General features: G+C 40.7%; 1 protein-coding gene across 1 annotated transcript; it reads right to left on the bottom strand.

Annotated features, from left to right (window-relative positions):
• Positions 1–26,335: 26,335 nt before the first annotated feature.
• Positions 26,336–32,212, bottom strand: LOC145390256 (caspase-2-like). The gene is made up of 4 exons (XM_080265242.1): positions 32,179–32,212; positions 29,846–30,952; positions 29,212–29,373; positions 26,336–26,544 (listed from the first exon to the last, which is right to left on the bottom strand). Exons 1-4 carry the CDS (start codon positions 32,210–32,212, stop codon positions 26,336–26,338), a joined length of 1,512 nt encoding a protein of 503 aa, XP_080121368.1.
• Positions 32,213–72,089: the final 39,877 nt, after the last annotated feature.

Raw genomic sequence — 72,089 nt, 5'->3', positions numbered from 1 at the left:
TAAATAACTCATTTCCACTGCTGTGTGTGTGTATATATATATATCTCATCTCTCTCATCTCAGCAGCTGCTTGAGTGTCCACTGCATGACCGGTCTTGCCCAACCGAAGTGGGGACGAAACAGCCGATGTATCTCTACCAAGTGACTTAGGCTGTCTGGTAGAGATTGTATGTAGGGTGAAAAGTGCTTGTAAGTGCAAATGTAGTGTTGGAGTGGCTTTGGATGTCTGTGTAGTCTGTGAACAAAGCCCGCGCAAGCCGACTGGGTGCAAGCATACTTTATAGTATGCGACACTGGTTCAATCACAGCACCCCTTGTGTCCGCCAATGCAGTACGTGGCCTGAAGAACGCTCCCGAAGTTTATTACCCTGACGGGGCGCGAACCCTCGTTCTTCAGTGTACGAAAACGACACATATTACCACTGTACCACAGAGGCTCCATATATATATATATATATATATATATATATAGATAGATAGATAGATAGATTTAACCCATTGGATCCCAGAGGTGCTGGGCGAGGCATTGCACTGGAAGGGCACTAAGCATACCGACCTCCACCTATCGGCTCATAGTCGCGACGCTCATAGGTCCCTACCCGAGGGTTCCCAACTTTATAAGGACTTGAAAAAACCCAGTTCTGTCCAATACTAGGGACGCTGGGCTCTAATGGGATATATACAGTATATATATATATATATATATATATTGTAGAGAGAGGGAGAGAGAGAGAGAGAGAGAGAGAGGGAGATGATGCAAGACTAGAAATGAGAAAGAAGGAAAAATCGAGCAAAATTAAAAGGTGTTGAGAAAGAACAACGAGAGGGATAAGAGGGAGTGCGAGACAAGGAGATCAGGGAGACCGGAAAAAAAGAACAGATTATATAAAGAAACTGGTAAGAGAGAGTATAAGAAAGAGCAATAAGAAGAAAGAGAGAGGAATGAAAGAATGTGAGGAATGATACAGTGGAATGAGATAAGAGAGAGGAACGTAAGGGAGACGAGAGGAAAGACAAACTCTGTTGGAGAAAAGAGAAAGACTAATATGTGAAAAATGCAACAGAGGGTTAGAAAGAGGACACGAAGGAAGAGAGAGGAAAGACAGTATTAAAAAACAAGAGTACAAGTAAGCGATAGGAAGGCTAGGCGAAATAGAAAAAGCACAGAATCTAAGCGAGAAAAAAGATGATACACGAAAAAGATAAACAAAGAAAGGCTGAGAATGACAAATAAACTTATGAGGTACTGTATAATTAAAGAGGCTTTACAAGACGCAAGCAATACTGGCCGCTTAGTAGAGAAAGGCAAACATAGGAAAAGGATATGACGTGTGCGTGTGTGTGTGTGTGTGTGTGTGTGTGTGTGTGTGTGTGTGTGTGTGTGTGTGTGTGTGTGTGTGTGTGTGTGTGTGTGTGTGTGTGTGTGTGTGTGAGAGAGAGAGAGAGAGAGAGAGAGAGATACGCCCTCTTATAATAGAAGAACGTTGCCAAACCTACCACAATAACCCTTGTATGTCTTCTCATGTTATCACCTTATCTTTATGTATGTGTAAGATAAGTACGTCTGGTGTTGACCTGGTGCTGAGGTGGGCAAGAAATAAGTGATTGGCCCGCTGAATTCGATGACTTGATTCTGTGCTGCAGTAAATAATAAATTCGTTCAATCCGATTATTTCTTTCTACCTACCTTAAGACAACTTTATTCGATCTGGAAGAGTTGTGGAACTGCTGGGGTTAAATATAGCTTTCAATAACTATTTCGCTTGTAGAGTTTTTCCTTAGCTTATTTAATATCGCCCGGCAGCAAGGGGAAAAAATACATTCTCTGACTGGAGGGGTTGCCATTAAAGACACTATTATGATGAAGTAAATAAGAGATTAATACATAAAATTCGCTACTAAAACAAATTAAGCACAAGGCAAGCATGTTCGTGGACTGCATGCCTGTGTCGATCGTATACCTTAGTGTCGTGTGTGCATAATAGCCAGGCAGCTTAACTGTCAGGTGGCATAATCGCCATAAGAACATTTGCAGAATTAGCCCATTATTTTTGGATGACATGATTAAAAAAAAAAAAAAATAGTCCAGTAATAAGTTGAGGCCCTTCACATCGATTCCAACCCAGCGGTGTCAGTTCCGGTCATGTACGCTCAGTAACTTCATGTACACCCAGACAACGTCATGTTCACTCAGGCAGCTTCATGTCCACTCATGCAGCTTCATGTGTACACTCAGGTAACTTCAGGTCCACTCATGTAAGTTCATTTAGGAAACCTTCATGCCGTTCAGATTCATTTAGGCCTTAGGATAGATAATTTCTCGCTTATTTTCAACTACTTTCAGACCCAGTCAGATTCGTTTAGGCCTGCTATAGTTAATGCATATCCTTTCAGGTCTTTTCAGATCATACCAAGTCCATCAGGTCTACTTAAATAGATTTATTAAGGTCACTCCTATGAAGGCCCGTATAAAAAAAAACTCTCGAAACAGGGATACGCCACTTTTTCTCGTAAATATCCTTCCAAGCTTCAGGGTGCATCAGATCTTTCAAATTTTGAGTGAATGATTCAGGTCTCAGTAATTTTTGAGGCACTCTACTTAATGTCTTCCAGGTCTGGGTGCTTTGGACAGAGAAAGCATGGGCTGGGATGTTGGTGGGCGGCAAGGCACAATAGGGGAAGTATTCATTATGAAGATGTAAAGTCGACCAGTTGCTGTAGCAAGCTTTTTTTTTTTTTTTTTATATATTCATCACACCACAGCAGAAATTAATGGAATGTTCAAAGAAGAGTGGGCAAGATGGGCTGGAATGGTTTTAGTTGGTGGGACCTGACAGGGGAAGTATACCATGTGAAGATGGGTGTTGTAGATCGGCCAGTAAGGTACAAGTAAAAGATCTTTAAAAAAAAAAAAAAATGGGCAGGAGGGAAGAGAATGGTGTTGGATGGTGGGGAAGGGAAGGAATAACCTTTTGGAGACGGATGCTGTACTGACAGTAGAATGACATTTGCCATATGAAGGATTAACTCACAGCTCCCCTCCCCCGCCTTCCTCCCCAGATATCCGATTTTAGGAGAGATGTAAAAAGAGTGGGGTGAGCAGGAGGATTGTACAAAATGGCCCAGAATGATGGCGAGTGATGGGACAGAACGGAGATGGTACACTTTGAAGATGGGCACAAACTTAGGAGCGTCTTATTTATGAAAAAAAGAATTCTTACCTTCGTGCGTAAGCACAACTGAAATGGTCTTATTTTCATTCTGGTAAAAGGTACAACGAAAAGGATGATATAATGTGCCACAGCAATGAGAGACTGTGAATCCAAACTGAGGAGACTGGAAAGCGAAAAACAAACACTGAAATTATTGTCTTTGGTTTCCATGGAAGAATAAATGGGGTAAAGTAAATGGAATAGAAAAGTACGTTAAGAGTACAAGTACAACATAGCAATGAAGCAGATGTGCTTATTTCCTGAGCTGGTCAGAAAAAAAACTGCATATCTAACACTGCGGAAATTTATTTATATGATAGCTTCAGCAGTAATCATCTACAGTACATGTAGATATACACTGGTGTAATATTTATACACATGATTTATCTATTATGCAGTCTTTTATTGCATTATCAGAATCGTAAGAGTCAGTGAATATGCTTCTTGGTCGAGACATTTAAGCGAAAATGACAAGGTGCATGTTCCTGAGTGGCATTTTGTGAAAAAAGTCCCATTACCCTCTCAGATGTTAACCCTTATGGGCCACAGCCGGTTGGAGCGCCTAAATCCATTAGACCACCATTCGTCCATTTCGTTATACAGTTACCATCCTTTATAGTAAGTGGTTTCATGGTCTACAAGACACCAACTGACTTGTCTCTCAGTGTAGAGTCACGTAAAAGTATCAAGTGAAAGGATAGTGGGCGTCCTTATCTGTCAAAGTAGATCGATACTTTATACGAATTTACTATTATAATTTTGGCACAGGCTCGCACAATGTGAAGGAGATTGTGAGAAAAAGTGAGTGAGTAAAATTAAGAGTGATGGAGAGCGAGAAGGTAAGTTGAGAGAAATAGAGGTAATGAGTAGGAGCACTGAGTGAGAATTAGAGACTGAGTGAGGGAATGTGAAAGCGGATGAATGCAAGAGCAAGAACAAATGAAAATAGGAGAACAAGCGTGAAAGTGTAAATTTAAATGATTCAGAGCGCATGCAGAGACTTATCATGAGACTAAGGGTGAGAAATAACTCTTCCCTAAGTCTTTTGGTACAACCCAACTGGCAATACTATACTGGGGCGAATATGCGTTTATAATATGTGCTGTGGAAGGGAAAACTGATCTCGGCCTTTCAGCCTGCGACGTCTCGGCTGCTCGACTGAAAGCTCAATTGTAGTATTGTACAACTCGAACATTCTTGACCATGAGCCTTAATCTCGTCTGGCAAGGAAGATCACCAGCACCTATTCCTTAACGATTTATTTTGTATATTACACTTTGTCATTCACTCGTACGTTGTCTATATTTTTTCTATTAGATACAGACTGCAGAAATAACCTACAAGAAAATATTAACGTATCAGATGCAAAAATAAACTGTTGAGGAAGAGGTTCAAGATAACCTCCGAGATTGACGAGAATACAGACCAATGTTCCCAGTGACAGTGGATACTGTGTGGCGTAATCCAGTCAACACACCGTACACCATTTCACCTGTTTGCTCTTTCTTGGAAGCGTCTGCAGTTCCGTCTCACATCGTACCTGAAATGTGTGGGACGTGTTTTAGGTGGCACAGGAGACTCAGTAGCACCTCTTCCTCAATTATTTATTTTACACATTACTCCTGAATATTCTCTTGTGTGCTATTTACGTTTTAATATCAGTAATTTGTATCGGTAACGTGCGAGATGATACTGAGGTATAACGTGTGTAACAAATCGCTGTGGAAGGGGTGTTACGTAATCTCCAAAGCCACTTAGAGTACAACTCTATATTCCTTCATACCTCTAAGAAGAAGAAGTAGAAGATTTGTGTTAACCGAGTCAAATGGCTGTGGCGTCCAGCTGATTCGAACATTTTAGGGCCGTGTTCTCGTAAGCTTAGGAGACTCTTTATATTCTTTTTACTTTAACTTGGCCTAAAATTGTCATTTCTCCATCTTTTATGCTGAGGTGTTACGATGGACTAACGCTAGAATACTATACTAGTCACGAATAAGTGCTCTGGAAATGATGTGGAGCCGAAGTGTTGTCATATCTGCCACTAAGCTGTGTGACACGAGCTGCAAAAAGACAAAATTCTGGGTAAAGTTACGGTGGAAGGAGTATAAAACGCCATCCTTACAAGACTACTTCTGCTAATTTTCTCGTCTGTGATATTATATTCTATTCGAATTCTGTAGCTATTAAAAATATGAGTTGCATACAAAAGAATATTAATGTAAAATATGCAGAATAAAATCTATGGAATAGGTATTAGAAACCCTCGTAAGCTTAAGGACCTTGGCGTACTTTTTTCTTTTTACAACACCATCAAATCGATTACATCTAATATTGTTTCCAGCAACAAATGCACACGAGTGTTGAGCAGTAATATCCTTAATGGCATGCGCATGATTTCTTATTCGGTGGGATTTACTTGGCTTGTTTGAATTCTTTGAAAATTATAACATGTAATAACTGGTTTAGATTGACTGGTTTATTAATTACCGTGGTAGATTCACTGAGGCTAGGGATAAGGAATAGGGATGTGAGCACTGAAGTAAAAAAAGTCGCTGCATGACAGCACTGTGATTCTCACGCAAAAGTGGAAAAGTATTGTACTTTGAAACCGGTCAGGTGGAGAGAATGGAAAATGGGAGACTGACTACAAGAGTGTATGTGAGTGAAGTGGAGGGGTTAGGGGAAATGGGAGACAGAGAATGAGACGGAGGGATGGGATGGAGAAGTATATGAGCTATGTGTGCGAGTTGGAGAGAGGACAGCACCTCTTGTGTTCGCCCCTTCAGGGGTTAGGGAGTTTGGCTACAAATAGTGCGTTAGTATAATTTATTTCTGCTTCAGTCATTCCATTATTTATTTAGCCTGCAATAATGTGGAATAAAGCTGTCTTGCTGGAACAGTGTGAACATAAAATGAAATAAAGTGGTGTCATGTAACGCAAGAGTAAAGCAGTTTCCAAACTCTAGGGTAGAGACACCTTTGAAAAAAAAAAAAAATCCTTAGGAACAGAAAATAATAAACAAATGGCAGGATATATCAGCCACGAACCATCAAAGCACACCGGCTCATATAGCCCTAACAAAATATGTCCGAACATGGAAGTTAATCGTATGATAAAGTTAATGGAACTGTGATATAACGACGACCTTTGACTGATAACACTCTACGCCAGAATGTACGATGGGCATCAGAAATCCTGTCTCCCCTCCTGCTTTTCTCACCATGGACTGAAAATTTAGACCACATACTAAGTAGCAGAGTAGACTATAACACCTCTTCCCCAGACCTTTTTATTCCCTTGTCTGTTACTGAAGCAAACTATGCCGATACTAGAAAAAGGTATGGATGCTGTTGCTGCTGCGCCTGCTGCTGCTGATGATGATGATGATGTTAATGATATAATGAAGTGACATATGCACAATAACTTGCTAAGGAAAGCATGCTACGAAGTCCCTCATGATATCTACAGTGCGGCCTTTAGTGTGGTGAATTCTAAAAGACACACATGACACTGAATATGCGTCAGATATAGTCATCAGTGTCGATTGCTGCGGGTTCATGAGGCTGATTGTCAGGAGCATGGGGAGGGGAGCAGAGGTGACAGGACTTTAGTTGCCGACTGTACACTACATGCTGGTTGCAATGCGTGCTTGTGTAAACGCAGGCTATGATTAGCTTCTACTCTCCAACGACTTTTTTTTTTTTTTTTTTTTTTTCTTGCTACCACCAGAGGATTATATTCTATTCAGGGGTAACTTTTAAAATTGGAGGGTTTTGATATGACATTCATTAACACTATCACTCTATGGCCTCCCTAAAGTTGCACAAAATTGTTTGGAAAGGGGAAGAATAAAGTGGAAAAATACATCAGTGGACTGAATGGGTTAACCATTGGGCATCTTGGCCACATAAACACTCTCAGGATCCTATGATTCACTGTCAGCTGAAGAAAGTTGTCTGCTGTTAGATGGAATATAGTTGTTCTGACAAGAAGAGGGGTAATGGTGGCCGTATTAATACTTAGGATCCTGTGACTCAATCTCAGCTGGGTAAAACTGGTGTTAGCTGAAGTCATGGCGAACGCGACCACGAGCGAGTTAAGGAGCTCTCACAAATATCAGACATCTGTAAGACTGAATGAATTATACACGAATAGATACAAGAATAGTCTGACTTGCAATGACTGAGCAGTTACCCTTCAGGACCCCCCAAAACACGGCTTGAGCGTGCATGTTGTGACTGCATGCCCGTCCATGTCAGGCTTGTGCAAACCGATCGTTAAAGTACATATGCACAAGATAAGTTAAAGTTAAAACTGTTGTAGTACCGCGTAAGGAGATTTGGAATCCCTTGTCCACTTCCCTCATGACCGCCTTTCTTATTCAGATACTTTAACTCTCTCAGTAGGATGACGTCTTTTTTATAGTTCAACCCTTTAAATCCGATCTCGTGTTTTGTGTTTAATCCTTGCTACCACCACACAATTTTATTCAACTTAGAATTTCTTGTATAGAGAGGGGTCAGATAGAGTTTGTATTTGCTTCTCCATTACTGTTTTGTTCTATTAACATAAATAAAGTCGTCTGGTGTCAGCATGATTAAACAAAAAAAAAATAAAAATAAAAAATCGTAGCGAAGGGGTTAATCTTGTTACTTCCAGACGATTTTACGCAGTTATGCAAAGAAAATTATTTAGTACTGAAGGAGTTAACGCAGGTTGCATCTAACACAGCGAGTCAGAAAAGTCTCTCCAAAGCTGAATATTAGCGTCTGAAAGTGGAAAGGATATAGTAAGAAAAGACGCCATCATTAACTCCCTCGCTATATATATATATATATATATATATATATATATATATATATATATATATATATATATATATATATATATATATATTTGAGGAAGATGGGGGGAAAGAAGAGAGCATCAGAGGGGAAGGAATAGTAAGAAAGAGGAAGGAAGGGGGAGTAGACAGCTGGTGGGCTAACCACCATGCTTCTGTTTTGTTTGATTGTGGTGTTATTTTGGCATATATATGTATACCTACGTATACATATATAAACCTATAGTTTTTATTTTTTATTTATTTTATATATATAGTTTTTATTTATTATTATTATTATTTATTATTATTATTTTTTGTATGAGAAACTAGCCAGCTAGTTGAGGGTTTGGTTGGGCTGTTCGGGTTTAGGTCGTTATTAGGTGGTTTATCGTCTTAGGAGATTGAGTAGTATGGGTAAAAATCGGTGAGTCACTTGTCAATTAGAGTTGAGGTTGGGTAGATAGGGGTATAGTTTGGGTATCTAGATTAGGGTGGTAGATTACTTAGTGATTTTAAATGTTAATATATGGGGAGAGGGTCTCTTGTTATTACAGATAGACTATTTTTAGTCTTAATATATGGGGTATGGGTCCTTTGTTATTACGGATGGACTGCTAGGGAACCATCTGCGAAAATTAAAGTTGTTTTCTTCGATGTTATTTCTCAACAAATTGTAAATATTACTGCTATAAGTTTCAATTTTTTCCCAGATTTTCTTAGTTTGTTTATGAAGTCTAATGTTTTGGGGTAAGGTTTTGGTAGTTTGATGTATTTGCTCGGTGTTGAGTGTATAGGGATAGTATTGGTTTGTGGCGAATCTAATGGCCTTGTTTTGGCCTACCTGTAACTGTTTTAGTTGGTTTTTGCTAAGTGTGTGTGTAGGTATGGGAGATATTCTGGTATTGGCAGTACTAATGCTTTCACGAGGTGTAGTTTAATTTTAGCTGGCATGTCTTTGAATCTATATAAGCGACTAAGGGCTCCTAATGGCTTTTGTTTTCTGTCCTTTATACTGGGAAGGTACCCTCTAGAGCTGAATTTGAAGCCTAACATTTTACCTTCTTCCTTAAATTTCCTTGATTTCTTCATTAATGGTGAGGGGTTCTTTTTTGGTATTTCCTAGTTGTATTACGGTGAATTTATTAATATTGGTCCGGATTTTCCATTAGGCTTCATGTGTACTGATTTTTTCCTGCCTCGTTCTTTGTTCTAATATTCATTATGTTTCTGGATGGGCCTGGGTAATGTGTGATTTGTGTGATATCATCGGCAAAGCTGATATTGATGCCGTGTGTTGATAGAGGGGTATCGTTTGTGTAAATAGTGAATAAGGTTGGGGATAATACACTTCCTTGAGGAACTCCACAGTTTAGATTGAAGGTGGGCCTAAATGGTTGTTTATTTTGATTTTTGCTTTCCTATTATCGAGGAAGTCGCAAAGTAGTTTTTCTGTGGTCGGTGGAAGATTGAGTCTAAGTATTTTATATTTTAGCCCAAGATGCCATACCTTATCAAAGGCTTTAGATATGTCCCTAAGGACTACATGGCATTGGCCTTTGTTTGCCTTATAGATAGATATGTGTTCGGTGGCGATGGCAATTGCATGAGTTGTACCTTTATTAAATCTAAACCATACTGATATTCATGGTAGAGTTTATGTATTCTAAGTGAGATCTAAGTCTTTTGTTAATAATATTCTCGATAATTTTACCGGGAACTTCTAACTGTGATACTGGTCTATAATTTATGACTTGATGGGGGTTATTGTTCTTCTTAGGTATAAGTTTCAGGGTGGCAGTTTTAAATTTATCGGGAAAACAGCCTGCAGAAATGGTGGCGTTGAAGATTTGGGCTAGTTTGATTTTAGCAATACTGGGTATATTAGTCAGAATTGTTTTATTAAAACCACTTTCTCCTGGGCATGTCTTTTTCATTTTACTAATGATTGCGGTAATTTCTGCTTCAGTAACTGGGGTGGTGAATAGAGTTTCTGAGTCTAGTCTGGAAGGGTCAGCAGTATGATAGGGTGATAGTCTGTCAAGATTAGTGTTGAGGAATTCTCTGATATTGAGGTCTTGTATGTTATCATCTTGGTCCTCGTTTTGCTCCTGGAATATCGATTCCCAGTGTTGTCTGTGTACAGCCTCTTTTCTGGGGGGGGGGGGATGTTGTCTGGAACCGATTGAGTCTAGAATATAGTGAGGGTCAGGATTATGGTTGCCAGAGAGAGCTTTGATTTTTCTCCAAAATGTAGAGGGATCTTTGTAAGTGTTGGCTGTATCGTTGATGACGTTGGCCCAGTGTGTATTTTGCTCTGTGATGAGAGCGGTATGGAGTAGTGTCTGGAGTGATTTGTATCGTCTGTAGTGTGCTAGTGTCCATCCGTGTGTTTGGGAGTGTGTTCTGAGGGCATTGAACTGGTTAATTAAGTTTTGTGTCTCCCTGCTGAGTCTGGGGTGAGTAGTTGGTCTATAATTGGTAGTGGGGATGTTATTATGTACGCCCGTGTGAATTTTTGAATACCAGTTGTCTGAAGCTAGGTCTATTTCTTCTAGTGTACCTTTATTTGCATCAGGGAAGTTTAAAAATGATGTATTTAATTCTTCTTTGAATCTCTTCCAATTTGCCAGGGCAAAGTAGGGTCTTAGCTGGGTAGGAACATGAAGGGGTGTAGTAGAGATGGTGGCTATTATTGGGATATGGTCACTAGTAGTGAGGGGGTCAGGTGTGAAGAGTATGTTATGGTATGTGTTATGATTACTTAGTGCTATGTCTGGGGTAGTGCTAGAGTTGTGGGAATGAAAAGTGGGAAAATGAGGGCCTAAGTGTTTCAATGTGGTGTCTGAAATGAGTCTAGCAAGTTGTGTACCTACGGTGTTTGTGTTTCTATTACCCAGGAGATGGTGTTTTGTATTTAGATCCTCTATTAAGTAGACAGGAATGTTTCTTTTAAAAAGATTAACGAAGTCTGGGGTAGGTAAATAGGGCCGGCTGGGAGGAAGATAAACAGTGGCTATTATAATTTTACCGGTGTGTGTTGGAATTTTTGCAGCAATCGTGTCTGAAATGAAATGGTCTAGTATTTTGTGAGTTATGTTGTTCTTTATAGCTATAGCTGAGCCATCCATTGGTGGCTTATATGAGTTTCATTTGTGGGTGGTGTATCCTGGGATTTTTAGTTTAGTGTGTGATGAAATTCCATGGGTGTTTATTAGTATTATGTCAGGATCAATGGTTTTGTAGGTGTTTATGAGGCCTAGGTTTCTACGTGACCAGTTTAATACACACACACGCACACACACACACACACACACACACACACACACACACACACACACACACACACACACACATATATATATATATATATATATATATATATATATATATACAACGATAAACAGCCTTAGTACCATGAACACACAAGCAAATGACTGGAGACAAGTAAACAATATACAGGCTGGTTCAGATACGAGCATAATGCAGCTCTCCACTCCACCCGGCGATTTCTTGTGTATTGCGGGTACGGCTCAGTCAGCATTATCAGTGTCCATCTAGCACCATTTATTCATTTTCTACTCCCACGGACAAATCCACGTCCACACCAGCAGACCCAGTCGTCCCTGCAACACACAAGACAGCTCCAGGTGAGTTTTTAGTAGATTGATATTTGCGAACTATCATATACTTACTGGAAATCGTTAATCGACGGTACCAGTGTTTTGATGAAGATCTGACGTTTGATGATTGGATGATTTGTTGGCGGGTTTCAGACACTGGGCCGCGTTTTTGTCGTCCAAGCTGAGGGATCGGATTCGAAGTCATTTTCAGTGAAACCAAGCTGCCCCGTTTTTGTCGACCAAAGTGATAAGAAGCCGGCCCAAGCGTTTGTCATCGAAACCAAGACCGTCTGCGTACCTCACCCAAGCGTGGTCGGGAGCAGTCTTGGTGTAGCTTGGGGAATGTGAGATTGGCCAGCAAGGACATGTAAATGATAAATATAATGAAATTAACATTATGTACATAAAATTAGGGTGCAGGTGGCTAATATTAACGACATATAGAGCCAGTTCAGCACAAATAACGGGGTATATATAAGTTGCATATTCGTCAAAAGATCTTCTTCGGCGAACCCCTCTGTTTTCTTGGCGATTGGCACGTAAGTTTTCGATTCTACATATCCTGGACTGTTTTTGCGGACAGAAATCAAGTGCCCCAAGACGTGCTTCGAATCCCAAGCTCCAGCTTGGACGACAAAAACACGCTCATGGTTTGTCTAGAGCGGGGGTTCTTAACCTGGGGTCCATGGACCCCCAAGGGGTCCATGGATGGGCTTCATGGGATCCGTGAAAGTCAGAACAATTTAGAACAATTTAGCGATATTGCGTGATGCCGTTTGGCAGCACTTACTTTCAACCACGTTAAAATATCTGTATGTGAACTACCGAAAAAGCGTCTGGTCAGGTGACAAAATCGTCATTGTCGTCAGGTTTTGACTCCTAGAATGGTTTCCCATTGAAAAGAATCAGAGCCAGGGCTTCGAATCATCGTGTTTTCAAGATTTTTTTTTTTTTTTTTTTTTCGAGAAATGGGAGCAGAATATGAAGTTCTTCTCTACCACACAGAAGTTCGTTGGCTTTTCAGGGGGGGGGGGGAGGGAAGAAAGCCCACTCTCAGAACAGTTTGACAGGGAGGAGTTAATTCATGACTTTGCGTACTTGGCGGATATTTTTGGCCATATGAGTGAGATGAATCTTTTGATTCGAGCCCTGCAGTCACCATTATGGATGCTGCTGAAAGACTGCCAGCTCTTCTGGCTAACTTGCTATTGTGGAAGAGGAGAATGGAGGCATACAGCTATGCAAACTCTCCAATGTTAGAGGAAGTGCTTTTGCAGGATGGAATCGAGGGTGACAAAGCCCTGTCAGTTTCTCTGCAGGCAGAAATCTGCAGACATCTGGATACACTGCAGAATTCTTTCAAAGGTTACTTCTGCTCAGGTGACCTTAAAGTTGAAATATGGATTCGTACCGTAATCCTTTCCTTGCCGACATAGACTGTATCAGTGATGAAGACCTTGCCAAAGATGACCTCACTGACCTGAAGACAAAAGAAATGATACGAAATGAATTCAACTCGAAGAGTCTTGACGAATTCTGGTGTTCGTTGACACAAGCCTACCCTCGTCTGGCAAAGCGAGATATGGGTGCGATTCCGTTTGCTACTACATACATTTGTGAGTCAGGGTTTTCAGGGCTGTTTCTATCAAAACGAAAACTCGGAATCGATTGGATGTCAAAGATGGCTTGCGTGTTCCCTTGTCAAAGACCACTTCACAATTTCATCATATTCAAGCCAAACAACAACTTTCTCATTGAAATAAACTTTTGAGCAGAATTAAAGTTTTGTTTTGTTTAATTTGCATAAGTTGGACGTATTTCATTTTTTCATCGAGTGGCCATTAATTTTTGCATGAAAAAGAGTGAGAAACATAAATATCTGTAATGACTGTTTTATACGTTGTATGTCATACACTGCTTGAAGTAGTTTTCAGTAAAATCGGGTATATTCATTGTATGCAAAATGTTGTGTTTATGTGCTTATGTGCATTTTTCTAAAGAAGGGGTCCATAGCATTCAACATATTCTCAAAGAGGTCCATGCCTCGAAAAACGTTAAGAACCACTGGTCTAGAGCATCTCCAACGCTCATAGGAACAGCTGCAAGGATCCCCAGCAGACATGAACTTAGTGACACGGGCTACTTTTCCTCGGATGTGTCTGATGGGTTTGACGCCACTACTTGTACAGGGAGGTAGCTACCTCCCTTTCCTTGGGGGAAGCAGCCTAGGTATATAGATAGATAGACTTGTACAGTGCATTAGTTCAGACAGAATGCAGTCACTGGGTGAGGTGGCAGCCGAGTATCACATGCTCATTTACATATTTGGCATTACTATTTTGCAGAAGTTCCCGATGCATGTCGGAATGACACACACACACACACACACACACACACACACACAGTATATATATATATATATATATATATATATATATATATATATATATATATATATATATATATATATATATATATATATGAAGGTAAACACCAAAACCGTACTATCCTATTGGGCAAATCCGTGATGTTTCATCCTTGACTGGGATCATCATCAGACCAGGTTCACAACTGCTACTGAGACAAAGCTCCATGGATACTGCGGTCATCAATGGCTAAATGAGGATGACATGCACATCTGTTGGTTTGCTATGCACTCACGAGTCCGCCACTTTGTTTTAGTGTGACGAAGGCAGCACTCTTTTTTTGTCATAACTGTTTACACTATCATCGTATAATTGTTTTGTCATCACTGTTTCAACGATTGTTGGTAACTTTCGAGTTTTAGCAAGTAAGTTAGCAATAAATTAATAATCCTCACATGGCAATTGATAATTATATGCGAAATGCCTGGAACTTTGTCACAGTTGTCGTGTCAGTGGGCACCTATGTCTGGTAGTGATCCAGCTGAGGGTTGAAATGTCATGCCAGTGAAAATGAGACGATATTCGTGCTGACTGACTGTATGACTGTATCATTGCTACCCGTGAGTGTATATATATATATATATATATATATATATATATATATATATATATATATATATATATATATATATATATATATATGTATATATATATATATATATATCCATCATCCAATCCTACATTGCCCCATGAGGAACGTAGGAGCCCGGGGCTAGGCGGTTGGTCCCGACATTTAAGATGAGAGTGACCAGCCTCACTCATCCCTGAATGGCATTACATGAGCAATCAACCCCAACCATCCCTTGGATATAAACTTTCACCGGCTCAATCCGATTGGAGCGCAATAATTACCCACTAGACCACCAGCCGCCAAAATTTTGTTATATGGTTACCACCCAGTGTAGTAAATGGTTTTCTGGTGCACAGGAAACCATTTGGCTTGTCACTCAGCGTAGAGTCACCCACAGGCTGAAGGAAGTGGAAAGAATGAAGAAAAGAAAGACAGAAGAGGAAGTGTAAAGTCACCCTAGGCAGAAGGACAAGGAAAGAATGAAGGAAAGAAAGACAGAAGAGAATGGAAGGAAAGAAGGATGGAGAGGAAAGGGCAAACACCCGAGAGCAGCACTACATCGAGTGAGTGGATGGTGATCGATATATATATATATATATATATATATATATATATATATATATATATATATATATATATATATATATATATATTTGGATGTACTAGGGAGGCTGCCAGTACATTTAATTTTACCTCAAACCTAAGACAGTGAGAATTACCTGAGTATCTTGTATGCCTTGACAGAGACTGGAATGTGTTTTGAATGCTATATCGCACTTTTCGGCGTGGTGTGCAAATAGTTTGACAGCAGACTAGCAGGGGTACCCGGCATCGCCCGGGCCAAAAAGGCAAACACTCTAATCCAATTTGTTCTAGTTCAGTCTTTCTGCACCAGAAAGACCATGTAACTCTTCTGCTTCTGAAGAGGGATTATAAGAGGTCCGGGAACTTTCTGCTTCAGCTTTCGCAGACTCATGCATATTACTATTACCGGTGACCTCAAATGACCTCGGAGGTCAACCTCACATAGCCTATGTCCAAACTGGAGGTCATGTAAGTCTCCATGCCAAAAAATGGGCTGCTGGGTCCAGTCGTTCGAGCGTATATTACCGGTGACCTCAAATATCCTCCGACCAGTGACCTCAAATGACTTCGGAGGTCAACCTCACATAGCCTGTGTCCAAACTGGAGGTCATGTGAGTCTCCATGCCAAAAAATAGGCGCGGGGGTACCCGGCGTTGCCCGGGCCAAAAAGGCGAACACTACTGGTGACCTCAAATGACCTAGATCTGAATTTTGACCCCCCTAAAACCATCCTCGGGTCACCCCATTTCAGAATAAATATGGGTCTGGGGGTCTCTGGCCCTTGATTTGGGTGTGATTGAAGGGTAAACAAACAACGTGGCTCTTTTATATATACAGATGCAAACCAGCCAAAAGAACAGTTAAGATATTCAAGTTGTTATTTAATAACAAACGAGATCCTTTGTGAACCAGAGGATCTCGTTTAGGCCTAAACATTATTCTTGCTATCCTCTGACGATTTTGTGTGTGTGTGTGTGTGTGTGTGTGTGTGTGTGTGTGTGTGTGTGTGTGTGTGTGTGTGTGTGTGTGTGTGTGTGTGTGTGTGTGTGTGTGTGTGTGTGTGTGTATTTATGTGTGTATGGGAAAGCAGCTGGGGTTGATGAGGTGTATGAAGAGATGATTAAGTGTAGTGGAGAGAGTGGAATGAAGTGCTTGTTGGAGATATGTAAGAAGGCATGGATGAGTGAAACTGTGCCAGCAGAGTGGAAAAAGGTTGTGATTGTACCCCTGTACATAAATTGAGGTGAGCGAAGTGAGTGTAAGAATTATCGTGGCATAAGTTTATTGAGTGTGGTAGGGAAGATATAAGGAGGAATTATTATAGAGAAAGTAAGACAGATATCGGAAGTCCTAGTGAGTGATGAACAGGGTGGCTTTATGAGTGGCTGAGGATGTGAGAATCAAATATTTGCAGTGAGACAACGGCGAAGGCTTGTGAAAAGGACCATAAGGTGTTTATGACATTCATGGATCTGGAAAAAGCATAAGACAAAGTGGAATGTGAAGGATTGTGGAAGGTTTTGCTCATGTACGGTGTAGATGGTAAGCTGTTAGGTGCTCTCAAGAGTTTTTATGATGGTAGTGACGCATGTGTAAGGGTTAATGGACATCTAAGTGAATGGTTCACGATCGGTGTGGGCGTGCGTCAAGGTTGTGTGGTGTCTTCATGGTTGTTCAATATATATATGGATTGGGTGATGAGAAGTAAAAACACGAGTAATGGAGAGAGGGATGGCGTTGGTAATGAATGGTGATGGATGGAATATCTCAAATTTGTTGTATGCTGATGATGCAGTACTACTTGCAAATACCGGACAAAAACTTGGTAGGGAAGTGCAGAGTTTTGCTGATGTCTGTGAGCGTCGTGCCTTGAGAATAAATGTAGAAAAGAGTAAAGTGATGGTTACTGAGAGAGAAGGTGACTCCCAGTGCGATGTTACAGTGAATGGAGAGAGACTGGAATTGGTGAGAGAGTTCAAATACCTGGTTACAGTGATAGAAAAGAGAGGAAATTGTGCAAAGGAAGTGGAAAGTAAAGTGACACAAGGAAGAAAAGTAGCCGGTGCAATGAAGGCCTTGATAAGAAACAGAGGCTTGAGTGTTGCAGCTGCACGAGGCTTACATTAAGGAGTGTTAGTGCCAACTTAACATATGGATGAGAGACTATGGTGTGGCACGAAAATGAAAATTCAAGACTAAGAGCAGTGGAGATGGGACTGCTGAGGAATGTATGTGGAGTACAGAGGGTGGATAGCATACGAAATAATGTGATTCGTGAAAGATGTGGAGTGAGGAAGTCTGCTGACACCAGAATCGACGAGTGTGTACTGAGATGGTATGGTCATGTGGAGAGAATGGATAACAATAGACTGGTGAAAAATGTATGTCTGAGAGAATTTGGAGGAGGGAGGAGACGAGTTAGGCCAAGGAGCAGGTGGAGAGATGGTGGATGAGTGTGTAAGGAAGAGAGGTTTGGAAGTCGGTGTGGCTAGGGAACTGAAAAGAGATCGGGCTGGCTGGATGAATGTTGTGAGGAGAAGTGCATGCTCAGGGATTTGGCACCCCTTTTTAACGTGGCAGCGTCCGGATTGACTCTATCGGATATGTTTATGTGAAGCTACAGAACATGGTGAATGTTTTAGGCGTATCCAGTATAGCCAGGATTCCGGGGGCTTGAATGATGAGTGACTGGAAGCGTGGCCCACTGGACTGGGCAAAGTTGGGCTGTCTGGACATTGCTACTCCTCACCCTGCCCTAGGGTGGGAAAGGAGGTCCGGACGATGATGATGATGATGTTTTTTTTTTTTTTAATTCAAGGGGGTTACTGACAGCCTTCATTTACCCTATCAATACGAGGAATTTCAAGTTGAATAGAATCGTCTGGAAACTTCATCGTAATGAAAGTAGCGGAAGGAACATCAAAATTAATAATTTTCTCTGCATGGCATTTGATTCTTGCAGTAGGTACTTTCTTTGACCACCTACCTGCGTTGTGTCGCTATGATCATCAGAAGAACGTTCGACTTGAGACGCTGTTGTCAATCGAGTGGCCATATGTGATTGACATGGAAAGCACTCAAGGATTCAAGGATTCCACCAGACTACAACACGACCTTTAACTCCCTCAGCCGGTTGACGTATTGTGCAGTTTGTTCTCGCCATTTCCTTGCGGCTTTATTCAGCTGAGACGAGACTTTTCAAGCTGGAGGGGTTAGAGATGGACTTTGTTAATCCCTTCATTGCCAAACATCATTCCAAAGGTAAATAAAATAATTTGGAGGCAGGAAAAATGAACTAAAATAATAGGTCATCGTAGTGGGAAGGTAACATCCTCCTGGCATAACCTTTCTAACTTATCAGGTACGTACATAACCCTTCCAGTCCAGTAACGACTTTAGTCACACTGCGAATCCTATCTATATATTGCCAGACGCCTTAATCCCGTAAGGGGAGGCCACAAACAAATCGCCTCCAGGTCGCCCTGTCCTCCGCCATTTCGCTGCCCTTCCCCCAGCTAACACCCCCCTCTCTCATATACCTCTCCACTTCATCCCTCCATCTCATCCTTGGCCTCCCCCTCCCTCTCCCCCTCTCCACCTCACTCACAACAATGTCCTCGTGAGTCTCTCGCTCTCCATCCTCTCCACATGGACAAACCACCTCACCCTAACGCTTTCTATCACGTCTACATCCACACCACAACGCTGCTTCACCTCCTCATTTGTCAGTCTGTCTCTCCATGTAACCCCACATGTTCCTCTCAAATAACTCATTTCCATTGCTCTCAGTCTTGACTTGTGTTCTTCCAACAAGGTCCAGGCTTCGCTTCCATACGTTTAAGTTGGTATCACAATACTATATTCAGCGACTTTTTGACTTCCATGCTCACTTCTATATTTCATGTCAATGCTTTCAAAGAACCAGCAACCTTTCTTCCCTGTTGTATCCTTTCAAGCCTTTCATCCTCCAAGCTTCCATCCTTACTCATCACACTATCCAAGTACTTAAATGCACTCACATTTTCCATTTCCTTATCATCCAACCTCACTGTTCATTCATTTACTTCATTTCTGTCGAAGAGCATATAACTTTACTCTTGTCTGCACTCATCTGTAGATTCCGTCTCTTACACACTCTTCCACACTCATTCACCAGGCCTTGCAGTTCCCCTTCGTCTTCACTTAACAATATAGTATCATCGGGTGCTATAAAATGTATGAATGTGAAGCATTAGACGAGTTAAAAGCATCACTATGACAGATCTCCTCAAAGCTAAATAAAATCAAGTAGGAGTGGCAAGATATAAAAAATACAGAATATCGCCATCCTAAAGAGATTATTAGCGACACTTACGGCGCACGAGAGGGACGCCTTCTTGTGGTGGCACTGATATACCTGGGGTGCGGAGTGGCCCGGTTATACAACGTTCTTCAACTTCCTCCCTTTCCCCTAAAAGAAGGATAGTGGACTGCAAAACAGCTTAAGCTTGCAGTCCACTATGTTCACGTCTCAGATGAATTGTGCTACAACTACTACTCCTACTACTATTAAGGCGTAAGTATTGTGACCGAGTTTATTCTATGTATGTATCTATGTGCAGTATCTATCTACTGTACAGTATGTTAACATAATATCTCACGAATGCCTGATCCGATATGGATAAAGTTGGCAATTAAATTTTGTGTGGACCTGGAAGCAAGTGAACTGATTTTGATACATATTGACCAAAAGCCAAGATCACAACTCGGTCAAGTTTGGGTATTGCTGTGTTCTCGTAACTTATGATTTAGTTGAAGTATTAATCCTTTAGCTGTGAGATGTCTTCCCTAAGGTGAAAAATGTCGACTAGCGATGGCAAGAATAAAATGAAATAGAAGAAATTAGCTTTACAGCCATCATAAGAGTATGAACCACCGCACCATGGTGTTTGTGAGGTGGACAAGGAAAGTGAGGACCTGAGAGTACAATCGTGGGTCACAGATACTGTTTCGTGCACTTAACATCATTAGGGGCCAGAAAAACTCAGTGGTAGTGCTCGTGCTTCCCGCCCATAGAGTTGATAGGGCCCGCACCAGGTCAGCGTATTTCTGGTGAGAGATGCAACAGTCTCTCAACGGATCTCTGCTTGCCTCGTATACGGTCCACTGGTCCTAGCTTGGGGGATTCACCATTTAGCATTCTCAGCATTAATTCCTATTGACTGCAAGAGGGCCATTAATGCGGAAAATAATCTTTTGCTAAGTCACAATGTTTCCTCGAAGTCCGACACGTAACTATCGAATTTACAGCCCAGGTTCCAGTGTCACTTCTTAGGTGGGGAAAAGAAGGCCTTACCCAAAGATTTTTGATCGGCTTGGGAACTGAATTCGGACCTCATGGTTGCGTGCCAGTTGTTTCCGATTGCATCGCAATGATGAGAGACTACTGGAGAGTGCACTAGGTACCAGCACACAGTAGGTTACAACAGACATCAAGAGAATATTTGTATCCTTGCTTTTGAACGTGGGTGTACATGATGCTTCGAGATTACAGGTGCTTTTGTATCGGCGTCACATTTAAGTTGGTTCAGTACCGGCCAGCGGGAAGTAGCTCTAGCCTCTACACCAGGCACCGTTGCAATAGCTGGCAGGCAGTGTTAACCCACTCACGACCCGGACGACTCTGATATTCTCCTCAACTTAACACCAGGCGATGTTATTCAACTAAGGATTAGTCACTGAAGTCTGTAAGAATTAAGTCTATAACCATTAGTCCACTCATGATCGGAACTACCTAGTTATTCTATTCCAATTGACAGTAGATAATTTTATTCAACTAAGACTGATCCATAGAGGCATAAGAAAGTTTAGGAACTTTGGTGTGATACTGCACTGCCGATACTTATTGCAAAAGACAACTAAAGGAAAATTATTTATTTTGTTCTTGATAACAGAGTATTTTTCATATCATAAATTATCCTGTACTTATTCAAATTTATTATATCACCTTATCGAAGCGACATGATAGAGAGAAATGATATAATACAATAAATACGTACATAGAGCTGGGCAGGTTTTACTGCTTCTTCAATGAAATCTAGCAGAGTACACAGTGTAGGCTGTGTGCATTATGAAGGGTGGTTGTCGACACTGTTTCTAAGGTTGAATACACAGACACCAACACTAATTTCAGTTGTATCCATTTAAATACAATGACCATGAACAGTACAGTTAACCAGTTATATTGTTCACTTCTTTGGCTAAAAGTGTACTTACAGCTTTGCAAAATGTGAAGCCATAACCCAGTGGTGCCCCAGCTCCTTTTAAAGCGACAGAACTGGGCATTTTCAGAATTTAATAAAGTAGAAACCCGAGTACGGACCTATGAGCTTCACCACTATGAACCGATAGGCGGAGAGCGGTAAGCCAAGTAAGCTACCCTTCCAGCAAAATCCCACAAATAGAAACCCTGGGCATTAATGGGTTACACATCTGGCAAGAACAGACTGCTTGTAGAGATAGCAAAAAATTGTGCTTACCAGGTACAGTCGTGAGTTTTAGTTTCTGCTCACCCTCGGCTCCTACCTGGCTGGAGGGAAGTCGTAGCCAGGGTTGCACATAAAGGGAAGGCATGTTGGCTAATGTTAATGTTAAGATGGTAGTTCGTTGCCACACTGCACAAGAAATTGTTTGCATTTACAGTTATTCGTGCGACCTGGAAAAGCTCGGAACTATCAACAGCAAGCCTTCGTTCGCCGTGAAACCCTGGTTAGACCTCTTTCAGCCAAGGAGAGGGGTAGAGGGTAAGAGAAACTATAGCTGCGATCGTACGTGTACTGTACAGTACAATGGCGTTGTGGACATATACCGAATTCGTGGCAGTATTCAGGATGACTTAGGAGATTTTTAACATCTTTTTCTCAGCTATTTACTCTGTATATTCTACCTTGATAAACGTCGTGTGTGTTACTGGTGAAAAACTATATACGTATATGAAAGACGTAATGACATACAAGAGAATATTAAGATGTAGTAAATAATACAGATTTCTACGGGAGAAGTACATTACTACGAAGTCCTCCATAGCAGCAACACGACACTAATGTAACGACGTGTATCAAACAATACGAACTACTCAGGTGATGATCTGAGATATTTAGAGATGATCATGACCAATTTTCAAGCTAAACAAGTTTCCGTAAAAGTTAACTATTACTGCATTATTAGAAAGAGTTTTGTTTTTCTTATTAGGTCACTTCGGCATTCACACTAATCCACTGTGAGGTGTTTGCTTGGTGTACGAGTGAAGACACTCATATCTTTAAACAAGCAGTCTTACGTACAACTTGAGCTTAGGATAGCTAATAAATATGGTCGCTGATCAGTGCTCTTGAGGTGACTACTAGGACCAGATTAATACCTTCATTCTGATGAAGTATTTTTATTTTTTATTGTTTACTATTTCTAACTAGATTTTTACTAAATTTAGACGCTTTTATTAAGTTTGGAAGAGCGCTCCTGTAGTGGAGAGATGAGGAATGCTACATCTAACTACTCCGGTTAGAAAAATTTGTCATGAACTTGAAACCCTCATTAAGTAGCAAGATTAAAATGAAAACACGTCATCAGAGTGAAGAGCTTAAGCTGTTGTGACTCGATCTGGGTTGTGAATTTTACCGTGGACCTCATGTTACAAAGTTCAAAGCTCAATTGCCTTGATTAAAACTGAGACACAGGACAGATCATGTACAGAAGACGGTTTTGAAGAGACAACAAAAATTTAGTCGCCTCAGAAAATGGCTTTCGAGCTATTCCTTTGGTATTTGAAGGAATATAATAGGAGATGGAATGTGTGTGTGTGTGTGTGTGTGTGTGTGTGTGTGTGTGTGTGTGTGTGTGTGTGTGTGTGTGTGTGTGTGTGTGTGTGTGTGTGTGTGTGATTGTTAATTTGTCTGTCTTTTAATGTCTTTTTAACCTTCACTCTGTCAGTGCATATCTGTAAGTGTGAACCGCTCTGTCGTTCCGTCTGCGTTACGTTTGTGACTGAGTTTGTCTGTCCTCTTTCTCTAAATGTATGTGTCTGTCTCATCTGTCCGTCTGTCTGTGTCACGCTGTCAGTCAGCCCATTAGTCTGTCTGCACCAAGAAGACTCCACACGACTATAGCTATATATTAAGAACTAAGTGATTACTAATAATATTCATAACAAGAAAGGAATGAATCAAGGTTTGGCCCGTAGCATCAGACTGATCGAGTACCACTTTTCATTGGTGACTAAGGGCCATTTCAACAGATCGGGCCATGATTTTAGTTCCAGAGAGTACAGTATTCCTGTACGCACCTCTCGTTACATTAAAGATGCGGTAACATAGGACGAAGTATTAATACATTTGAACCACTCTCTATTGATAAAGTACTCGTAAATAATACTTTGGTGATTTTTAAGCACAGTAGTCGGAATTACATACATCGGCATAATACAGGATGGTATTTAGCCTGAGGAACAGTACCAACGTAATACATCCATCAGAGTCTAGGGATTTTGCTCATTTTGATACCCATAGGATACAAGGGACGCGATGCTTTTTGTGCTGGGTGTACTGTATATGCTTGTTGGTGGCCCAGTCCTGACTTGAGGGTTAGACTCCCACGGTGACACAATCCCCCCCCCCCCCACACACACACATTGTTTTCTCATCATATGCTATCCTCGGTCAGGTTAACGTGAATAGCTTAGCCAATGTTAAGGCCATACTGGTCTATCAACCATTCACTTGGTTTAACATAATACTAAAGGAAAGAGTACTGTATCAAAGAAAGTAATAAGATATTTAGTGCTTTGGTCCAAATACCACAGACAGTACCATCCTATCCATAGGTGTACACCCGGATAACTTAATGCTAAAAGTTATAAATGCATCACCCTACTTTTGTTTATATATATAAATAAATAAACATTATATATATATATATATATATATATATATATATATATATATATATATATATATATATATATATATATATATATATATGTATCACACACACACACACACACACATATGATTTTAATGTCAGTCATATTCGGTGCACGTCATTATATAGTTTCCTGTTAATTTCTTGCCTTAATCTATATAGCCTTATTAGTACGTCAGTTAATATTTTAGTCTACTTGACATTGGCTGATCTCTTTTTGATGGAACAACACAAAATGTGCCTGCATTGCTTACGCGCTAGAACTCAAAAAAATTTCGATTTCAAGGAGTTTGTGAAAAGGATTGTCATTCTCCCTTGTAATTGAAATGGAGTTTACTGTACAGTGGTGTCCTTTCAGCTGAACGGTTAATAAAACGAAAATAATTGGCAGTTCACACTGACATAAACTGGAATTCTTTGCAGATGTTGATTTGTGGTTAGAGGACTTTAGTTTCACAATGGAGAAACTTGCTATATTTTTACATGTGATCTTCATTTTGGAATCAGTTTAGCTGTTCAAGGCAGGTCAAAAGACACATGTCAGATACAGATACTTGGGTCGAATGTGTTCTTCAAGCCAATACTACTAGCGAGACCAGGACAACAGAAGACCTGAGCATCAAGTGCAGTAAAGTAATTATTTAGCCTCATGTAAATGGACCGGAAGTGGGAACAGTGACGAAGGAAGCAGTGTATACTTTCCTTCGTTGTTCTTCATAGGAGGCAGAAAATGCAGGATGGTGGTGTAGCTGAGCACCAATGCCTGTAACCCTTTATTTCGATGACATATTTCTGGATTTTACTTAGCTTAGAGATTTATCGACTTGAAAGTGTTTATGAAGGCTATATCTAACCGCTCCAGTGCGAAAATTCTAATTTAAAGATGAATGCAATTATACAGAGATGGCATGAATAGAATAACAGAGTAAAAAGTATGTTGCCGGACAGAGGAGGTTACTGATACAGTATCTCGGCCTGTGGGTAGCCGCTACATGCAGAGGGCGGAGTTAGTTTTGGGTTCAGCCATGGAGTGAAAATATCCACAGCAGGCATCCTTTTGATAAACTGGGAAGTAGACTGGCAGGTCACCATCATACTAATCCGTTCAGTCCTATGACAATTTATTTTACTTTTGCTACTACTATATAGGCAATCTTAGCCAACTTAGGTGAGACCTCGAATAGTGGAAGGGATAATTAATGCTATATCTAACTCCTTCAGTTCTACGAGTCTTCCCAAAGCTGTTAAAAATAGTCTGGTGGTAGCAATAAAACTAAGTATGTCACTGAAGTGAAGTGGTTAAAATCCATTTGTCTGGAAGACCAGACAATGAATGTTACTATGCTGCCGTAAAAAAAAAAAAAAAAAATCTCATTCCTGCCCTGTTGATCCAATACTAAGTTATTCAGCTCTGTATGTAATAGACTTCCTGGTGCTTGGACTAAGTCAGTCAAGGAGGAGTGAGGATCAAGCTGAGGAGAGATACTCTTGTCACTCTCAGAAGAGGATTATAGACACGCAAACATGGTGATGATGTTTTTGGCAGCATATACAGTGGAGTTGTAGAAACATCAGATGAGCACTCAGTATCATATCTAGTTTAGTCCATTAGATACTTCGCCACAAGATCTGGCTGGAGTCATCTTACCCACAGGATAAAAAATACTTTGTTCCATAAAGTCTATTTATCTATCTATCTATCTATTGCCAGATTACTTAATCCCGTAAGGGATGACCACAAACAAATCGCCTCCAAGTTGCCCTGTCCCTCGCCATTTCACTGCTCAGCTCCCAGCTCACACCCCTCTCTCATATACCTCTCCACTCCATCCCTCCATCTCATCCTTGGCCTCCCCCTCCCCCTCTCTCCCCCCACCTCACTCACATACACTCTCCTCGTCAGTCTCTCACTCTCTATGTACTTTACTCCATAAAGTAAAAGTGTTATATATCTGCAGTAGACAGTTCAGTGATAATGCATACTAACATAAATAAGTAGTGACGGTGTCAGTCTGTTTTGCTATATTTGTGATTACGGCTGCCCAGTAGATGAACTATGATGAGCATTGAGGTAGACTGTATGATCAAGGCCGTCTCTATGATGCGTGGTTCAAGGAGAGACAGAGGAGGTTTCGGACTTCTACTGATCCTTCACATGAGCTGGGACGATAAAAGTTTTCTGGAAGGTGGTCTCATAATAGCACGCCTGTTTGGCCTCCCCCTCAAATTTCTCGCTGCAGGAGAAGAGAATCTGATGTATCTTGTTGCACACTCGCTCCAGCACCATCGTCAGGTTGTGTCCAGGGTGCTCTTCCAGGAGTCTGCATACCGTGTCCACATACACTGAACCTGAAAAGTATACTTTTGGTAAACCTTGTATAATTCATGAAGAAGAGGTTTGTGCCCTTGCCAAAATATACTGCATTAAAAAGTAACAAAGGAAACTGCTGTATTCTTCACACCTAGAGAACACTGGCTAATTAAGATCTGAACCAATAGTAATTTTCTTGTGTTAATATATACCGGTACCTAAAATAAATAAATAAAAATAGGTTACTCTGTGGAGAGATCACTGTCTTTCTTGTTACTGCCGTGCTACAGGTATACTAAAAATGTTAAGTTCAGAAGTCTGGTGGTTCTGATTTGCTAAAAATTGTGCCAAAATACTGATACAATTCATGTAAGTTTTTGCAACAATGCAACCAGTTTAGCTCAGGTATATAATTATTTTAATACTTTGGCATTATGTACAGTATGCCAGTTCATAAGTACCCGTGTTTACAGAAGCAGTAGTTATAACTAAGGCATGGACGTAGGCAAATCAACTAATAGCACTAAATAAGATTCTCGACAAAAGGAACAATTCCCTGATGTAGGAAATATTGCATTCACTGAGTCAGTGCATAGTAATCAGAACAATCCAGCTTAGGTGAGCATCCTTCGATTTACTGATCACAGTGTCACTAATGTGTGGATTTGCCAAATGTTATAGCCATGTACCCCTTGAAGGAAAGGATGTGACTAGCTAGCATACTAAAAATATAGGCTGTATTGAAGTTCAAGATAGGAGGCTCCAGCATTGCGTGTTACACAAAGTGTGTGTGTGTGTGTGTGTGTGTGTGTGTGTGTGTGTGTGTGTGTGTGTGTTGTGTTGTGTTGTGTTGTGTGTGTGTGTGTGTGTGTGTGTGTGTGTGTGTGTGTGTGTGTGTGTGTGTGTGTTGTGTTGTGTTGTGTTGTGTTGTGTTGTGTTGTGTGTGTGTGTGTGTGTGTGTGTGTGTGTGTGTGTGTGTGTGTGTGTGTTCTTACCTAATTGTTCTTACCTAATTGTATCTTTACAGGAATGAGTCAAGCTCGTACTGTCCCGTGTCTTAAACCATATTTATCGTACATATCCTTAAATTTGTGAATTGTTTTGGCACACACTATTTCATTCGGTAGTGCATTCCATTGATCAATTGCTCTGTTTGGGAAACTGAATTTCCTTACGTCTTTATCACCTCTCTTCTTATGCAGTTTTTTGCAGTGTCCTCTTGCTGATGCTTCTCCATATGTTAAGTAATCATTTATGTCTATTTTCTCCTTTCCTGATATGCATTTATATAGCATTATCATGTCACCTCTTTTCCTTCTCTCCTGTAGTGTTGGTAGATTCAGTTTATTTAGTCTTTCTTCGTAGCTTAGGTCCCTTAAGCTTGGTATCCATCTTGTAGCGGCCCTTTGAACTTTTTCAATCTTGTCTGTGTGCTTTTTGAGATGAGGACTCCAGACTACTGATGCATATTCCAGGGTTGGTCTAATGAATGATGTTATTATCCTTCTTAGCATGTCTTCATTTATGTATGTGAATGCTATTCTCATATTTGCAAGCAGTGTATACATGTTCCGTACCTTCTCGCTGATGTGGTCAGCCGGAGATAGTCTGTTATTGATAATCACACCTAGGTCTTTCTCTCTTTCTGATGTATATAGGGTTTTATTTCCTAACTTATAATCCCAATCAGGTCTTTTTCCACTTTTACCAAACTTGATTACATGACACTTGTCCACAATGAATTCCATTTGCCATGTACTACTCCATTCATGAAGTTTATTTAATTCTTCTTGTAGCTCTTTACAAGAGTCTGTGTTAGTAATTCTCCTTTGTATTTTTGCATCATCTGCAAACATATTCAGATAGCTCTCATTTCCAGTGTTACTGTTTATATCATTTATATACACTAAAAACATGATTGGTGCCAGCACTGAACCCTGTGGTACTCCACTAGTCACTTCTTTCCATGATGAGTAGTTTCCTCTTAGTACTGTCCTCATTTCTCTTTTATGAGAAAGTCTTGCATCCAACAAAACAGTTTGCCTCGAATTCCTCCTTGATGGTACAGTTTCCATAAAAGTCTTTGGTGTGGTACTGTGTCAAAAGCTTTCTTGAAATCTAAATAGATACTGTCCACCCATCCTTCCCTTTCCTGTATTGTGTTTGTTACTCTGTCATAGTAGCTTAACAGATCAGTAACACATGATTTTCCTTTTCTGAAACCAAACCGTCTTTCTGTTATCATACTGTGTTCTTCTAGATGATTTACCCAAGCTTTCCTTATAAGTTTTTCTAATACCTTGCTTACAACACTGGTCAGTGATACTGGTCGGTAGTTGAGTGGATTTTATCTATTTCCTTTCTTGAATAAGGGGACAATATTTGCTTTTTTCCAAATATCTGGTAGTTTACCTTGACTCAAGGATTTCTTGAAAATTAATAATAATGGTTTACATAACTCCTTTGCACATTCTCGTAATACCCAACATGAAATTTCATCAGGACCACTTGCTTTTCCTCTGTCTAATCTACGTAACTCCTCCTGTATTACTTTTTCTGCTATTTGTATATCTGGTGTGTGTGTGTGTGTGTGTGTGTGTGTGTGTGTGTGTGTGTGTGTGTGTGTGTGTGTGTGTGTGTGTGTGTGTGTGTAAAACGTTCCCATTTAGTATCCCAGTTTTCTCACACGGTGTGACAAAACCAACCTCCGTCCTTCAGCCTGAAAGCGTAGTGGTGTGGGAGAGTGGCGCTGGCAACGAGGCGGTCCATCTGATACGACACTGCGGTGATGTTGCGGCAACGCTCAGGCAGCACAGAAAACCCAGTAAAACCCTCAGATACACCGTCCACCGTCACTGGTATTCCTCCTGTAGTCACAGATACATGCTCTTCAGAACTACGAAAACAATTTGAGTCTAGTATTTAACCTCGATAAACTCTATAACTGTTTATTATAACCCAGTGTAACTCACACATCATCAGCATCTTAACCCTCTTATCTACTGTTACAAGGGTGGGAAAGATACAGGAATTGGAATAGGAAGGCACAAAAGCAGGAGAATTATCAGTACATTGCCAAATGATATGTGTCCTACATAAACATCCATTAATCTATCATTCAGACCTTCGAAATTCTAGGTTCTGCTGCACAGGGCAAGCACTTGATATAAAAATATGCTTCAGAATGCATGCAGAACTGATAACTTACCAGAGAAGGAAGATTAAGCCCTGAATTATGTATCTCCACTCAACCCTCTGTCACATCACCGGTACAACGCCACTCATTTACCATTTGCAATACGGGAGGTTACAGTATACTGACAACTATGTGTAACTTACTTTTATGTCTAATGGAGATGGTGTTGCGGCCTTGACACGAGGCCATGAAGAAGATTTTTGGCTTTTTCCTGAAGCTGTCAAGTCTAGAAAAGCTATCAATGATAACCCGTCTCTGGCACTGTGTTCCGTCTGCCAACTTTAGCGTGTCATGAGTACCGTGGGCCATGAACCATACCACCAGGCAGTCGTAGAACCGGTACTTTGGTCGCTGCAGTCTGTTCAAAGTATCCCACAGGGTGGCCTGGGTTGGATCCTCCTCTACAGTCAGAGTGTAACCTAGGCAATGTTCAAACACTCGCCGTACTTTGGCAATTTCGCCTTGTGAACCACTCCGTTCGGTCCTGACACAGAATACGACACAGTGACCAGCAGGTCGGCTTTCGGCTGGATACTGGCTGAGGGATACCGCCCAGTCTTTCATTCCGACTTTTTCCAGTAGCACCTCAAGCCGATCAGTGTAAATGCGATTTAGCTGATTACTGAGCTCCAGCTGTCTTATTAGATAAAAGAAGAGAACTTCCTTGAGCCCTTCCGTGGCAGTGAGGTTTTCAGGCTTGATATGCAGACCTGCCTCTGCTACCTTGCCAGCCTCCCTCACCATATGCAAAACTTGCAATGGCGTGAGGTCAACACACAGCCTGCTCAATCGCAAGTTCTCAGCATAGATGAAGAAGCTGCCGTCTACTTCTTGATTTGTCAGTCCTAGTTTTACCTGAACTTTGGCAGCCTTTTGACGTAGATCGTGGCAGTCCACTCCTAGGCTGCGGCAAGCTTGCACCATCGTTAGCAGGGCCTCATCCTCTTTCCTGACATCCATGTTTGCTGCTGTGGTACCTGGCTGCAGCCTAAAGAATGTGCAGTTCAGCAGGGTGGAGTGTCGACGCTGCAGCTCCTCCGCCACTGGGCGAAAACTGTGGCGGGGGTGACGTAATACAGCCTCCAGGGCATCCCTTGCTGCCGTAACTCCAGCGGTGTTTATATCCTGACATCGTTCTGTTCCGCCAGTTGTCTTGTCGCCATTGTCGAGCAGGAAGAGTAGTGTGGCCAGCTTCCCATGAGACACTCCTGACCACCGTCGTCCCACCCTCCCAGTGACATTTCCATCACCTGTCAAAGTAAAAGAATGTTTGTCTGTGTTTCCTTACTTGTCATTTGTTATAATCAAGTCCGGATTAGTTAACTATAGCAGCTTTTATAAGCTTATAATATTTTATTTAAAAATAATACTGTTTTTTCTGTCGAAATTGCTAGCTTTCGCAGAATAGATATTTGAGAAGATTCAGGCTATAAGTATAGGCTTATAACAAGTTACTCAAAAGTAATACTGGTCTTGGAAGGATTATCCCAGTATTGCTCATTGCAAAAATAACCCATATACTGAGGAGCGTTCCTTCCCAATAAACTGACGTAAAGAAAAGGGCGAAACATATGCATTTTTTTTTTTTTGACGGTCAGCATTAACAACAGAGATAATGAGAGGATGGACGAAAGCAAGTGAGGTTGATTCGGAAATACAGCAGTAACCACATCTTGCCTGGTGTTAGGACCTTGGATTTCTTAATCCCTTCAGCACGATGATGAAATTTTCATTTTATTCTTTCTATCCCCAGACGACTTTCTTCAGTGATTTCATGCAACCCAAATAGTGAACGTGTTGGCTAAGCCTATAATTTAATGCCTTCAGTTTAAACATTCTAAACAAGATGAATAATGTCGCTTGTAGATCTATGCATCTATCTATATACCTAGGCTGCTCCCCCTAATGAAAGGGAGGTAGCCGAGACAGGACGACACACTCCCAATTTACTCATCCACACAAGCACATTCATTAGCATCTTAGCCCCGCTTGTAGATACCAAGATTAAAAGTACGTCATTGGCTTGAAAGGTTAATGCTTTTGGTGTAGTGAGTTATTCTTGTTTCTCCCGGTCAGTTTTATTCATTTCGTGGAAGAGCATTTCTGAAAGGAATAGTAAATCCTATGTCTGACATCTTTACTTCGAAAATTTTCCCCTAAGCTAAATATAATCATCAGGAGGTAATAAGGAAAAAAAATCAGATTAAGGCGTTAATAATCGTTAGATATTAACGTGTAGCATTATTATTGAGGCAATGATAACAAGACAAAACGTGCCCAACACACCTGTGATCGTAATATCCTAACTCATATCAGGTGATAACTGGGTGTTGACTCAGTCCCCACGATTAATCAACCGTCTCTTATCAGTCGTATCAAATTACTGTAAAATCCTCCCAGCATGATTACAGTAATTAAACATAACTGGGTAACTGATATTTATAGGCAGCAGACTATAAAATTTTTAGTGAAACACCATGAGCATCAAATCTGGGTGGTATTAACGGCATGATTCAAAGTAAGGATGATTAAAAGACCAAGATGCTTTATGTATCTCATCACAGAAATTTGAATTGAATGTCGCCAGTTCATGTTGTGTCCGTCCCTCTTTTGCTGTTGTGTTATGTTGACTCTGGTTATTCCAGATGGTTCAAGGACTAATCACATGTATATAAATAATAATGTGGACCAATATTCTAGTAGCAATAGTAATAGCGGTGGTGGTAGTAGTAGTAGTAGTAGTAGTAGTAGTAGTAATAATAATAATAATAATAATAATAATAATAATAATAATAATAATGATAATAAAAATAACTGGAATTCTGAGATTGGTGAAGCAATATTCAAAGAGCTCTACATTCTAGATGAAAATACTTTTGTCATCATTGTAGACCCAATATTAAGGGACTGTTGGTATGACTCAAATTTTTTACTTATTTTGACCTGTGACCTTGAGATCATGGTCAAGGTCATTCATATTATGCAAATCATGTTCACACACGACCCACCACATTTCCACTGAGTTTGGTCAAAATCGGCCAAGTACTTTCTGATTTAGCACTTTCAGGAATGAGGCGACCATTTAGATTTTCCTCAATATCTTAGGGAGGTACTCATAGGAGATCGACTCAAGAAAAAGAGAACGAAGTGGTTCAGTGGGGCAAGAATGCTGATAGGCAACACCAAGATGACCACTTTCACCGACGAGCCACAATTCGAGACGGGCGACCTTCCTTCATGGGAGATCCCGTCCATAAAACTATCCCTGCCCAATCACTTTAGGATGTAAGAAGGACATGATTCACCGGGAACTCAGAGGCGACTTCTACAGACGACTCAACACCCAGGAGATCAAGGCCAGGCATCATTACTACACAGATGGATCACTCTAGGAGGATGGCACTGCAGGCTGTGGCGTTGTACACAATGTTGACAACACTGAGGTCAACAAATCCTCCCTCAGGTTATCGAATGACTACTCAACAACACAGGCGGAACTGCTGGGAATTGCAGCTGCCCTCACCCTTGCGAAGAAAGAAACAGGACCTGTGGTCATCATCCCAGATGGCCTCGGCGCACTACAATCGCTCACCTCCAAGAGACCTGAATGCATAAGACTCACCAAGAGGGCTAACGTTCTCATAAGAAGAATGGAGGAAAAGGGCAGGCATCTCCTCCTACCAAGGGCACCATCACACGCAGGCATCACGGAGAACGAGAGACCGGATCCAGTGGCGGACGAGGGCACCAAGAAAAGTGAGATAGATACAAGTTCCCAGTACCTCTCAATAACCTGAAGGAAGCAGCAGGGGCTCCAGTCCTCGACGAATCCAGGGCTTACCGCTCCTCGGTATCTAGGTACTATGATACGACAAAGAGTAAACCGCCTGAATACAAACAAAGTGGCCTCAAGACGAGACGACAACAAACAACCTTCAGCCGAATTAGACTACAGTACAGATAGTTCTGGGAAGTGACCCTGCAACTTCAGCAATTAGATACCAAGTGCAGACTATGTCGACAAGACAATGAACACACCCTTTCCCACTACCTACACAACTGTAGGGAGTTAACGAACTGCAGACCAAGATGGGCAGGAACAACAGACGCAGAAGCAGTACACCATTTCACCAATCCACAGAGGCTCAAGGCAGTACTCGACAAACATCCCAGATTCGCTAACTCCAGATGAGTGAACTATACTACAATACATGTAATGGCAAGATTGTAATTTTGTTTACCCTGTAGCTCCATAGGTGACCTAGTACCTTATCAATTGTGTACTCCCCCATATGGGTCAAGGAATCAGTGGAACGGTCACCACTGATATTTAGGCAACCCAGTACCTTTTTAGCTGTGGACTCCCCTTATGGGTTAGGAAAGCAGTGGAACGGCCTCCACTTTTAAATGTAACCAGTGTCAAATAACTATCTAGGAAACCACACATGTTCAGAGTTAGGAACGCAATAATATCAAGGAAACCCACTGAGGTAATATTCACCGGGTGGCGCGCCATTTGTGTACCCTGCTTACCTAGTGTATTAGCACTACACAGTGAAACCCTTAAACTGAACCTCAATATCTCAGAAAGTATTTTTGGATCTCAGTATTAATACCCAGGTGCATTAGTATATGCTGACGACTGCATACTGGAACGTTTGTAAAACATCAGTACAGTAGTTTTTACTGCGCAGGAGAGTAAAAATTGAAAAAATTAACATAGGGGAGGGTAGTGCGGAGCTAGTACAAGGGAAAAAATTTTTATGCCAAAAGAACCCTGCAACCAAGATACATCAATCCTGAAAATTTCAAGTCTATCTCGAAAGGCCTTGGAATGTCAGCCTTCTAGATCTGCCCCCCTCCCCCCCAAAAAAAAGTATGTATATAATATCCACAATATCAATAAGAACTCCACAGAATGTGGAGTTCTAAATAATACCAGCGATTATAATGAAAACATTAATGATAACAACAGCAACAACAACAACATCAATAACAAAATAACAAAAACAACCAAAACAATAACAGAAGCCTAATAATAATGATACTACTAGTAGTAGTAGTGGTAGTAGCAGTAGTAGCAGAAGTAGTGATGGTGGTGGTGATGGTGGTAATAATAATAATAATAATAATAATAATAATAATAATAATAATAATAATAATAAAAATATGTATAATAATAATAATAATAATAATAATAATTATAATTATAATAATTATAATAGTAATAAAAATAATAATAATAATAATAATAATAATAATAATTATAATAATAATAATAATAATCCATCCATCCATCATCCAATCCTGTCTCCCCACAGAGAAGCATAGGAACCCGGGGTTAGGGAAGTTGGTCCTGACATTTAAGATGAGAGTGACCAGCCTCACTCATCCCTGAGTGGCATTACGTGAGCAATAAACACCAACCACCCGTTGGATATAAACCTGCACCGGCTCAGTCCGACTGGAGCACCTTAATTACCCACCAAACAACCAGGCGCCAAAATTTGGTTATATGGTTACCACCCAGTGTAGTAAATGGTTTCCTAGTGTACACGAAACCATTTGGCTTGCCACTCAGTGTAAAGTCATCCGTAGGCAGAAGAAAGAGGAAAGAATGAAGGAAAGAATGAAGAGGAAGGATGGAAGACAGGAAAGGGCAGACACCCAAAGCAGCCCTACGTTGAGTGCATGGTGAGCGCCCCCACCTACATAAATAAATAATAATAATAATAATAATAATAATAATAATAATTCAGTATTATGGTGGTTTTGTCAAGATGAAGGAATTTTTTTTCTCCTCCCTCTCCCTCACTCCCTCTCTCTCTCTCTCTCTCTAGTCAACGTGGTCCGAGATGAAAAAAATAGATGTGGAATCGATTTTTCATTTTGTCATGAAGTTTATTTCTTAATTCTCTCATAGTTGGAGCAACTTTCGTACTCTGTTCCAGCTAACACTAAACAACTTTGTTCAGCTAAGAGTGAGTCTAGAATCTTGAGCGTTAATACTGTCACCTTTATCCCTCGAATAGTTGCGATAATTATTATTCTATATTAGACGATTTTATTTAGCTAAGAGTGCGTCATACTTGTATGAACCTGAATGCTAATACTTAATTGTTACGCCTATCTGTATGTTATTAAACATCATCACAGGATGAGGAACAAGCAAATTCCGTTTCTTGATTGAATAAATTGATACTTGGTTACTTTTTTGTATATCATGTGCCTACTTTAATCAGCGCACCTCTGAGGAGGCAATAACATCTTCCACAGCAACTGGAAGGAAAGTGAGTTCGATTTTCGGGCCGTTAGACTCGTGTGATATCCTTTGTCCTTGTCCATCCACAGGTAATATTGAGGACCTAACTGTAACGTCGACAATTGCGGGCCACATTGTAGGAGAAGACTGGGACTCAGCAAAAATTGACTGTGTAGTTGATAAGCATATTTTTTTTTTCTTACAAAACTATCTATAGCATACAGTGATTTACAGCGTGCTTTGTAGCTGTATGTATTATAGTATAAATTAACATAATTGGACATTATTATTTGAGCATATCTTATCTTACTGAGGCAATACGTTCAAACGGTTGTAGTGATGATTGGATATAGTTTTGAGTGCCATTTAGCTTCACCTTCAACATCCTAACCCCATTTCCGACATTACCATGAGGGAAGATTCAAAACACCGCCCAAAGATCTCACCGGGATATAAACTACAGGAGAAAGAAAGCGTCAGGACCAGTAAACTCTCACCCTTGTGTAAGTCATAGGAGGTATGAGGTTGCTTACAACACAAATGCTAGGTAGAGAAACCTCCACACCCCTACTCCAGTACAACGAGGAATGCCTTTAGTCTCTACTCCTTCCTGTTATAGCCATGTTTAATGATACACAGGGAATAAATGATTAGTAGTAATCTTCCTTCCCATTTCTCCAGGACCAAGGGTCGTCCTCAGAAACACACACACACACACACACACACACACACACACACACACACACATTTTGTGAATAAATAAATAAATAAACAATTGAATATATAAGTATATATACCATATATATATATAAATATATATATATATATATATATATATATATATATATATATATATATATATATATATATATATATATATATATAGATAGATAGATAGATAGATAGATATAGATATAGATAGATAGATAGTTAGATAGATAGATATAGATATAGTCAGATATATGTGTGTGTGTGTGTGTGTGTGTATAATGCACTCACTCTTAGTATATATGATAGGCTACATAGTCAAGATTGTAGGTCCCAAGGACCTAATGCCAGTGATAGTACCTATAATCATAAGCCATGTAAATATTGTTGCAGGTTCAAGAAGTGTTTAGTATATATCGCATGCTGATAATCGTTTCAACTGTAAAACCCAAAGAAATTCCTGTCCTGCTGGGTTGCGAGAATGAGGCTAATAAAGCACAGTAAATTATTAACTATAAAGAGAAGCTGTTTTTTAAAAATAGGCCTAAATCTGTAGTCAGAGCTGTTTTCCTAGGCCACCTTACTTAATTCAACAGGTATGGAGAGCACGGATATTGTGAGAGTAACCTGATGATAAGTACGAAGCTAAAGGATTTGTTTGAACAGTTGAGCATTGCCACCTTTCAGATCACTGCGAATAGGCCTATCAGGTGTTTAAGGTGGATTGGGCTGTACACAATCATATCAGGTCTTCCTTAACTTATAGATCATGAACTTACCCTCATCCGACTCCATCTGGGCCGCGGTGACTTATTGACGATGCTGATGATGATAACTTATTCGATCATGAGCTAACCTTGGCAGTGAGTAGACATAACATCACATCAGTTTAAGTTTTCGTTATAGTCGCCACCATCACAACCGCCACTGTCACTACCACCAACATATACGATCCACTGTAACCTCATGATGTGATATCTGGTGTACAGTTTGACGTGTGGCTGTTATCAGAACCATATCTAGTTTTCTCCTGTGTGTTATCGCGTGTGTCGTAAATCGTTTAATTGTAAGGACAAAGACAGAGATTATACTCTTTTCACCTTAACATGGCCCAAATTTTTATTCGTTTGCAGCTTCTTTCATTTAACTGAGTGGCAGAAAAAACAAAGCAACATTTCTACATTCTGTTAACAACACTACTTCGTGACTAGTTCCATATTTCGGTGTTACTATATTGTTACAATCCAGTATGCAAGATACACTGGCGGCAGTTTCAGTCCAAGTTAGAGTAAAAAAAAGTGTAGTAACGTTTATACACCCACAGATGGTATTAACACAGTGTCCCAGGGAAAGTGTACTAATTATCAGGATGGTTTTCTTGGGCTGCTTCTGAGTAATAAAGGCTGTCTCAAAAATGGTCCAATTTTTAATAGTTACGAAATTAGTTACTGCCGACGTTGTACAGACATTATTACATAGATATTAACAAAGAAAATAAAGCAATACGAATATCCTAAGTTTCTTCCACTTTCCACTGACGATATGAATACACGATGACGCTTAGAGTATTTATGCTTCTTTAATTCCTTGTGACGTCAGCATATTAATGGGTCACTTATTTCTAACTGATAAACAGATTAATTTTATTTATCTCTCTAGTTCTTTATCCACCTGTCTACCTGTCTATCTATCTATCCATCTGTCTATTTGTCCACTTACCTCTCTGTTTAGCTATCTGTCTGTCTGTCCATCTTTCTGTTTGTCTGGCTGCTTGTCTGTCTGTCTGTCTATTTGTCTGTCTGACTCTCTGAATATACGGCATAATGAAAATCTTTACATCACTCCGTAACACAGCAAGTCATATCTCTATCATTTGCGTCATCTTAACCTACCATCAGACGTCTACTTTAATGAGGGAATCTGGAGAGCGGTGATCTGATCTCATTAGGGACATGAATCAGGGGTAAAAAGTTCGCCTCAGGTACGGTCACTCTCCTTCTGTGCCATGGGAAGTGCTGGACTCCTTGCAACACAACTGCTGGGAGGTGGGGCGGTGATATCCCTATGGCCGGCACAAAGAAACACCCATCTCACCCCACTTAGTTGTGTTCTGTGGTAAGCAGGGGGTATTTTTATGTCACTTACCTTTCCAAATATATATATTACCTGTCTACCTATCTAGCTGTCAATCAATCAGTCTCTCAATCTCTGTCTGTCTGTCTATCTATCTATCTATCTATCTGTCTGTCTGTATGGCTGTGAAGGAGTATTATAGATCATTAGGTAGACATCAGTATTAATGAATGAAATGTGTGACTATAACAATATTAGCTGGTAATGACTTTCATTCTTTAATCATCTATCTATCTGCCTATCTGTCTACCTATCTATCTATGTAACTATCTGTCTGTCTGTCTATCTACCTGTGTATTGTGATTCCTGAGCTGACATTACTGTTTAGACTGCTTACACATTTCTTCATATAACAGCCTTAGTTCTGTGTACCGTTATATCAAAATATACTCATTTTAGCATGTACTCCTGGTAAACCCATCCTACTAATACCGTGCACGACCCAGCAGGGGACGGATACAAGCCGGTGTTACATCCCCTCCAGTGAGTTGCACATGACATTCACTCAACCAGCTTACCGGTCTAGGAAGTAAGGGAAGATCCGTGACCTCAGGTTTTGAGCGACTAATCCCGTTGAGGGTCAGTATTGAGGCTAATAAGCTATAAAACATGTAAATATTGCAGCGAAGGGACGTGGACGGGTGATACGCAGTTATTCGGTTCTTATTGGTGCGTGACTTGCTGATGCCACACAATTTCTTGGCGCCACAGATCTTATATTCTGGCGCCATAAACTTAGCACATTGGCGCCACGGAACTAACATATTGACGCTATAGATTTAATGTACTGGCGCCACAGATCTAGCATAAGGACGCCTTAGATTTAAAGTTGATAATGTTGTGGCGCAACAGATTGAACACTGGCGCCACATAACTAATATCTTGCCATCACAGACCTGATATATTGGCGCCAGAGGTCTAAAATATTGGCGCCACAGGTGTAATATGTTTGTGCTACAGGTCTAATATATTGGTGCCACAGCTCTAATATATTGGCGCCACAGATGTAGTATCTTGTCACCACATATCTATTATACTGGCACCACAGATCTAGTAAATTGGTACCACAATTATAAAATACTAGACCTGTCATTTTGGTGTCGCAGACCTACTGTATTGGTGTCTCAGACCTATCATACTGGTGACACAGACTTGATATATTGGTGACACAGACCTAACATACTGGTGACCCAGACCTAACATATTGGTGACACAGACCCAACGTATTGGTGACACAGACCTAACATATTGGTGACCCAGACCTAACATACTGGTGACACAGACCTAACATATTGGTGACCCAGACCTAACATATTGGTGACACAGACCTAAAGTAATGGTGACACAGACCTAACATATTGGTGACACAGACCGTACATATTGGTGACACAGTAGCCTACTAACATAGTGGTGACACAGACCTAACATACTGGTGACACAGACCTAACATATTGGTGACACAGACCGTACATATTGGTGACACAGTAGCCTACTAACATAGTGGTGACACAGACCTAACATACTGGTGACACAGACCTAACATATTGGTGACACAGACCGTACATATTGGTGACACAGTAGCCTACTAACATAGTGGTGACACAGACCTAAAATACTGGTGACACAGACCTAACATTCTGGTGACACAGACCTAACTTTTTGGTGACAGACTTAACATACTTGTGACACAGTACTAAGAGATTGGTAACACAACCCGAAAACAATGGTGACACAGACCTAACAAATTGGTGACATAGACCTATCATAACAACTGCACAGAATAAGGTAGGCAAGTTCTCTTCGACTTCCTTTCCACTAATTTGATGCAGTGCTACATTCAGGTGATTTTACTCTGATTGACAAACCAAATAATTTTATATTATCATGGAAACCATTTACTGCTCGTACCGTATGTTGGGTGGTAACCATATAGCCAAATGGACACCTAGTGGTGTAGTGGGTTTAGGCATTCAAACCGGATGTGGTCTGTAAGGATTAACATCTGAAGGTAACTGAGGTGTATTGGTTACATTATACCATTCAGGGAAAAGCGACTGGTCAGTCTCGCCTTAAATACAAGCCCCGGGAGAATTTGTACATGCACTGGAAGACGCCAGTTGTGTGAGAGTGGCTAGTTTGTTGTTGTTGCTGTGGTGGTGGTGGTGGTGAGAAAGAACGCCTTACCGGCTGACCTTCAGAGCCCACCTTCACAACGTATTCTTTCTCCATCATGTCCCACCACGCACCACCGTTCTACCTCATCCAGTCTACTTCTCTTTGCATACCCTACCCATTTAGATTTGTGTGTGTGTGTGTGTGTGTGTGTGTGTGTGTGTGTGTGTGTGTGTGTGTGTGTGTGTGTGTGTGTGTGTGTGTGTGTGTGTGTGTGTGTGTGTGTGTGTGTGTGTGTGTGTGTGTGTGTGTGTGTGTGTGTGTGTGTGTGTGTGTGTGTGTGTGTGTGTGTGTGTGTGTGTGTGTGTGTGTGTGTGTGTGTGTCCCACTCTGGGCAAAGACTTGATAGTCTGTTGCCTCAGGCCCATCATCTCTCCTACGTGCCAAATCCCTTTAAATGATATCAATTCGAAATGGAGTATTAGTACGAGTATTAGCTGGAGTGATTTTATGGAATGTCAGTGGGTCTTGTGCAAGATCAGTAATGTCTGTTTCAACGAAATCAAAGTAGTCCCTGTTTTAGTCTAGGATCTAATTCAGATCCTTTCGGATAACAGTCAACTCCACTATCACTCTACCACCACCTCCCCCAGTGTGGTTAATATGATAAATGTGATTCTTGCAGTTATCAGTCAACCTACCGTACAGCATATGATCTCACTATGTATTCTTTCCCATAGTACTCCCCTCACCGTATCTCCATCTACTACCTTCCCATTCCATTTTGCTCACGTCATTTAGCCCAACCAACCTAAACTTGAAGACCTTAATCAACATATTAAATAAAAAAGCTGTTGCATTAGGACTGAATTCTGTTAAACGACCTGAAGAGATAAGTATTGATGCGATTCGATATGATGGGCCTAAATAGAAATGAAAGGGCTTTAATTGACTGAAAATGGGCTTGAGGTGATGTACTTGAGTCTAATCATGGCTGAAATATACCAAAATGACAAAAAACTTCATCTCTGCTGACGAATAAATGTGAACGCATCAGCAGTTCCCCAAATGAATCTGAAGTTGTTGTTGTTGTTGTTGATTTTCTCCTCATTCGAGGAGACCGGGCCTTGCTGTAGCCCGGTTGGTGGTGGTTGTCTTGAATAAGGTAAGGGGGAAGACAGGGCCTGGGGAATGCCCAGCACACACGCCCTGTCTCCTGGCTGAGTTGCGGTGTGTGTGATCATCTGAAGTTGACTGATTGAACTTATATATGCCCGAATGGACCTAACCAATGCTGCGAACGCTACTAATAAAAAGTAGCGGCGTTCCCATTTCCGTTACTAGCTCGAAAAAGTAATGGCGTTACTGGTTTCGCTATTTGATACGAAATGTAGCGGCGCTCCCGCTCCAGCTACAAAGGATAAGAAAAAGGTAGACGAAGGAAAGATTAACAAAAATCTGTGATAATACACTACAGTATATACTGTTTTGATAATATTAGTCAGTCTGAGTGGTTATGATGCGTACCTGTAATGTCAGTATATACTTATACTGAAAATAAAATAAAAAAAAATTATATACATGTCGGAGTCGTTTTAATGAAGCTTAGAGCCTGAGGTACAGGAAAAATCTATTTACTGTATAATGTAACGAATGTTCTTTTACACTGTTACCTAGTATACCTACTGAAAGTAACGTACGTAAATAAAAGGCAAAAAAAATGTGACCTACCATTGATACATATTATATAGGTTTATTTTCAATTATACCAATTTAAGATATGTACGAAAACGAAAGTAAAAATGAACTGGTGCTTTCTTTTAAAGGCTAGTTATACAATAGCAATGTTTTTTCCATTACTTTAAACTGAAGGTAACATACCGTACTGTTACGAAATATTACGTAGTAAGAATTAGTCTGAAAGAGAGAGTGAGGGAGAAAGCCGGAGTTAGAGACGGGGATAGCCTAGTTAGAGGCGTGTGTGTGTGTTTGTGTGTGTGTGTGTGTGTTAGCACTGCCTACATCTAGCTGACATTCATGATATTGCTAATAAATAATAATTAATAAATTACTGATGTAATGGAGAACAAACATCATGAATTGACAGAATTGACGACAGTATTATTTTTCGTCATTAATAAATAAAACCAAACCGTCGTCATATCTGTATATACTCACCGACTCAGGACCAGAATTCGTCGGGTGAGTAGCGAGGAGCGCGGTAACGCGTGAGTACGGCCAAAATGTAGTGGCGCTCTCAGTTCCACTACTGGCTAAATAAAGTAATGGCGTTACAACCATAGCTATTAAAATAGTAGCGGCGCTATTCCCAGCTTTGGACCTAACTGATCCTTAAATTATTTAAAAGGACCTGAACTGACTTGAATTTAACATAGCAGATCCGAATGAGACCAAATGGATGTGGCGGCAGTGGTACTGAATGGGTCTAACCTGAACCGAACTAAGTGACCGCCGAGCGTAGATTGATCTGAAGGCGCTGGCTGGACAAAAACTACGTGAATTGACCTAAGTGGACCTGTCTGAACCTAAACGAACCTGAATGGTCTTAAGTGGACCTATCTGAAGCTAAATGAACCCGAATGGCAGTAAAGTGATGTGAAGTGACCTAACCGGGCTGTAATGAATGAAGAGCCAGACAGGACTTGAAGTGGCATTGGCGAACCTAACTGGACCTAGCTGGATCTGTATGGATTTAATTAACCCTGAACTTCCCTGAGTTGGCCTGAGTGGGTCAGAATTGATGTGAAGGGCAGGAATGGATCTAAAGTGGCCTAGATAGTCCTGAACTGTTGTTGTCTGTATATTTTCCCTTGTGTAAAATGAAAAATGACATATATACTCCATTTTTGTCATGTGGCAGGTGTACGGTTGTTGTCCTTATCCTTATTACCAGAACCTCTAAAAGAGGAGGAATACTACAGAGAGTACAGTCAAAAACCTACGGGCTATTATAAAAACGGTGCTCTTCCTCATCAACGTAAAGGTCCTCTTTGATGAAAGTCAGAATCCACATTCCAGGTTTTATAAAATATTTTAAGTTTGCTTGCACCTAAGTAACACATTATGCGTGATTGCCCTTGATTTTTTTTTTTTTTTTTTTAATGCACTGATACGGAACACGAGTACTCGTACATGTACCTGGGTAGAGGTAGGTGATCTTTGATTATAGTTACGTTCTCTACAGTCTCTCATAATAATATCGGTGCACACTTGGTGCGAAACATCTGACACTATGGACGGTGACTGGTGGAAAATGCTCATGTTGGTAAGCCTGCTAGTAAGGATATCATACATAGTTTTGCCTCTGACAAATTCTACTCGGCATTGTTATTACTGGATATGCATATTTAGGTGATAAAAGATTGTCTCTAGACTTCACATGCTATACTGATAAAATCATACATCATCATAACCCTGCTGCGCGATTCTTTTTGATCGACTGTACAGTACCTCGCTCTAAATTTTGCACTGCCAGTTTCCTAGACTTCATTAACCACAGAGTGGAAAAGCAGAAGCCCTCGTTGGCACCTTTTTGTGGACTTCATTAAATCTGTATGATAAAATCAGCCACAACATTATCATAAAGAAAGCCACCAGGCTGCAGCTGCAAGGGTGCCTGATTTCATGACTTCCTGACTGGACGGCACCATTGTATAGGGCACAGTCGTCAGCGATAATTACTGCTAACATTCTATCGCTACTCGTGGCTGAGAGGATGTAGTAGCTAAGGTTCCACGCCGAATAGAAACCTATTCTTGTTGGTAGTTCGAAGCTTTTCCAGACTGCGTAAATAACTGTCACTGCGAACTGTTTCCCGTAGTCTTGCAAATCTTCGAACTATTACTCTAACAAACATCGGATAACATGTATTCGTTCGGTGTGAAACCCTTGCTACGACCTTCCTCCAGCCAAAGGTACTGTAAAGTTAAATAGAAAACAGAAACTATGGCGTACGACTAATGCTTCCGCAAGCAACATCTGCATACAGTGGCGGCACTGTTAACAATATGTAGCGTCACACGACACGGGTAAATGTTACATGCACATTTGCAGCAAGACCCATTCTGTAGAGTTACCAGGGGCAAAGATGTCAGAGATCTAAATCGGAATTAGTTAACAGCTCAAACACCTAGGGATCAAGTCTGAGTCCACTAAACTTCCCGAAATAATTTCGTTGGTCTATGGGTACACTCTGCGGTTTAACATTTTTCGCAAACAGCCCAACTATAGCTTAGTTCATAATTCACACGAACTCATTTCCGTGGGGGAATGGACAATATTATCGGGGAAATGAATAAAGCTGATGTAGATACTACTGAGTTCAAGTAATTATCTTCAAATGAACCTTATGAAACTAGTGTCCAATTAGTTTACGTGCAACTCATATTGGAAGTAAGCCAATGAAAGGCTACATAAGACTTAAGATGGAGGAATGAGGAAGAGTCAGGAGCAGTACTCATGATTCATCAAGGCTTTACACATATGACCAAGGCGCATTTAATGTATAACGAAAAATTTCACTATGTTTTCCGGAACTGCTGCGGAAAGGCATGAGTAATTCACTCAGATCACGAATGATAACCAAGTGTTCACTGAGATCTTGTATTTTTTTCTTCTTAGCCTTGTGTACAGATTATGAGTTTATTGTATTGCGAACTTATTTCAAACTGGAAAGTCAGACTTCAAATTTCTTCTATATTTTAATAGTCATACATAAGAGGGGTAGTTTCAGTGACATATGCCTCCAGAAAGTAGTGAAAACAGATATGAGGTGAGATTCTCTAATATTTACTACCGCATCCCTGGCATAACTGTATTTTGCTTTCTACGAAAGACAAAGAAAGGAGAGAGCAGAGTCTTCCCATGTTTCTTATTCCTACAACAAAAACAAATTTTGGATACGAGAGGAAAATTATCGTAAAAATATATATGCTGTAGTATGAAGGACAAGGAAAGAAACGTGTAGTATTTTCTTTCTAATTCGTCTTGCAAAAAAACACCATCTCATGGTCCAATTGGCCTGTTACTCTACACATACGTCTCTGCCACAGGTCAGTTTACATTATTTGTTAACCTCGTGAATGCAGTGAAGTGAAGTATTGTATTGGTTTAAGCCTACTTCCTCCAAATGAATTTCTTCAATTTGAGGGAGGGGGGGGGTTCTTTTGCAATGAAGGGGGTAAATGAAGGCCATACCTAACCTATTAAGTTAGTCTTTTCCAAGCTTAGTAAAAATGACTGGTGGTATCAATAAGGTAATAAAGAAAGTTACCGGACTAAAGATGTTAAGAGGCTCTGATATACAGAACAGCTAATGGTGTGAACATGCTTGCTATGCATGGTCACCACACTGACTTGAAAAATGCACTGTACTGTACTTCCATTCGTAACAATCGAGGAGCACCGTGCCACCTCGAATATAAGTTCCCTCAATTGATGGAAGGCGGATGTATTCCTCTGGTTTAGCTGAGAACAATGGTGCTCAACTTTTCTCTGAAGTACTTAATATTCAGAAAAACTTGGTAGGCCGAAAGACAGTGTAAATGACGTAAGGTAGGCGTGACACCTTGAAAAAATACTGTACTAATTGATATATAAGTTTGTTCATTTTTAAAATATAGGTATGTTAGTGAGCAGGAAGCTTCACTCATGTCCAGGACCACTGAAACGCATTTGTGGATACACCAATAACTCACCCATGCATTCTTTTCCACCCTCATTGACTGTAACAACAGTGATGATGTGCTTGAAGACCACTGGATTGTCTGAGGTCATACACTCCCATCTCGGTCACTGGGATACCTCGTGTGATAAACTAGCTTTTATCGAATTCATTAGGTACCAAGTACTGTATATGAAAGTGGTACGTGATTACCGTCAATGTTTACCAGCCGCGATAGCGAAGCTGGTATTGTTTTCAGTTTGTTTGCCTGTCTGTGTCTGTTAGCACGATAACTTCGCAACCGCTCAAGATATCATAAAATTTTTTTTACAGGTGTGTAGTAGGGAAAAAATCGATAACGATTTCGAAATTGGTGAAAGATAGTCAAGGTTAGTGTGTCTGTTACCACGATAACTTTGCAACCGCTCAAGATATCATCACAAAATTTTACGAGTGTGTAGCAGGGACGAAAATCGAGTTCGAAATTAGTGAAAGTAGGTCAAGGGTCAAGGTCATATTCAGAGCCGCGCTAGAAATGCATCGGCTCGCGGCTGGTGTGATTTCACTCTTGGGAGAGCCTCTAGTATTCTTGTTTTTGTTGGAAAATTTTCATTTAAACCTTTTCCATTCCCTATCGTTCAACCTCACCCCCATTTTCACAACGTGCACCTTCGTCCTACCCCATCACCCACTATCATCACTAGCCCATCCTGCCTACTTCTTTTCATCAGTTCCATCCCTTTTCTGATCTCCATACTGATTTCTAAAATTACAATTATATTAAAAGTAAAAGGACTTAACATTCCTATCGCCAACATTGCCCGGCACACAGTGTCTATCTGTACACGGTGTACTACTCCCACTATGCCTGTTATGTACCCTAAACCCAGTTCATCCTACTCACTCATCGTCATTCATACCTCTCATTTTTGCAACCCCCTCGAGTTTCCTAGGGAAAACCTTTATAATGTTTCTGAATTTTGTGAATAGATGGGAATGTCTCGAATGGATTTCAGTGGATTCAATCACAATATACCTGGATGAACTTAAAGTGGCCTGTTCGTCCTGAAATGGCTTGAATGACCCTGATATGGTCTGCATGGACCTGAACTGATTAGTTTGATCTAAACTGACCTAACTGGATTGATGTGGCCGAGCGGGCTGGAGATCATATGAATAGCTTCAGTAGAGCTAAAGTGGAATGACTAAAGCTGATCGGGATATCCGTAATTTACCGTTTCAACCCAAGAACGTGATATATGCTATTGTTCTCATAACGCTTGACGATTTTATTCATCCCAAGAGAGATCCCTCGAGGTGAAAGGGTTTGCGACAATCTCTATTAACTTCTTCCGTTTGAGTACATACGTTGCATTTTATTCTGGCTAATGCTGGACTATTTTATTCAACTCAAGAGAGGTTGCTTATGGTCAAGAGGCTGAGATGGATGTGAAGGACCTAAACGGATCTGAAGTTACTTGAATGGATCCGAATTTGTCTGACTGGACCGGAGTTAATCTGACGACACGGATGCATGTGAATGAGTCTGCATGGGCTTGGACTGATCCAGATGGACCTTATCTGAACTATCTGACCTTGAAGTAGCCTGTAGGACCCCAGTGGACAAGAAGTAGCCTGAATGGACCTACTTTGTACTGGACTTGATTTAATCAAAGTTAATCAGAAGTAGCCTGGTTGGATCTAAACTGACTTACTTAGACGTAACTGGGTGTTAGAGAAAATGAAATGTATTATGCACCGAAAGTGCTATTTATAATGAGAGATTCTGAGTGCTAAAGAGTGAGAAATGTGAAAATAATGAAGGCTGAGGGAGCGGAAGAGTAAGCTACCTGATGTGAAAGTAAGTGAAAGTGTGAGTGAAAGTAAGGACCTGAAAGCGAGACGGTGAGGGAGAAAGTGCTCGCCAGAGAGCTTGGAAAAGGCTGAGAGAGAGAGAGAGAGAGAGAGAGAGAGAGAGAGAGAGAGAGAGAGAGAGAGAGAGAGAGAGAGAGAGTACTTGAATGAGAGGAATTACTGAGTGATTATTTGAGTGAGTGGGATTATGAGTGAGTAAATGAATGTGAGAGTAAGTGTGAAAGCGAGTGAGAGAGTGAGCAAGGGCAAGAATGAGTCAGTGATTATAAAAGTAAGAAACTGTGAGGGAGTGAGTGTATGGAAGAACGAGAACGCGGGTGAGTGAAAGATTGAGGAAGCATGGAGACGGGAATGTGAGACAGAATGAGTGAATGTGAAAAGAATGAGCGTGAGAGTGAGTTAAATAAGTAGGAATGAATGTGAGGGACTGAATGCGAGTGAAATTGAAAAGAATGAGTATTAGAGTCGGGGTGAATGTTAGTGTGAACGTGTTACACAGTGAGAGTCTGTGTAAGTGACAGAGAACGCGAGAGAAAAAGCGAATGTGAGAGTGTGTGACAGTGAGTGGGTAAATGAACGGGTGGGTAAATGTGATCCTGACGGAACAAGTGAGTAAGGGCATGAGAGACTGAATAAGTGAGCAGGAAAAAAGTAGGTGAGTGTATGTTAGTATGACTGTAATAAGATGAAAGTGTACGAGAGTGGAGTGAGAGTGTGAGAGGGTAAGCAACAAAGTGAGAGAGAATGAGCGAATGAATAAGAGACAATGAGAGTGAGCTAGTGTGAGAGTGCATGAGGGTAGAAGTGAGTGTGACGGGGTGATTGAGAAAGTGAGTGAATGAGTGCAACTGACAGAGTACGAATGAGAGTGAATGAGAGGAAGTAAGTGTGAGTGAAAGAGTAAACGAGTGTGTGCAAGGCTGTTAATAATGGATAGTGTGCGAAAGATTGTGCGAGTGTGAGGGAGTGAATGAACGAATGCATGGAAGAATGAAGTGTGAGAAAGCAGGATGGGAGCGTGAACGACAAAGTGGGAGAGAATGAGCGAGTGAAAATGAGTGAATGAGTGAACGACAGAGCGAGAATGAGCGAGTGAGTAAAACAATGAGAATGAATTAGTGTTTGAGAGAAGATAAGAGGGTAAAAAAAAAAATGTGAGAGAAAAAGTGAATTTAAGCTAGTGCGTGTAGAAGTGGCTGTAACTGTGTGTGTGTGTGTGTGTGTGTGTGTGTGTGTGTGTGAGAGAGAGAGAGAGAGAGAGAGAGAGAGAGAGAGAGAGAGAGAGAGAGAGAGAGAGAGAGAGGAAGGGATGGATGGATGGAGGTACGATAATCCCCAGAAAAGGGATACTACAAAAAGGTATGGGATAACAGCTACGGAGTGAGCGTGATTAATGCCGTTCCTTCTGCCTTAACCCCTTCACAAAGGCGACATCCCTGGAAGTTAATTTTTGTCACCGCCAGACGATTTTGCTCAGAATAAGGAAGCCTTTTCGAACTGCAAGAGTTAGATGTTGTTTTCACTTACCCCTGTTGTACAAAAGGTTTTGCTTAAACTGAATAAAGTTGTCTGAAGGCAGCAAGAATAAGTCAATACAATACTTAACGGAATTCAGGATGTTAAAATAAAAATACGGATCAGCAAAATTGGCATTTTTGCTCGCCCCTGATCTACGCAATATAGTACAGGTGAGAAACTAAAATATATAAACTACGCAATTTAAAAAAAAAGTAAAACGAATACGGGATAGTCAAAAAAAAAGAAAACAAAATCGTGGGTAGGCGGGGCAGCATCGTGAGGCTCGCTTCTAGGAACGCGTCGCGTAACTTGCTTATGTAACCCGTGACGTCATCAAGGACACGCCGTTTCTCCTGCGTACCAAGGACTGGATTCCCAAACTTCTGATCAACTCCCTCGCGTATCTCAGCTTTTCGTTTGCAGGAAGAACAAGGGAAATAGGAATTCATGTTCTCTCTTTTCATTGTCTTTCCTGCAAGACTATCTCATGAAAATTTTCGTCTTTTGACTGAGGTTTGTTTTTCCGGAGAGATCGAGATATATATGAAAAAGTTTGTATTCCTCTTTCCATATCGTTCCTGCTAAAATGTAAAACTACACATTGTAGTTTTCGTCTTGTGACTGTAATTTATTTTTGCAGTAAGAACAAGAGAGAGAGGAGGGTTCTACCCTCTCCTTGTCCTACAAAAAACATGAAGAGTTAGGCTAGAGAAGGGAGGATAAATCTCTGTCCATTTTTTCTGTCTGTTTTTTCGTGTATAACTTATTCTTTTGTATCTTTATTCATGTTTTTTGCCTTCAGTAAACTGTTGTGATGATGTTGCTGTGTGAGTGATTTAGGGATGGAAGGGCACAGACAAACGGAGAACTGTAATGCAGGAGAGCTTGTGAAAAAAGAAATAAATAAAACGGAACAGGGAACACGGAGAGATTTGTAAAAGAAGAGTTTATGAGAGAAAACTGGTGAAATGGAGAGAGAAAAAACGGAGTTGTACAGTACACGAGAGTTTGTGGGAGGGAAATGACAGAAAGGAGAGCTGAAAATGCAGATCGAGCTGCAATAAACGAGCTTGTACAAAAGAAATATTGAAGCAGGGAACAGAGAGAAGCGAAGAGTTTAAGAGAAAAAGCGTGCAAGGCTGACGGTAAGGGAAGAAAATCGGAAAGTCAAACAGAATGAGAATCTGCGAAGCGAGAAAGGGTGTGCAAGGAGAAACATGGACGAGGAAGAGAGGGACTTAGTCGAGGGCTGTGGGGAGACTGAGGTGGTTCGAATCCCTTTAGTACGATGACGCCTTAAAAAAAAAACTAATCTATTCTGGTTACCACCGAACGTTTTAATTTAGTTCTGGGAGGACAACTGCTTGGATAGGATGAAAAATGACCTGCATCAACTCCACCATGACGAAAATTATTTTGTATTCATTGGTAACAAATGATTTTAGTAAACTCAGAAAAGACTTCTTGTAGCGGAGGGAATGTAGGATCTGGATATGAAAACGTGCTTTCTAACACGTTTTAGCCATGCTGGCAAACGTCCATCAACACAGCGTTGTCATGATAAAAAAAAAAAAAAAAAAAAAAAAAACGGGAGGACGTGGGAAGCTATTAGGAAGGCAGTAACTAATCCAGTCGCAGAGTACGGTAGCAGCTATACAAGGAGCATGTGACAAATCGTATTATTATGGCAAATTTCGTTATAAGCTGGTTCTCTCTGTAGATGGTCGATAGCAGAATGACAAGACAGACGCACTGAATCACGGAAACGCTCTCCTGACTATAATAATATCGTCAATAGGTAGGAAGACTATACCAAGAACATCCTCGTTGTGAAGAGATTCTTTTGTGGTGAACTTTAAAAACAACTGATGTCACTTCCTTAACATTATTTATAAAGGAGGTTGACTTAAGACTGGGTGTTGCGTATAATTAAACTCTTGACCTTCAGTAGACACACTCATCCCAATCTTCCCTGCCACAGACCACACCCATATACCTAGACAACTACACTCACCCATATTCAACCACCGCCAACCACACTCACACCTAGCCACCGCCACCGTACCCACACCCAGTCACCAACAGCCACATCCACACTCAACCAACACAAACCATACCCACACCCACCACCACCAACCACACCCACGCCCAGCCAACACCAACCACACCCACACCCAGCCACCACCAACCACACCCACCCCATAACCAACCATAACCAAGCACAACCACACCCTGTCACCAATCACAGCTACACCTAGCTACACCTCCACCTGGCATATTCAGCTTGTCATCTCAGTACCGTAGAACAGTGATGATGAGAGCTATGCTTCGTAATGTTTTTACCAGATTCTGAATAATGAAAAAAATATATTTTATTTTAATAAAGTCTTATAACGAATTCATGTATTTTACAGAGGAGCGCACAAAAAATCACAACAGTAACAACAAAAACAACAGAATATGTCAGGTGCAGCCTTGAGTGTAGTACCACTTTTTATAAAAGTCCACACTCGTCTTCCGATCAGTCAGTCTTTTCAACTATACTTTTTACTCCATTAATAGTAAAAGGTAGCAGGTGGATGATTACTATCGATTTGGGAGGTATGATATGGGAGTGACGTGGGGTCAAAGCACGGTAGATGGCCTTCCACAATACTCCCAGGCTGGGAACTCAATCACATTTATCAAGTCAGCAAAGTCCGGACTGATAATTCTATTCATACATATCTTCTGTAGCCAACGTAGTTCATCTTATTGGGGTCTATGTCTCCTCCATTAACCCTTCATCTCGCCATGTGGAGGGACCCTTTCCGACCCTGGCGAGGTGTTGTTTGCTGTGGTCGATGGGTCTGCTAGGTCAGGCACCGAGGTAGTGCAACAACAACTTCATTCTTACAGCTCATCTCGCACATAATACATAACGGGTAAATATCTGGCGCTTAGGTGTAGCGAGGTAGGGGATGGGGAGGCCTTGGGATATTTGATGGGGAGGAAATGGGATTATGAGAAGGAGGCGTGTAGCTGAGACTGATGGTGCCAGGAACCGAGTGAGAACAGAGTAGAGGTGCTGGTGAGAAGGGACGGAAGGGTCAGGGAGAAGATGGAGACGGACAAGTGAACTACACAAGGAGATGGCCTTGGGGTGTAAGCAGGCATTTGCTAGCAGTGGGGCAGCCTCACTGAGCTCTATAATATGGAGAGGCCTTCTCATGGGTAGGACCACGTAGCCTAGTTTGTGTAACAGCTGCCAGGGGCCCAGGGCGCCGCTGATGTTATCTACACCACCGATTCCCACGTCTTTTGAAATCAGCCAATGAATTCAGAAAATGTAGTGCCACGGCCCACTTAGCTTTTGTAAGCAACAGCGAAACAGAAACAGCACTCTAAGAAATATGGTGGAGGCGACGAGTGGTGATGTTTCAATGTGGCGGCCAAAGCTACACGCTCGCTGCGGAGATAGCCACTGCATATTACAGAGCTTATAGTGGGCAGCCTACAGTAGGCGCAAGATACGCAGTTAACCTAGAACTGCAACGTGTCTGACAAGAAAGTACCTAAACATTACCCAAGATCTGGGATTCTCTTCTGGTCAGCGTTAATGAAATTTCAAGATACGTAATAATATCACATCGCCATCATAGTCATAAGTATATGATTCCATTCTCCACTCACCAGACAAATTTTTTCTCTTTTCACCTCCCTTTCCCCAGCACTCTGTCTCCCCTCCTCATACTTGCTGTGTGGGGAGACATTTGTCGGCCAATCAAGTCAACATTTCTGCCTGCTTCGATGACTGAACATCACATGATTCGGAGTCATATGTTGCATCATAAAGGAGAGGGCCTTTTGTGCCCGATGGTACATACTTCTTCAGCCAAGTCATCATCTCCATTAGTCGTATAAAAATTCAGTCTTTTTTTCTACTTTCATGTGTAGGATAATTTCCTGTCACGTAACATCTTCATTCTCCTCCAGTTTCCCCAGTGACCAAGCCAAATATTTAAGTTACCTGTACAGTCGATGGAGTTTTCTGTAGATGATGCAGAGAGGTGAAAATCAGTATTGGAGGGGGAACTGCTGTAGTTTGATAGTCCGTACTGAATGGTAAATAAAGAACCTAAAAATAAATAAATAAATAAAATAAAATAAAAACCGTCGTCACTTCAGCGAATGTTTTCTAAACTAGTTCGATTACGTCTTTTGGCATAACTCTTGCTACCATCAGATAATTTTATTTACCTAAAAAAAAAGGCTACTACTGTAGTTATAGTGAAGGGATAACCTTCACGATTTAGTTATGATATATATATATATATATATATATATATATATATATATATATATATATATATATATATATATATATATATATATATATATATATCAGCAACTGTAAATACGCTGAGGAACCGGATGAAGTATATTGTATAATAATAAAGACCATAAGGAGAAGAGTATGTTGCTATAATAATACCTCGTACCCTTCTGGATTTCAGTTACATACATACATACTGTACACACACACACTCACACACACACACACACACACACACATATATATATATATATATATATATATATATATATATATATATATATATATATATATATATATATATATATATATATATATACCTAGGCTGCTTCCCCCAAGGAAAGGGAGGTAGCCGAGACAGGACGACACACTCCCCATTTACTCATCCATTCAAACACATTCATTCGCATCTTAGCCCCAAGGGGAGAACGGACAGATCCTCACCGCACCACACCGCACAAGGGTCAACTGCACAATGCAATCAGTGACATCCGCAGCAGGGCCCGACAGCATTATATATATATATATATATATATATATATATATATATATATATATATATATATATATATATATATATATATATATATATGGATTTTTCAAGTCTTTATAAAGTAGGGAACCCCCGGATAGGGACCTATGAGCTTCGCGACTATGAGCCGATAGGCGGAGGGCGGTACGCTCAGTACCCACCAGGTGCCATGCCTCGCCCAGCACCCCTGGGATCCAATGGGATATATATATATATATATATATATATATATATATATATATATATATATATATATATATATATATACTGTATTTATATATATATATATATATATATATATATATATATATCTGTAGATATATATATATATATCTGTATATATATATATATATATATATATATATATATATATATATATATATCTGTATATATATATATATATATATATATATATATATATATATATATATATATATATATATATATATATATATATATATATATATATATATATATATATATATATATATATATATATATATATATATATATATGTGTGTGTGTGTGTGTGTGTGTGTGCTTGTGTGTGTGTGTATATATTACGCATGGGCCTGTGTGTGTGTGTGTGTGTGTGTGTGTGTGTGTGTGTGTGTGTGTGTGTGTGCATTTAGGCTATGTAAAGGTGGAACAAAAAAACTACAATTTTATCTACATTTCCTCCCTTCTATTCATAAATATCCTTTAGCTTAACTGTTTCAGCCCACATCAACCTGGAAAACCAGGAACTGCATGGGAATATCTGGAAACTATTTGTCCTCTGTCCATGGACCAGGTTTCATTATGAAAATGGATTGATGGGTGGTTAGCTCCTTGAGGTTGATGAAATTATTCTTGATATCATTGGAACCATTAGACGGTATCGGTAACGAAGGGTTAGTAAAGACAATATCTAACCCTCCAGTCAGAGATGTCTCTTCACAGTCGAATATAATCGTTTGAAGCTGATAAAAACAATATGGGTTTTGTTAACTTTTATTTGTTAAAATTACTTTAGATCACGGATAAGACTTGTCGTCTTAGGCCTTAATTCCCTCTTAAGCTCCCGTTTTCTTTTATCATTGGATGCAGTTGCCGGTTAAGCGTTAGGAGTAAAATATTGAAAAGTAAGGCCTCCGAGAAACCAGTCGAATTTTTGATGGCGTTGGCGTATTCAGTTTAACACAAGATGTCAAGAGAGAAAGGGCACGGAAACATTGTCTGCTGGCATATTCTTCGTTAAAGGTAAAATATTTGTTAAAAAAGTCATAGTATGGTAAATCAGAAGAGACGTGGAAGTAAAAGCGTTTTAATTAAGGAGGAGAGGTGAGGTGGCATAGCTTGTTTGCTGGAATTTTGAACAGTTTTATGGCCGTGCGGTCGTTTGGCAGAAGGGCCCAGTTTTAGTCATTTTGGAGATTTCGTAGTCTCATCTTTAGCAGTTTACTCAATAAATATCGTAGGACCTTTTCCTTACCTATTTTCTGCATATTTTACCTCGACTCCTTTTTGTTACTGATGCAAACTATATCGGTACTGGAACGATATAAATAATGCGAAATGTAATATTAAGTTGTAATATGCAAATAAATCACTAAGGAAGAGGTGCTACGAAGTCTTTGCGCGACCATTATGCCGAAAATAAAGACCATGGTGTTTTATTCCGGCCTACGACGAACGATTTAAATTAGTTTCTAGAAACTCATAGCCGTCAAGTTAATGAACGTAGGATGGTCATAGAGCCATCATTGCACTTGGCTAAGACTTACCATTTCGAAGATGCTTATAGACTCCTCCTCCTCCTCCGTCGTCGTCGTCGTCTTCCAATTCTCCGTCTTCTGTCCACCATTTCCGTCCTCCTCCTCCTAGCTGTGTAAACTAATGGATGCAGCTTCCCTGTAAGGAAGATTTGTCGACTGGTCTTCGTTCCTTTTCATTCCAGCTTTACATTTCTAGTGGTAAGACCTCTTCAGCTGTTAGTTATAATTGTTTTATTTCACTTATATACTTTATTGTTTTCAGGACATGAAGCTTGATTTGAGTACGATTTTATTCATAATAATAATTATGTTCAACCTAAGTTAAAGTGGGAAGGAATGTTTCAGTACCTAGAGCTGTTATTAACCTCCTGATTTCCATTACCAATTTTGCACTTTAATCAAGCCACCACCAGGCGATTTTATTAAACTTAAGAAACCATCTACGATAGTGATTAAGGTATGACTACCTTTCCCTAGTTCGAGGTCCTCCTGAGCAGAAAGCAAACGCAGGCGTTAGCAAAAATGAAATAATTTGCGTCGTCGGAGTGAAGGGATTAAGCAGATATCTTTAGGAGCACGCGCGTGCTCCTACGCACACAGAACTCCACGAGCACGCGCGTGCTCCTACGCACACAGAACTCCCTAGTTGTACTGGAAAGTTAACATGAAGCATGCATATAATGAAGGATATATTTAGCTAAATTATCGCAGAGTTATGTATGGACCATTTCAGTGGCCAGCCCTGATAACTGTCATTTTTTTCTTATTTCTGGACCTGACCCACCTCATTTAACTTGTTCACCTCAGTGACCCATTTTTCTTTTATAATTGCTACGCTCACCGTCAGCATCCGTTTACTCAACCACACAAACCCGCTTTGCCTAAATGACGCTTGTGTAATAGGTAGGTAGCAGTCTATGCTAGTGTTGATCTTCTCACCCTGCTTTCGTCGCGCCTTATCAAACCACGCCACTATGCGCTTGCACATACCCACGTCACACCTCTCTTCACTCCACTCTCATTTTTGTCCATGTTAATACTATTATTCTGCTTCTGCGTAAGACAAGGGTAAATACATGACTTATATTTGTTTATTCTTTATATGATTTTGCACCACCTACATCACTACTATCTACGCAACATTTTAAGCTTTTCACATCCGTAAATATATACTGCTACAGTATCCTTTGCCTAGAAATAGAAAGGCCTGTAAAAGCGTAGGGCTTGTTACGTTATTACTGCGAAAAACAATTTCCTTTTGAAAAATAAGGGAGGTAACTCTTTGAGAAGTATTATATTATATTCTCTTGTAATCACATAATTTCTTGGTATGGAAGGAATGACGAGAGAACTTTATTTTTGCATTAAAATACAGGAAACAAATACAAGATGCAAGAATACTGAGTTAACTTACGATTCTATGTTGTGTAATTATTAATTTTTATATAATTGCCACTTTGACCATTACACCACTCGCTTCTCAGTCAGTATATAAAATTCAACGACGCTTTCATGTTATTACTGTATTAAGATTTACCGGTACTTCTTATTAATAGTAACTGCAGCATTAAGTGATTTTTAATGGATGTAAGTAATTTATATTAGTTTGGCCACTTTACTAGCATATTTTAAAAACGTCGAGGGTAAGATTCCGAGAGGAAGACCAAAAGACCTCGGACGAGGTCGTAGAGCTTGATCTCATGGATAACGGAGGGGGCTGCCAGAGACTGAGCAGCGTGGAGAGCCGCCATTAGGCAATCAAGGACGACACATGCGAGCATGTTGGAGCCTTGGTAAACGATACAACTATACATACAGCATTTCCATATCCTACTTCCTATGTAATTTTTACCTCAGTTCTTGGCTGCTCTAGGAAATGTCTCAGTTCCTTGCATTTTTTAAAAGCTGTCATTTCATCTTTTTTTTTTTTTTTTTTTTTTTTAAGTATAGAATTTGTAGCAGCCTCAGACTTGACAGTGTGTACAGTAACACCATGTTTAAGAAGAGAAATAGATAGTTTGAGTAGATAGAAACTAAGTGAGATTATTGTTCTTTCTCAGGAGAAGGAAAAGGAAGTTGGTCAAGGAAATGAAAGGTACAGTTGATGAGCAGTTTGTGTCACTGTAAACAACTAGACTTTGACCACAAGCATAAGAAACCCGGCGGGAAATAAAGAAGACATGAAGTCAAGAAGTGTATAATGGAGGGAAGTGTGGAAATTAAAAGACTAGACAGGAGGTTGACAAAACAAACTTAGGCTGAGTTACTGAAGATGGCTAATAAGTATGGTGTAGAGTAAAAGAACCATCCCGTGCAGTGAACTGATGTTCCCTTGCAGTTGGCAGCGAGGTGAAGGGAGTACTGTGGAGGCTTGGTTCCTGAACGGACACGGATTTGTGTCAGTCCACCCAGTCAACAGGCACCATAGCAGGCTCCGCATCACTCCATCATCAGGTTATATGGTTACCACCCAGCACTGTATATAGTTTTTTCAATTACTGGAAACCATTAGGCTTGTCACTCAGTGTGGAGCCACCTGAACTGAAAAAGTAATAAACAGTGACAGGATGGAAAGGGAGAAATAGGAAGAGAGAACACACAGATAGAATGAGAAGGGAGAAGAAGTAGCCAGGACTACATGAAGTGTGTGGATGATGGTTGTGGATCTGGAGAGGGCATGTAAAAGTTCCATGGATGATTGCAAAAATGGGCTGTGAGAAAGCTGTGTATCAATGAATGGATTGTCAGGGTGGGGATGAAATTTTATGAATTGGCACATGATGTACATCTGTGAGAGTGAATGGAGAGTTAAGTGAGGAATAGGCCTAATTATCAGTAAGTTTATACAGTAGTTCACATGAAGCAGTAATAATGGGGCCTGTTACTGCATAATAAAGTTTTCTGTTGAGAAAAATAGCGAGGATGGGAGGCTACAAAGATCTAACAAACTCTGAGAGAAGGACAGACAAGAGGAAGGCTCTTCCCCAACCTCTATACCATCCAGCAAGGAAGGGAAGGGGGAGGCAGGAAGAAAGTTAGGGAAATAAATGTTAAAAAGATCAAGCATTACAATTATTTTAGGGAAAAGGAGAAGCTATGCATGTACACCACTGAAAAAAAAAAAATACAGTTGCAGAATGTAAGGTGTCTGACATTTTTAAAGCCAAGATGTTATTGAGGTCGTGGTAGCAGACATTTACAGGAAGTTTACAGGAAGTCATGCTGCACCAGCAGATGCCCTTTGATCTTGTCCGTTTATTTATCTATCCATCTGTCTATTTAACTGTTACCAGACACATTAATCCCTTAAGAGATGAGGGAGGCGGTGGCTCAATCGGTAGAGAGGTGGCCTGTAGTCCTAACGGACCCGGATTCAAATCCCGCTGGGGCAGGGAACAGTTTAAGGATTTGAATTTCATAAAAATCAGACTTTACCGATCTACCAGAAGACCCGCCGACATGTAAAATTACCCCCGCTAATACCAATACACCAGTCCTGTGTGAGACAGCCCTAGCATGTATTCAATATGGACGTTGGGTGTTAGCGCCGAAGTGGTGACATGTAGAGGTGTGCGTTACGTAGGAGGACTACTGGGCCTTGAAAGCAGGCTGTGAAGCCTATGCCCAGAGTCGGACACATAAAAAAAAAAAAAAAAAAAAAATCGCTTCCATGTCGCGCTGTCCTCTGCATTTGTCTGACCAGCCTCCAACTTGCGACTCATCTAGTATCTCTCTCCACTCCATCCCACCATCTTATCCTTAGCTTCCCTTTCCATATCACTTTCATGTATTCTCTTAGTCGGTCTCATTCTTGATAATCTCCATATAGCCAATCCACCTCAAAGTATTTCTCTTAACACTCCTTCACATCCACATTAGTACCACAATGCTTGTTTGCTTCCTCAATTGTCATTGTTTTCTATATAATTTCACTTTCTTCTCTCAAATAACTCTACTCTTTTTCCATTGCTCTCATCCTTGGCTTGTGTCCTTCCACCAGGGATGAGACCAGCTTGTTAACAATGTGGAGTAGTTTGGTACTACCCAAGCTTGAATAAAAGTTCCAGAGTGAGAGGGCAAGATCCTGCTACATCAAAGGATCCATATCATATTACCAAAGCATCAAGACCAACAGCACTGTAACAGGGCTCAAGCTATTCAACAGCTTACCAAGATATTTCATAAACATGTTAACCTGCACTATGGAAGCCGTCAAGTTGAAATTCAATGCCTTCCTGCAGAAGATCGAAGACACTACCACTTCTTGCATACTACACCTAACCTCACTACATCAGGCTGGAGTCCATATGCAAGAGTGTGATGGATGCAGCGGCACTACGTGTAACTGAGGCCTAGTGGCCGAGATCTCCACAGGGTGTCACAAGGTAAGGTCAAACTTCACTTCCTTAGTTTACTGTAGAATGGGGATCACAGTACTGTCGTGCAACAAGTTTTCTTTTCTCTCTCTGTCCCTAAGTTCACTTTCCATTTCCTTTCAGCCCTTTACTGTCCCACATTCTCCATCAGCTTTGCATAAACACAGTGGCACTCATCAATGAACCTCCATGTAGGGAAATTTCCTTGATGTCTGTTGTGCGGTTATCAACTGTGCTGCAACATAGTGTCACATATAAGGAAACAGACTTTCAGAATAAAAATAGATATATTTATATTTATGCAGAGGTAACCAGCATCCATAAAAAACAAACTATTACGTGGATGAAAAGCCTAGTCCGTACCTCGTGTGACTCATTGGAAATCATCTTGTTTTGCGACTGGAAGTAAGAGAAATACTTTTAGATGATTTGGCCAAGTGGCAAGGATAGCGAATGAGAGACTGGCTAGAAGTGTGTGTGAGTTAGGTGGAGGGGGAAAGAAGGATGGAGAGACCAAGGATGAGGGGGAGGGATGGAGTGGAGAGATATTTGAGAAAGTGGGATGTTTAGTTGGAGGGAGGTCAGCTACGTAGCATAGGACAGAGCAATGTGATCTGTTTGTGGTCACTCCTTATGGGCTTAAGGCGTCCTGCAATAGATAACTACTGTAGCTAGGCAGACATCAGATGGGCTAAAGCTAAGGACTACCGTGACCGTCCAGTGTTCCACAGATGAACCTCATTTTATTGTTGCAAATTTTCGGGGTACAAATAACTGAAAAAAGAAGTCGATGTATGAACACACCAGCAATAGTTGGCTAAATAATACCCAGCAAGGAGATATCAAAGAGATGGTCAGTTCTGCACTCACCAAGGTAAAAATATAGGAATGATAAGTTTTTCTCACTCTTTGTATGATCACCATGTCATATATAATTTGGGATTTTTATTTTCATCGTATAAGTTGATTAATGTTGCAACAGGCGTTAGGGTTTAACAATATACATAACACTATTGTGATGAGGATTGGTCGATTGAGGTGGTTCGGGCATGTTGAGAGGATGGAGGATGACAGTTGGGTGCGAAAAGTGAGAAATGTGAATGTCAGGGGTAGGGTTGCGAGAAGTAGACCGAAAAAGGCCTGGGTTTAGGTCATAGAGTGTGACCTCAGAGATAAGAGAGAGAACTGGGAGGCTTCCAGAGATCAAGCAACATGGAGAGCTGCCATTAGGTGACCCAGACCAATGCATGTAAACATGTTGGAGCCTTTATAAATGATACGATACAGTACGATGCGATACGATACAATCTTATTGCATTTGCACTTGCCCATATTATTGTTCTCTATGGTTAAAACAAGTAAAAGAAATGAGTACTTTTTTACGCTTTAAGTGTGTAAAGAGGAAAGTCTGCAAGGAATCCCCCCCCCCTCTTCGTTTTTGAGTACTAGGTCTGGGCCTGAATGTGGTTGTCTGATTTCTTTCTTTGTATTGAAAGGTAGATTAATTCAGCTTATGGTGAAAATTTTTTGCTCCTTTAATATGTAAACTGTAGCCAGTGCATACTGTATGAGAGTTTTCTTGTCATTCCAGGGAATCTGGTTGGCTGCAGTTTTTTTTTTTTTTTCCTTCATACTTGCTACCGCCAGGTGGTTTGACTCTTGTTATCCCCAGATGATATTGTTCTTGCCACCAACCAGATAATTTTATTAATCAAGGTTTTGAAGGAAAGGACTAATGTGTATTATTCTCGTATTTTTCAGGTGCTAGAGTTGACTCAGTCATGGAAACTGCCTCCAGAGAAGGGGAAGAGAGAAGAAGAAAGGCAAGTTAATACCAACCAGCTGCCAAATTAAAACCAACCAGCTGACTTATTAATGCCAATCAGCCGCCAGATTACGGTAATACCAACCATCTGTCTCCACCCTTTGGTAAGTGTCTGAATGTGACTGTTTTGTACCTTCCACCTGACAAAGTCAGAGGAGGGTATTGTTGTCACTGGTGTCCGTCCGTAGAGTTGGGCGGCAGGGCGGCTGGCCGGGCATAGAGATTTTGTTTCCAGGGCAAATCTCAGAAAGTATTTACTATAGAGTCATGAAATTTCACATAATTTTGTCTCATAGTGAACTGGTGCCTTTATAGGTAGAACGCTGTGTCTTAAGTAGTTTTATTATTTTGAAAATAATAAAAAATAATTTTTTTTCCTCAGATTTCAATGCGCCCTGCGCAAGGAATCTGAAAGGACCAGGTTATGTTTGACATGGGTAAACTAGTGGAAATTTTAAGTTTTTATGTCTCCGTGTAATGCAGAGGTGGCGGGGGGGGGGGATGGGAGGGCCATTATGCACTTGGTTAGGTGTGCAGGCAGGTGGGGGGGTATGTGCTTGGTCAGGTGGAGGGTTGCAATGATGATGATGATGATGATGAAGGTAGTTGAGATGATGACGATAGCGATTCTGATGATGATGGTGTGTTGGTGGTGGTGGTGGTGGTGGTTGTAGTGACGATGATGATGATGGTGGTGGATGACGATGATGGTGGCAGATGATGATGATGATGATGATAGTGGTGGTGATAGTCATGATGATGATGATGATGATGATGATGATGGTAGTGGCAGTGTTCGTTGAGATGATGATGGATGTCGAGATAATGATGATGATGATGATGGTGGTGGTGGTGGTGGTAGTGATGATGATGATGATGATGGTGATGATGATGATAGTGATGATAGTGATGAAGGTTTATTAAGATATTGATGACGATAATGGTGGTCGTGGTAGTTGAGAAGATGGTGATGATTTTCGCTGTCATCATGTTAAGTTTTAATGTCTCTTTTACAGGGGTGTGTGGGGGGGTAAGGGTCGTTATGCGCTTGGTTAGGTGTGCAGGGAGGTGGGGGGGGGGTGCTTGGTCAGATGGAGTGTTGCAATGCCTATGTTTTGCTGTTGCTGTCGTCCCAAGACCACCCGCTCGGAAAACAGAAGTTACCTTTCTCATACAGTCCACCATCCTCCATTTTCAGAACAGGAAGTTGAGGGATGAGACCAAGGATGAGATGGAGGATTGGAGAGGCAAATGAGAGGGAGGGGTATGAGTTGGGAGGAGGGCAGTAAAATATCAGGGGACAGGATGACTTGGAAGCGATTTGTTTGTGGCCACCCTTTACATGATTAAAGTGTTTGGCTATAGATAGATAGATAGTGTACAGTAGAGTTATTCAAAGCAGGGACCAGTATCACATTTTAGTGTATATTTGATTTTTCCGCAGAGGAGATAAAGATGATTGGAATAGATATAGATGAGTGGATGAGTTTTGTATAGGGGTTGCATGACAGTGGTTGACAGCACTTGTTCAAACTTGAAAGGTGCTGGATGGAGTTTCTGATGGGTTTTATGAAGTGCTTACGTGTGGATATTTATGCCTGTGTGGTGCTATCCGGTTTCTAGGGGCTTGAATGGTGTGTGGATGTGGTCCATTTGGCATCCCATTGGGACATAGAGTAGTTCTCACTATTTTTTTTTTTTTCAACTCTTTGAACATTACCTCATCCTACAAGAGTGGGGAAAAGTTGCAGGATATTTATTTTATATTATTTTAGATAAGGGACCTGTAGCATGGGACTTTCTGATGATGTCATATAGTTTATACTTGCTACCACCAGACTTATTTATTCATACTAGGAGAGAGCCATCATTGTGAAGGAATTAAATCTACCTACAACCCAGTTTCCCACTACACACTAGCTTGGCCTGTTAATACTAGTCATGAAGGTTAGTTAAATAATGCAGAGCCGTAGTACTGTCTTTTATGCTGGCTGAAGGTGCTTGCTTCATGCCATTCACCTTCCTAGTTTTTGAGGATAAGGAGGTAGATGAGGAATGTCTCTGTAAATGAATAACGGAGACACGTAGTTATGTCATAGGTACCATTTGAAAGTATCCTCTCCTTGCTTGTATCGCTCCTTTGTACCATTTATAAAGGCTCCACCTCTCCTGTACCTTAAGAATTATGTAAATGATATGCAAGCGGACACTGAGATACAATACACAAAATAAGCTACCTGGGAAGAGGTGTAAAGGATCTCATAAAGCGAAAAATAATCTGGCTGAAAGTTTTCTGCGTATAAAATTTTATCATTTTTATATACGGTAAGAGTTAGGGGAAGGGGCAACATGTTGGCAGAGGATAGGGCAACGTTGAGTCCATTTGTTCATGCCATACCCCCCCCCCATTATTGAGCCTGTCAAGCTGTAGACATTATTATTATTATTATTATTATTATTATTATTATTATTGTTATTATAGTATCTGTTCTATTGCCAGATGTCTTAATTCCGTAAGGGGTAGTCACAAACAAATAATCTCTATGTCGCCCTGTCCCCGGCCATTTTATTGCCCTCCCCTCAGCTCACCCCCCCCCTCTCTCATATACCTCTCCACTCAATCCCTCCATCTCATCTTCCGCCTCCCCCTCCCTCTCTCCCCTTCCACCTCACTCACATACATACTCCTCGTTAGTCTCTCGCTCTCCATCCTCTCCACATAACCAAACTACCTTAATGTATTTCTAACGGTTTCTGTCATCCACATCCACACCACAGCGCTCCTTCACTTCCTCATTTGTCAGTCTGTCTCTCCATGTAACCCCACATGCTTCTCTCAAATAACTCATTTCCATCGCTCTCACTCTTGACTTCTGTCCCTTTAGCAAGGTCTAAGCTTCACTTTTTTTTTTTTTTTTTTTTTTTATGCGAGGAAGAAGGAACCAACGGCCATGAGCCCGCAGTTACAGTTCCCTCCAAGAGAAAAACAAAATACAATAGAGAGCCAAATTCAAGATCCGATAATTTTGAGATGCCTGGACACACTGCGTTTGAAAGACTGGAGATCATAGGCAGCAGGAAATACAGACAGAGGGAGACAGTTCCAGAGCTGACCTGTTGCATAAATGAAAGACTGGGAGTAACGGTTAACTCTTGCATTAGAGAGTTGGACAGAAAAGGGATGAGAGTTTGCTGCCAGACGGGTGCTACGTGCCCGTCGTAGAGGTGGAGGAATGCAAGCAGACAGTTCAGAGGAGCAGTGACCATTAAAGTAGCGATAGAAAAGAGATAAAGATGCAACAGTGCGGCGAAGAGACAGAGGTTGAAGGGAGTCAGTAAGAGGAGGAGAGTTAATGAGACGAAAAGCCTTTGACTCCACCCTATTGAGAAGAGCTGTATGTGGGGAGCCTCCCCACACATGAGAGTTGTACTCCACACAGGGGCGGATAAAACCCCTGTATAGAGTCAACAATTGTGCAGGGGTAAAGAAAGAGCGGAGTCTGCTTAGCACACCCAATCTCTTGGAAGCAGATATTACAAGAGATGTAATATGATCTTTCCAAGATAAGTCCCGAGTAAATGAAACCCCGAGCATGTTCAAGGATGATGCAGGATTAAGCTGAATATTATTAAACATTAGTGGGTATACCTGTGGAAGATTTTGTCGGGTTGATAGGTGTAAGAACTGAGTCTTAGATGCATTAAAAACAACCATATTATTTTTACCCCAGTCAGAGATACTAGCCAGGTCAGACATTAGGTGTGCCATAGCCTCATCCCTTGTTTGTTGAAGTAACTGCTGAGATGGGCGTTGCTGGAACCGAATGGAAAGGTGAAGGGTGGAGTCATCAGCTTAGAAGATCATTGATGAATAAAAGGAAGAGAGTAGGTGATAGGACAGAGCCCTGAGGAACACCACTGTTGATAGATCTAGGAGAAGAACGATGGCCGTCTACAACAGCAGCAATAGAACGACCAGAAAGGAAGCTAGCGATGAAGGCACAGATAGAAGGATAGAAACCGTAGGAGGGCAGTTTGGAAATTAAAGATTTATGCCAGACTCGATCGAAAGCTTTTGAGATGTCAAGTGCAATGGCAAAGCTTTCGCCAAAGTCCCGAAAGGAGGATGACCAGGAGTCTGAAAGGTAGGTGAGAAGATCGCCAGTGGAGCGTCCCTGACGGAACCCGTACTGACGATCGGAAAGAAGGTTGTGATAGGAAAGATGCCTTAAAATTTTTCTATTGAGAATTGACTCGAAAACTTTTGAAATAAGGACGTTAAAGCAATTGGACGATAGTTGGAGGGTTGGGAGTGGTCACCCTTCTTTGGGACTGGCTGAATGAGAGCAAACTTCCAGCAAGAAGGAAAGATACAAGTTGACAGACAAAGGCGAAAGAGTTTGCCTAGGCAGGGTGTAAGCACAGAAGCACAGTTCTTGAGAACAACAGGAGGGACCCCATCAGGCCCATATGCCTTGTTAGTACTGAGGCCAGTAATGGCAGAAAATACATCAACTGAAGAAATTTTAATGTCAGCCATGAGGAAGTCAGAGGGGGGAAGAGATGGAGGAACAGCACCGGAATCGTCTAAGGTGGAATTGGAGGAGAAAGTCTGAGCGAAGAGATCTGCTTTATCAGTAGAAGAAATAGCTACAGAACCATCAGAGTAGAAAAGAAGAGGGAAGGATGATGAGGTAAAGTTGTTAGAAAGATTTTTGGCAAGGTGCCAGAAGGAGCGGGAAGAATTCGAGTTGGAGAGTTGAGAACATTTGGTATGGATGAAATTATTTTTAGTAGAGCGAAGAACAGACTTAGCACGATTCCGGGCAGAAACGTAAAGATTATGTGATTCAGGGGTGGGTTGGCTCTGGTACCTTTTGTAGGCCCTCTCCTTGTTGCGGACAGCATTAGAACAAGCGTGATTAAACCAAGGCTTTCTTGCGTTAGTCAAAGGATATGAGAAAGGAATGTATGCTTCCATGCCCGAGAGAATAACCTCCGTAATGTGCAAGGCACACTCAGATGGCTCACGGCCATGGAAGCAGTAATAATTCCAGGGAAAATCAAAGAAGTACTGCCTGAGGGCCTTCCAGTCCGTGGCTCCAAAATGCCACAAACGACGTTTCCCTGGAGGGTCCACAGGCCGTACCGGAGTGATAGGACAGGTTAAGGTAATAAGGTTGTGATCGGAGGAGCCCAACGGAGAGAAAAGATTAACAGAGTAAGCAGAAGGATTAGTTGTGAGGAAGAGGTCAAGTATGTTGGGGCTCTCTCCAAGGCGGTCAGGGATACAGGTAGGGTGCTGTACAAGCTGCTCTAGGTCATTAAGGATAGAAAAGATGTAGGCTTGTTCACCAGGTGGATCCGTGAAAGGAGAGGAGAGCCAAAGGTGGTGGTGATCATTGAAATCTCCTAGAATGGAGATTTCAGAGAAAGGAGAAATGGATAGAATGTGTTCCATCGTAGAAGTAAGATAGTTGAAGAATTTTTGATAGTCAGTAGAATTAGGGGATAAGTAAACAGCACAGATATATTTAGTCAGAGAATGACAGGAAAGCCGAAGCCAGAGTGTAGAGAATTCAGAAGAATCGAGTTCAGGAACACGAGAGCAAGACAAGTCGTTGCGTATATATACACAACAGCCACCTTTGGCTTTGAAATGAGTATAGAGAAAGTAGGAGGATACAGAAAAGGGTTTGCTGTCATTTGCCTCAGACAGCTGAGTCTCCGTTAGAAATAGGTGAGGTTTAGAGGAGGAGAGGTGGTGCTCAACGGAGCAAAAGTTAGAGGAAAGGCCGCGAATGTTGCAGAAATGAAGAAGTTACGTTAAAGTTGGTAACACAATACTATCTTGCAGTGACTTTACTTCCATGCCCACTTCGCTATTTCTTATCACTGCTTTCAAAGAACCAGCAACCTTTCTTCCTTTTTGTACCCTTTCAAGCTCATCAGCCTTCAAACTTTCATCCTGACTCTTCGCACTACCCAAGTACTTAAATGCAGTTAAATTTTCCATTTCCTCATCATCCAACCTCACTGTACATTCGGTGACTTCATTTTTCTCGAAGACCATAACTTTACTCTTCCCTGCATTTACCTGTAGATTCCTTTTCATACACAATCCTCCAGACTCATTCACTTTCCCTTGCAGTTCCTCTTGTCTTCACTTAACAATACAGTATCATCTACAAACAGCAGTACAGGACGTTTCCAAACGCTGCCCTCTCTCATTAGGGTCGCTCCAACATCCACTGCCCTACCTTGTATCTCGTTTATAACCACATACTTGTACAAATTGAACAACCATGGAGACATGACACATCCCTGTTTCGGTCTAACATTCAGATAGAAAAATTCGCTCAGTTCACTATCCACACACACTACAGCCTTAGCACCCTCATACACACTCTTCACAGCATTCAACAACTTCCCATACACACCATAATTATATTCATCTTATTTTCCACATTCCTTGTCTGTCCACCCTGTCATATGTTTTATTCAGATCTATGAAGACCGTATACAACCTCTTTCCCATCTCAAGAAACTTTTCTGTTAAAGACCTAAGAATGACTACCTGATCTACACAACCTCTTTCCTTCCTAAAACTTCCCTGTTCTTCTCCAACTAATTCCTCTGTTATTTCCCAAACGCTGTCAATAAGTATCCTACCATATACTTTTTCTGTTACACTTAAAAGAAAAATGCCCCTATGATTACCTCACATTAGTTTTTGCCCTTTTCCTTTGTACAGGGGAATAATTATACCTGACTTCCAATCCTCCGGAACTCTACCTTCTTCCGAGGCCAATCTGCACATCTTCCATATCCGTGCTACTACTATATCACCATGCTTCAGCATTTCACTACACACTCCAAGTATTCCTGGGGCTTTCCCCATTTTGACCTTCTTCATTGCTTCCACTACTTTCATCCAACTGATCTTTTCCTCCCTTCTCACCTCCCTCCTTCTCCCAACCATTCCCCATCCGCTTATACTCGCATTACTCTCATTTTCTATGTTTAACATTTCCTTAAAGTGTTCTCTCCGTCTGCTCACTTTATCTCCCTTCTCCACCAGCAATCTACCATATTTATCTTTCACTCCCCGACTAACTTCTTTATCACCCTGCCTAACTCTCTTTACCTCTTTCCATTTTTTTTTTTTTTTACATTCCCTCCACTTTACACTCAAATTCTTCGAAACTCATCATCCACTCTCTTCTTTCTCTCACTAATCTTTTCACCTCTCTCTTCCTCTCATTAACTCTGTCATCCGTCTCTTGACTTCCCCCATGCCCCTGTTTCCCATCCATTCACTATATGCGTCACATTATTCACACTAGTACATTTTACAAAGACAACATACTCGTGAATGCATGACCCTCCATTTCAGTAGTGGCTGAAATTTTCCAATAAATGGTAACCACTCTCTCTAAACAGTGTAGGTGTAGTATATAATTTCACATTTCACAGTATTAACCCTTTTTTAGGATGCCATATCAGATGCTGACCAATACAAAGAGAAATTATATACCTACTCTGTTTGGAGAGAGTGGCTACCATTTATTGGAAGATTTCGGCCACTACTGAAATGGAAGGTGAGGCTTTAACGAGTTTGTTGTCTTTGTTAAATATATGAGTGTGAATAATATCATAAAGCTGTTTACAGTATTACAAACTTGATGCTCCAGAAATTATCACCATAAATCCTGTCTAGCAGCAAACTTTCATCTCTTCCCTGTCCAGCTTTTAATGCATGAGTTAACCGTTACTTCAAGTCCTTAATGTATGCAACAGGTCAGCTCTGGAACTTTCTTCCATTGTCTGTATTTCCTACTGCCTAAGACCTCCAGTCTTTTAAACGAACAATGTCCGGGCATCTCAAAATAAACGGATTTTGAATTTGGCTCTCTATTATCTTGCTTTTAATTTTTAACAACCTTGTGAGTTTCTAGCCTTTGGTTCCTTCTCCTTGCATTAAAAAAAAAAATGGCATCAGCCCTAGCCATTAATGTAGGCAAATATGTATTGTCCACGGTCTCATATTCCTTCCCATGTACAGTAGTATGTACAGATACTTGTTTTAGCTACTGTAGTATTGAACTATGATTTAAAAAAAAAAAAAAAAAAAATGTTTGACGACCAGTCATTGGTGGATGGTCGGAGCCGATGCCCTGTACTGTGAAATACCATATGGTTTCACAACACACTTCTTTTTGGATGGGGACTGCTCAGGTTGGGGGTGGATGGGGGTTGTTCAGGCTGGGAAAATAATTAGTGTGAGGTGTTGTGTTGGTTGGAGGAGGAGGAGGGATGTTTATGTACACTGTAGTGTTGCTAGGTGAAAAAATAATATATGTTTTTTCACAACACAGTTCCATTTGGATGGAGGTAATTTAGGTAGGGGGGAAATGCTTGTGAAATATAGTGTTGGGTAGAGAAGGAAGAGGGATGCTGTTGAGGCATTTCATTTCGTGTTGTAGGTTTTGAATGGAAGTAGTGACTAGGTGTTGAGTATGTACAGGATTAAATATTAATAAAAAAAAGGGGAGGGGGGAAGTGCAAAATAAAACATACAAAAAATGGCTGCACATTTTTCATTTGCATGGAGCTTGCTTTTTACTTAATTTGGTGCTTTGGTCAAGTGAGAGCTTTATTACTAAGTACTACTTCTTTGATGGTTTGAATGGCCATATTGCATTTATTTTCCTCTGTCAAAGTTTAGTCAGACTGGAGGGTCAGTTTAACTAGTAACCATGGAGACTTATTCCTGTCTGGTAACTAAGGTTCATTTAGTTTCATTCAAGTACTGGGATTGGTCCTGTTCTGTCAGATAAAAATCACCTAACTTACTGTGAAGAGGTACATAGTGAGGCTGGTGGGAGGAGGCAGCCGCCCAAGTTCTGTGTGGATGTCTTTCCGGGGTGTGGTGGTTGTTTACAATGTTTATGTATATAACCTACCATATATATATATATATATATATATATATATATATATATATATATATATATATATATATATATATATATATATTTGTTTATTTATTTATGTGTGTGTGTGAATGAACGGAGTCAGTGATTGAGTATGTGTGTAAAGATGAAAGGATGAGGTGTGTAATGGATGCAAGAGCATATAGAGGTTGGGGGAGTGGACTTTCTGACCACCACTTGGTGGTGATGAGAATCAAGATCCAAGTGGAATGGAGAAATAGAAGAAAGGAAGGACAGCAGGAAGCAGTATATGCAAGGGAGGTGGAAAGGTTACAAGAGGATGACAAAAAAGCAG

The sequence above is a fragment of the Coenobita brevimanus genome, chromosome 14 (assembly GCF_032717465.1).
Source record: "Coenobita brevimanus isolate Jiangsu-jjx chromosome 14, ASM3271746v2, whole genome shotgun sequence".
NCBI classification, from domain to species: domain Eukaryota; kingdom Metazoa; phylum Arthropoda; class Malacostraca; order Decapoda; family Coenobitidae; genus Coenobita; species Coenobita brevimanus.
The sequence above is the reverse complement of the archived record's forward strand: the minus strand, read 5'-3'. Positions and strand labels throughout refer to the sequence as shown.

What these genes read in the sequence shown, in the direction of transcription:
- LOC145390256 (XM_080265242.1), bottom strand. Translation starts at nt 32,212, where the DNA reads ATGCCGTTAATACCACCCAGATTTGATGCTCATG. An exon ending in ACCCAGATTTGATGCTCATG is followed by an intron (nt 30,953 to 32,178) that starts GTGTTTCACTAA and finishes TTACTTTGACAG; the next exon opens with GTGATGGAAATGTCACTGGG. An exon ending in CATCTCCATTAGACATAAAA is followed by an intron (nt 29,374 to 29,845) that starts GTAAGTTACACA and finishes CTGTGACTACAG; the next exon opens with GAGGAATACCAGTGACGGTG.